This window comes from Amphiura filiformis, chromosome 7 (genome assembly GCF_039555335.1).
Source record: "Amphiura filiformis chromosome 7, Afil_fr2py, whole genome shotgun sequence".
In the NCBI taxonomy this organism is placed as follows: domain Eukaryota; kingdom Metazoa; phylum Echinodermata; class Ophiuroidea; order Amphilepidida; family Amphiuridae; genus Amphiura; species Amphiura filiformis.
The window spans coordinates 51,295,775-51,364,744 of record NC_092634.1 but is presented as its reverse complement, the minus strand read 5'-3'; the positions used below and the strand labels follow the sequence as shown (position 1 = coordinate 51,364,744).

General features: G+C 38.3%; 2 protein-coding genes across 3 annotated transcripts in view; one reads left to right on the top strand and one right to left on the bottom strand.

Moving 5' to 3' along the window:
• Window positions 1-11,202: 11,202 nt before the first annotated feature.
• Window positions 11,203-47,272, top strand: LOC140157316 (serine/arginine repetitive matrix protein 1-like). 2 transcript variants are annotated; one of them, XR_011859665.1, is made up of 10 exons: window positions 11,203-11,232; window positions 21,826-21,915; window positions 22,891-23,016; window positions 33,368-33,538; window positions 34,100-34,238; window positions 35,620-35,746; window positions 36,849-37,069; window positions 37,761-37,934; window positions 46,295-46,537; window positions 47,123-47,272. XR_011859665.1 is itself a non-coding variant. In XM_072180460.1 (7 exons), exons 1-7 carry the CDS (start codon window positions 11,209-11,211, stop codon window positions 37,048-37,050), a joined length of 879 nt encoding a protein of 292 aa, XP_072036561.1. In that variant the 5' UTR covers window positions 11,203-11,208; the 3' UTR covers window positions 37,051-37,074. The 2 variants fall into 2 exon arrangements, 1 of the variants encoding a protein (XP_072036561.1); XM_072180460.1 differs by lacking the exons at window positions 37,761-37,934; window positions 46,295-46,537; window positions 47,123-47,272 and having other exon boundaries at window positions 36,849-37,074.
• Window positions 47,273-67,193: 19,921 nt separating this feature from the next.
• The window catches only part of LOC140157306 (heterogeneous nuclear ribonucleoprotein R-like), a 13,484-nt gene continuing 11,707 nt past the window's right edge, over window positions 67,194-68,970 (bottom strand). Inside the window, 1 exon segment of the mRNA XM_072180448.1 lies at window positions 67,194-68,970. This exon segment is cut by the window's right edge and continues 46 nt beyond it. Within this exon segment, the coding sequence (XP_072036549.1) occupies window positions 68,431-68,970 (540 nt within the window). The 3' untranslated portion in view covers window positions 67,194-68,430.

The window sequence follows — 68,970 nt, the reverse complement described above, 5'->3', positions numbered from 1 at the left end:
CGACAGCCGAGAACCGCCAAATACGGGTAACCGCCTAGTATTGAAATAATACTTAACTATTAAAACTAAATATAGAACAGAATAAAATGGAATAAAACTAAACTAAAAAAAGGAATAGAATAGAATAAAATAAACTGCAATCCCAGACTGCAATAATAAATAAATAAATAAATGTAAATAAACATTTTAATAAATATTATGGCCTAAAACGAGTTTAATTTTAGTTTATGAGTTTTTTAAGATAAATAAATAAAAATAATCATTAAAAATAAATAAACGAGTTTCCTATTTATAATATCCAGTTAAGAAAATATACTTAATATATAAGACAAGTTACACAGTATTAAGAAATAAAACTAAAAAAAATTAAAAATAAATAAATGACTTATATAAATAGGCCTATAAAGAAATAGAATAATAAAAAAATAAACATTAAAAAAAAGATAATAAGTGCCTAAATAAATAAATGCAGAAAAAATGTCTATTAAAATATTAAATTAATTAATCAATCAAGAAATAAATAAATACATATTAACTTAAAGCCATATTATAACATTTTCAAACAAAATAGATTAGCATTTCTTTGCCATAAAATGTTAGCTTTTACTGTCAGATATATCCCTTTTATTTTTGAGCCGAACAATTACGGCAAAGCAAAGAAAATTGGAATTTACTACCAGCGCACATGTCGCCAATACGTACCACTCCTTCGGTCATGTTATGGTACGACCCTTTGTTGTGTATATCACCGTCCCGCGCTGTGTGTTATGAACATCGTGTGTGCGTTCGACTAATAATTCCATCATAATAAAGCGCCGGTTCCGTCGTTTTATTCAAAATCTCAGATTTTGACTAAACTACAGCACCTAGAGTCTTGATTTTTGCAGGGTATATTGGTTTAATAAAGTACAATTTAATCGTGTAAAAAAAAGAATTTGAAAAATTCAGTGAGGGTGTCCTCATCAGCAAATGTTATAATATGGCTTGAATTGTGTGCCGCGGGTATGAGCATGGCCATGGCAGGTGGTGGTCGCCGTGCATTCTCTAAATTCAGTAAATTTTCATCGTCAACCGTGTAATTGAATGGGATTATTTTGAAAATTTAAAACGCTTGAAATATCACAAACAAATAGGCCTATGTTAATAAATAATATAACATGATGCAGTCATGTCTACAGTAGAATTCAATTCGACCTTTGCAGGACTTAACGGGTTAGGCCATTTTAAATCGACTTTCGAAAAGTTTTTTGATACATTCATTGATTTCTCAAAAAGTAAAAATCGCAGTTTAACAAATAACGGTTCAAATGAAAGCCATTGGGGGCTAATTGTTGTATCACTATGAAAGGCCTGACACCAATATAAACACTTATTTCGGTGACCCAAGTTCATGGTCATTTCTGCTCACGCACTTTTTTACAGATGGCCTAGAATTTCATATTTCGGTTTCAGCGATTGCCCGAAAAAGGTGGTATGTTTTTGAAAAGCGTTTCCGCTTGGAATGTAGATAGTTGTTGTTGCTATTACTGTTCGCGATTTTAATTTATGCACTTTTTAGCCGACAATTTTCAATGCATTTTACATAATAGAAATGTCGCTGGCATAAATACCGATATTTTTAACAGTATCGTTTTTTTAAATCAAAATACCATCCAAAAGAGTTCCCAATACTTTTATGAAACCGTAGATACCAAATCGGACTGCAGGTGATGAACAGATTTTGAACTAGAATTAAAAGAACCAGCGTAGGCCTTCTCAAAATGTACTTTTTTTTAAATATCGAGTTGTTTAATTTTGGACTGCTTTTTTTTTTTTTTTTATAACAAGAAAATGCTTTACATACCCCAAACTTCTCACATAGTCTTGGCTAAGTGTCCGTTACTGGTTGATATTATTAGAATTAAACGATTTTCATGATTAACTTACTTTTACCGCAATGTTTTCCCTCGCAATGTTCAAATATATCCCCAAAATGGCGTTGCTTTCTGTCTCACATTAATGACAAGGTTATCCCAAGATGTGTGAGAGTTTCTGACACTATATTCACGGGTATTCTATAGCTATTCAAACATATACAAATTTGGCTGGTTTGCGATAAGCTATACCATTTTCACCCTGATGTGGTAGACTGGATCCTTCAGTTTTTCAACAACTACGCACGGTCATCGGGTTGTGCTGTTGGTGAATAAGGCAAAGTGACGGATTGTGGGTAAATAAAAGACGCCGTCATTAGAGGCCAGAAGGATTCAGGCTACTGATATGGCAGTGACATCAGCACTGTATGAATTTCATTACACTCCCTAGCGTTCGATCAAAGCGCTGGTGTACACTCGCACGCGCTTAAAGACACCGCATAGATGCGCGAGCGAAACAGCTGCTTCAACGCGTTGACGTCACTGCCACATCGGGGTGAAAACTGGTATAGGTCAGGCTTCCTCAAATAGGTTTGTTGAAGCGCCACATGAAATAAAGACTGAAAAGCGCCACTCAATGGCTGCGAAGCAGCTTTCGCGGTGCTTTAGCACGGCCGGGGAGTCAGAGGGTGCCCCCTGTGAAGTTAACGTGGTTTTTTTTTAAGTTGAGGTGCAAATGACGCCATTTGGTGCAATATTTTGCACTATTTTAGCCTGTCTTTACACGGAGAACATGGGAATTTATTTATTTATTTATTTATTTATTTATTTATTTATTTATTTATTTATTTATTTATTTATTTTAAATCTAAACGGCGCCTCGCGCCACTCGGGAAGCCACGCTATTTGCGGACCCCTGGTATAGGTAATAGATGACTATGAAAACTTTCCGCATACCGAATATGGGTTTAGCCCATATTTAATTGCCTTTAGGCCCTATGATTTATTTTTAGAAAAGAAAGCCTAAGACTGGAGCCTAATCAATTGAGAAGGGAATGGATTTTGTCACAGTAATATCAAAATTAATATCGTCCATAACAAGAAGGAATGCATCACGATTTTTTGATATCCAGCTATAGTATTTTAATTGATTTACACTGAACATGAAGCTATAATATCTCTACTATATAGCTTCATGCATGGACATTTGCAGACCGACCTTCTCCATGTAGCGAGTACCACATTAGATTGTGTTTACAAGAAATATATAATAAGCGCCACTTCCACGAAATGTCCTATATGCCAGCAACTTTGATGATAATATATTATCTACAACATCACACCTGTTTTTCAAGAACTCTCTTTTATCTATTCACCTCAAAGAAAGGATTAGAATTATTATAATAGAATCCCTGACCTGATGCAACGCATTTTTAATGAGTTGCTGAGGGACTAGAAATCTTTTGTGGGCGAATGAACAACGTATGACCGCTACACAGGTCAATGGCCTTATTGTGTTCTGGCGGGTTATTTAAAAGCACGGTCCCTGAATTTTTCCAGACAAGGAACAATAGGAACAAATTGCCTGGCAATGGGGTCACATATAATCCCAGTCTATAGTGTGATCAGAACATTATAGGCAGGTAATCATTATAGTATAATCAGTACGAAAAGTCCAATGCGATTTTTAATGTATTTTAAAAAATTCAAAGAACCACTTTTTAGCGGGAATTTTTGCAAGTTACACAGCTGAAGTTGTAAAATGGTTGAAATACTACAATATTACGGCGTAAACAAGAATATGTTTGTTTGGTCTTTGTTCCTACAGCCACATCCCTTAAACCGCTATTAAACCAAGATAACACTCATTGAAAACAGCTCAACTGATTAAATCATATCTTCTCTGGTTAAATACACACATCATATGTTTCTGCTTTTACACGTACAATGGAGCAATGCGCTGGGATTATAGTTTCAGTTGGGTGAACGATTATAAAGCGAGCGCTAGAGAACAATTGTGTGTGGTCTTTGTTTACGAAATGAGACAATACGTGCTTATTGTTAACCAGCGTTCTTGAAAATGAGAAACATGGTGGTTTGCAGATTTAACACGGTTTGGAAATAATGTCTTCATATTTTTTGGTGTTATCTGTCGTTTACATATCCTTCCTAAAACCCGGGGGGGGGGCACTTCAATTTGAAATGGATGTAGGTGTAGGGCTGGCGCTTTCGCACGAAGGGGAATTCGGTGAGAGCAACATGTAAAAAATATGGGGTCATTGGGTGAGAGCATGATTTTTGGCATTCGGTGAGAGCAAAATGTAAAAAATATGGGGTCATTGGGTGAGAACATGACCTTTTTTTAAATGGAATCTTTGGGTGAGAACCAAAACAGCGAAACAAAAACCTAAATGGCTTCAAATTTCTTTATTTTTTCAAAATAAGTAACAAAATCAGTGATAAATGAAAGTTGCTGTTCAAATTGAACTTATAAGGGTCTTTGGGTGACAGATCAAATGGAAAAATAGGGGGGTCTTCGGGTGACAGGGGAGCGAGCATGTTCGTAAAAAATATGGGGTCTGTGACAGCGATGCTGAAAAAGGGGGTCTTAACAGCCCTACATACGCGTCACCTCCAAAGTTGGAGTGCCCCCCGGCCCCCCGGGCCTAAAACACCAAAGTACGCATACCGTAAACGTTCGCCTAATGGCGGTATGGAGTTCATGGAAATGAGAGAGCGCCATCCCTGTAAAGAGCCGACTATTATCACTGATCATTAAGGGTACGTGTAGTTAAACTTTAAAGGGTGAAACCTATCGACACATAGGCCTACAATTATCACTGGCCAACAAAATTAAACTTTTTTTCTGGTGACTTGGATTTAAGAGTTGTTTTTAACTAATTTGGGGTCGCTGATTTCAAAAATGGTATCAGTTTTCCCTATCACGTCAAGTTTTTTTCTATGAAAAATGGTGAAATTTCATGAATCACTTAACACATCCACCAAAGGGTTGCAGCCCCCTGGATTTTCCACAGTAAACCCCTTATATTGGGTACCTATGAATAGCTATGAGTCTACTCTATCCATCGATACCAAAATAAGTACCAACATACATCATATGACGTCACAATGACGTCATTATCGTAGAAAATCTGAAAAATTCCTGAAAGATGGCTAAAATGATAGATTTTGAACAAAAAAATGCTAGCAACGCCCGATTTTGATGCAGTTTTTTGCTAAATGTTCATAAAACTAATTACTTTGACATAAAAATTAAGTTTGGCCTCCATAAACATCAAAATTTAAAAAATATTATTCTCATGGGTTGCAACACTATACCCGTCATTGTTGGGGTGTCAAACATGCCAAGGTATATCTTCTTGCCAAATTAAGACTTATTCTGTGGTATTTTTTTATAGTTTATATTATCATGCCAATATTTATGCATTCACCTTTTGACTTTCAATTGGGTTTATATGATTTAGTAACTTTATGGGCCCAGATAATACGCCCTCTCATATAAATAGGGGTATACCATAGAGTGAAAATTTGATGTGATATGCAAAAAATAATGCTATATTTGAAATCAGCGACCCCAAATTACCTAAAAACAAGTCTCAAACCAAAGTCACCAAAAACTGTGTTGGGCAGTGTTATGAACAAGATCGAACAATCTTGTTCATGATAATGCGGTAATCATTCACCTGATACGTTGTGGCCCAGTGAGCAGAGCATTAGACTATAGTGCGAGGATAAAGAGAACTTGTGGAGGAGATTGATGGTTCGAATCTCATGCAGTAATTTCTGACAGATTATGATGTCTGTCAATGTTTTTTTTCTGATTTGAGGAACTTTTATTCTCTATTTTCTTGATTTTATCTTTAACATTGTTTATATAATTTTATTATTTTATCTTGTATGTGTCTTTTTTCAAGATTCTTTGTTTTTATCGTTTCATTATAGAGTAACTCAATCCATCAAATGTTGTAATGAACCTATTTGATTGTATAGGGCCGTGTGTCCTGAACTCGCCACCCTTAGCGTTACATGACAAATATTATGAATTTTACACCAACCGGGTTTCTAATTAGATTATCGCGACAATCATCAACCCTAAACTAGCAAAAGTATACATTTTTGGAAAGCTGAAGGCATCAGCAATTCCAATATATACATTTCAACTCATTATACAGGGTGACCTGCAAGTTATACAGGGTGGAATAAAAAAGATTTTGATAAAAAATGGGTCACTCAATGCATTGTTTATTACCAACTCACAGTAATAAACTGGAAGTAAACAACATTCATTTGGTTAGAGGAAATGGAGAGCCAACTGACTTCGGAAGAAACCAAAATCACAGCTGTTTGGTAATCTCGGAATATAGGGTGTCCCAACGTATGTTAGATTTTTTTACAATTCAACATATTTTGAACCTAAACATTTTCCCCCTAACCCATACAGAAAAAATATGTCCATATTTAGATTCCTCGTCAAATTTCCCTTCAGAAAATCTATACTTTGACTATGATAGGATAAGTAATTAAAATTTTACAGTAACTTTCAGATTTTGAAGACATCTGCATTACTTACTACAGTGTTTAATATGACAACGGGTAGTTTTGTATGGAAAAGTTTGTATTTTCTACACTAAACCAATCATAAATGATTAAAACAATTAGTAGAATTGTTTAGCTGTAAGGCCGTGAGTCGTTTAGATGCTAAATAGAGTCCAAATCCAATTTACAGCCTTTACAGAAGCAGATTACGCACTAAAATACCAATCCCATAGAGTTTGTGTGTACCACATCCCCCACCACCGCCACCCTGCCCATTCTGAATTCTATGAAGCACAGTGTCAGTATTAAAAAGCTAAAGTATTTCTTTTTACAGGGTTGAAAGTGCATTTTATTTAGCAATAAAATGAGACCACAAGCATGACAATAACTTCTTGCTTGACAGAGATATCATCATTTGTTTTGAGTCGACTTTGGCAAAATGTAACGTCGCCACCTTTTTTTGGTGGCAAGCTCAAGACACACAACCATAGGCATTTGTTATGTGTGTGAGATAGACGTTCGCTTTTCGTATCTCTTTCCTTGTTGGAAAGGTATAACGTTGAGGAGATAGGAACATGTACCGTCATCCGGGACCTACTCTGCCATGTTTGGCTGAGTAACGGTAGGCTACATGAACACGGTCTTTTGTGCCTATGTAAATTAGTCATTGTGTAAAGCTGTGTTTATACCCATGGGTTGCTCATCATCAGACTGAATCCTTGACCGACAGAGGATGTCAATATAGGCCTACGTGTCGCTTTTGAAATAGGCAAATACGACGGCGATTTAGTACACTGATCATGCGTGCGATTCAGATTTCTGCAAAAGCGATTGAGTATAAATGCGTCTTTAGAAATGACTGGCGATTGTGTGTTCTCAAGTGGGTTTTATCATGTTAATTAGTGACCTGACACACATTTGTATTGGTTCGATCAAGCATTGATTTTTTTGTACTGGATCGTCCAAGCATCTCCAACAAATTTTTCAATGTAACTGCCTCTGGCCCTAGTGGAAGTAAAAACGGATACTATGGCCAGAGTTCTAGGGCTAGTGTGAGACGAACTGTCGCGTGCGACAAGTCTTTCAATTCGGGCGAGTGTCCTTGCATCAGTGGTCATAAGAGGTATATCATTTTATTCGAAAGGGGGGGGGTCCCAAATATACGGGGGTCATAAAGTCTTGGAAAGAATAATAGGAGGGGGTCATAAAATGTTTTATGACCAAAATGTAGGGAGTCACACGATGACCACAGAAAGTGTGTTATTTTATTCAAAAAGACTGATTTCAAAACAATTTTGGGGTTTGGGATCATAAAATTTTTGTTGCCGAAACAGGGGTGCGCAATTTTATTGACGCAGACTTTTGTAAATTTGGGACCCCCTTCCGAAAAAAATGATAGCCCTCTAAGAGGATTCTAAAGATAACCTCTACCCCAATAATCCCTAGCTATATTTGTTTGAAACTGTTCCACGGAGGATGTATCATAATAGGCGCAGTCTTCAAATTATATAAATAAAATTTGAATGAGTGAACGAACAAAATCATATATACAACGACCAACTGAATAGAGGCTGTGCATATGACGTATCATCCCGTAAATATGGCGGACTACTCAAATGCATTCAACAAAAGCATGATTGCATCTACCGCGACAGTTCGTCTCACACACATAACAAAATGCACTACGATCAAATAGGTTGATGACAACATTTGATTGAATGGACTGCACTGCGCCATGATTACGGGGAAGAAACCGGTTCAAATCCTTTGTTTGGAGCCAATCGATAAACGCAAGGCCTCTTTAGCTATCATTGAATACTGGCTAGGATTCCACAACACAATGAGAACATGTTATAAGGCGCTTTGGAAGGCACACAATACCCCAATGGCTTTCCATATTATGTGCACTCAACAACTATTCAGTATCGAAGCCCGGTATCGAAGTTACGAAATGTTACTATGTCAACGGGATCACGCGCTTAAGTAATGAACCACGATCGAAACAATCAGTACACAAAAAAGGCATACCAAAATAGCGTGATCGTAATGATCGCCATACAAACAGTGCTTGGTTCCGATACCATCACGGAGTTACGTAACTACTTCGTGGTCTGATAGTTATATGATCAATGGTCTGATCTACTTGGGTTCGATCCTTTTAAGAAAAGAAAAAATAGCTGATCATTTATAATGCATAAATGAATAAAGTAATGTAGTTACACAATTTGAAACATTGAGGTCGTTCTAATTTTCAAAGGTCATTTAACTGTTAAATGTAGTGGAATATATCACGCATTGATAGGTAGCAGGTGGAGCAAATTTTGTCAGCGGTTTTTGTTGCCGTTTGTTCGCAGTGCCTATTTATCTAAAAAAAATAAGAAAATTAAAATTAAATTTAAAAAAATTCACAATATTCGTTCGTAAAATGGGGACAAAATCCAAAAATTTCTTGACCCTTCTTCACATAAAAGTGGGGGCAGAAATCAAGATTCGAACAAGTACCATTCGCCATTCAAGGCGTACCCTCTACCGACTGAGCTAACGGGTCAGACAATAGAAGGGTGTAATTTTGAACTGAAGAATATTAAAAAAATATGAAGAAATTACAATGTTATAAAAAGATTTACCAAAATGAGGTATAACGTATGAATCGATTTACAAATTAAGTCCAATGGCAGAGAAAGAATACCTGAAGAAACCCCAAAACATTTGCTGCTCTAGCAACTAACCTAGTGACCTAAAGTATTGGGTCATGTCACGATATTATTTTCTGAGGCATTATGTCCAGGTTGCTCAATTTAACATACACGTATCCTTAATGCTGTTGAGATTTTACAAGCATGGCGCTCTCACATTTCTAAGAATCCAAAAGCGCCATTAGGCGAACGTTTACGGTATTTCCAAACATCTAAATTAGCTAAAAATTTAGGACATGTTACAAAACTATATTGTCTAGAATTTTAGAAGAGTACTTTTAATATTGGTCGGTTATTTTTCACACAGCGACGTTAACTAGGCAATGTACTATTACCTATAACATTAACTAAAACACCAAAGTACGCATATTTCCAAACATCTAAATTAGCTAAAAATTTAGGACATGTTACAAAACTATATTTTCTAGAACTTTAGAAGAGTACTTTTAATATTGGCCGGTTATTTTTCACACAGCGACGTTAACTAGGCATATCCCCATACTTTTAACGTAGGCTATTTGTAGAGGTCACGCGTCAATGGGAAAGAGCACTGTGTATTATGTGAAAACGGACAGTAACTGCAGTATGAATATAAGGTAAAACCATTGGGGTTCGATAATGAACCCCACAAAACTAACCGAGTATATGGAAAATGCCATACGGCCGGGCGGTTTCACAAGTTGCCGGCTCTATCATGCCACTCGCCGCCTGGGCCATGGCAAGTACTGCCCATACGCCATCGACTGTCGACATGCAGAAAACATTCAATGATTCAATCGATTGCTTACATGAAGTGAGGATGTGGTATTAATCAGGGAATCTCTATTATTATCGGGAATTGCCTGTTACACATGATCGCACACAAGGTCGTAGGCAATTGGTCGGACCTCATCTGCCCAGAACATATTGACCCAGGTCAGCATACCGCCATATCCTTTCCGACATGCTTAGTAGCCAAGTCCGTAGAAGAGTGGATCCACACACTATGTACACAAATATACATTTGGCCACATTTTATTATACGATTAATACGAATTTATTAAACATGGTAACAAATATTCTCTAGCAAATCGGTTATAGATGGAACTGGTAGGCATATTATAAATTCGGGATATTAAATATCTTCCTGACCAGCCAGATCTGCGCATGGTCAAAGACAAGTATCAGACCGACGCAAACTGGCTTAGTCTCCACATCAGCCAGTTTGGCTCCGCCCCTCCACAGGGAGCGTAACCTGTGTAGGAGACTCGGTCGGACCTGGTCGGACCTCATCTCTCCCCATCGATTGTGTCCTATAATCCCCGACATTGCCCTTATGAAGTCACATCGCCCTGTATTAATATTCATGGTATTGTAATATTAGGCCGTATAAAATTAATGTTTTGGTTCTCGTCCCGTCCCTCCTCAATTTCTGGGATTTGTCAGATTTTTTATTTTTTTAAAAGATTTTTTAATTATTTTAGACTTTGGAATGATTGATGAATTTTTCATACATATAAATAAGTTGATTAGAGAACAAGGATCACTTCCAAGTCTTTTTGTGGTAATCTCCCGGGGGTAATCTAGGGGGTTTAATAATAATAATAATAATAATAATAAGCCGCACTTATTCCCTCAGAATCTCACATTTGAAAAAAAAAAGTGCCTCATCGTTTCCTCGAGCACTGTTGGAAAATACCGAAAACTACTGACAGTCCGGGCTGACAGTGCTGATTTTACATTGAAAAAAAAACACAAAAAAAACACCTCCCTCCCTCATCAATTCATGAAAATCCTCTGGACGAGAACCAAAATATTAATTTTATATGGCCTTAAACAGTAGACGTATCGGCAGGCTTGATTCGCTTGTCATTCAATTGGGGCGATTTAATGAATACATCATTGAAATTAAGTACGGTCTGAATACGCACACATCCTGTGCGCATCGATCGTATACATCCACAATGCCATTGCGTTGCATTGCCGCTATAGCTAATTAGGGGGCGAGATGGCACCTAGGCGAAATGGCGTATAGGCGAAATGGCGTGTAGGCGAAGGGCATTGTGGGCGAAGTGTTCTGTGTTCTTGTAGACTTCGCAATTCTGCTGTGTGCTTCTGCAACAATGGCGGATGCTGGATTTTTTCGGGTGAGAAACAATAAATTGTTTTGTTCAAATCTCGGTTTAATATACCCGTCCTAACTATCTTTTATATTTTATTATGATGATTATAAGTTACAGGTTGTATGGAGTGTGAAAGTATTCATTGATTGGATAAATAATCACGTTAATCTTGCAAATAAAATACGATCATGATGATCATGTTTATAACGTGGCAGAAATGTATGTGCACAGTTAGACATAGACCGTATTCACCGTAAGGTACTAAATTTCGAGTAGTCTCCTTCGCAGCCAGTTTGGTTACGCTCCCTCCACACAAACAGTCTGCCAATGATGACGAACTGGTCCTTTTGATTGGCTAACGGTTTTCTGACGACGCCATCCAGCTTGACGTCAAACAAAGCTTTCAATTGGCCGATCGGCTAGACGGCTACTTAATTATTCATGAGCGATTTTACAAGCGGCTAGGGGACGCAGGGGTAACCTTGTCAATCAAATACTTCATCTATTGTGTTCAATACTTAATCCGATAAGTGATCGATGTATATCGATAAAAGTACATGTAGGATCAAGATCATGGAATTAAGCTACGGCGGCGACACATTAATACTTTACTTTAGGTGATTCAGCCAGGTACCTGGATTCAGCACTCAACAACAAGTTGTCATGACTTAGTATTCTTTGTGATTACGAAAAAAAAAAAATAATAATGATAATATTGTATAAGATTTTTTTTATTAAAGAAATTAAAACAATTTTTTTATCATTATCATAGGCCTAAATATGAATTCGTATAAACGTTATACATTATAAATATCCGCACGAACAGCATGACTATAATAGCTTGTCATAAAATGTAGGGCTAACTTGAATACAAATACCAATTCAATTTAGCAGAAAAATGTTATATTAAAATGCGCTTTGTGTTTTTTTTAAATTTGGTTAAAACTAAGCATTTTAATAGTCTCAAATTGTTAATACAAATAGGATTGAGTACAGGCCTAATACATATTTATTAGTATTATAGTTTTGCTATATTATTTTTGTTATTATTTATATATTGTGTTATTCAATTTTGAATTATGTTCAATTATCCCAGCAAACACAAAATGTTTTCGAGTTTTCGACATCATTCGCCAAAAGTGAGAAAAGGTTGCCAGAAAATGTTTAAATGTCGGGATATATAAAGGGAATAAAACTTTTTCATTACATTCAAAAACATTTTTTGATATTAAACTTACTGCAAATATTCACAAACATACCATTATTTATGTGGTGACAAAATATTTGGCAACAAATGTTTGCAGAAAATATTTTTCAATAACATTTTGAAAACATTTAAAATTGTAGTGTGTTTCCATACAAAACGTTTTAAAATGTTTTCATGACCTTTATTTAACCCGACATTTAATGTTATTAAAACGTTTTTACCAAAACCAAAACCCAAAAGTGTTTTGTGTTTGCCGGGATGGCCTTTCAGACCTTCACATTAAAATGTAGAATACTTGGTAGCTTTATAATGGTCAATGATTTAACATAAAAGTTATTATTATTATCATTATCAATGATTTTTTTTACCATGTTTAAGCCCAATTGGGCATACTCTAACATTTGACCCCATACGACCTTTGACCTTGAGTGACCTCGGTTCGATTTTGTTAATGCTCCCGTGATATGGAGAATACTTTTAGCCAAATTGGGCGAAGTTTGAAATTTTGACCCAAGATGACCTTTGACCTCGCATGACCAGGGCCCCAAAAAATGTTGACTCTTTCTGGGACCTTAAATTGTAATGGCAAATATTTTCTGTCAAATATGTGCGTGAAGCGCACATCACGAGCGCCAGAAGCGCCAAGTCCCCATCGGTTGGGGTCCAGGGCCCGCCTTAGGGCCCTGGAAGCCAAAGGTATTTTGATGCTCTCTGGTGCGATCTGGGCCTAGTTTTGGACCATTTTTGAAAATAATAAATCATACTACAACAAAACTATTTATCATTTGCATCTGATTTCTTCATGAGTTTCTGCAAAATTCTGCAGCCATGCCAGCCATACCAATGCATACAGGCCCGGTCCAATCGTTGAATATTGTTGAATACGGCCAGTTTGAAAGTTGTTATTTGATGGAATCAAGTTCAGTAATATCCAGAAAATGATAGATAAATAAATGAAATCATTCACTCACCTTGGTACGTGATCAATCATTCGATCCGTGACAATATAATATGACACTGACAGCATGCCTTCCGGCTGTGTTTACGTTTGCTTCGCTTCACGAGTCAGCATTGCCTCGTTCGTAAAATAGCTTGACAATAAAACCCTTTTTTTCTTTTAAAAGGACTTAAAAGTTTATACTAAAGTAGAAACAAAATGAGAAATATTTCTTGATGCTGGGAATACCATTTTCATACTGAAACTCATACCAAACAATCAAGGACCCCGAATCCCTTTGGGACCCCGAGCTAACAGAAAATGCAAAATGGGGGTCCCTAAAGAAATATCGGGGTCCCAACTATTGTCTAGCCAATTCAATCTATTTGTGTGATACCATACTATTTTTTGGGGGAGCAGGGGGTTTATTAAATATTATTGTATTTTTTTGTCTGTTCTTTCATTCTTTTTTTCTTTCTTTACTTTCTTTTTCTCCTTTCTTTTCATTCCTTTTCTTTTTTTTTTCTTTCTTTTTTTCTTTCTTTTTTTTTTCTTTTTTTCTTTTTCTTTTCTTTTTTTTTTTCCTTTTTTTCTTTTCTTTTCTTCTTTCTTCCTTTTCTTTTCTTCTTTCTTTCTTTTTTTTTCTTTCTTTTCTTTTTTTTTTTATTTTTCTTTTTTTATTTCAATCAAATTAGTATAATTACCTAATATTTCCTGCCCGCCACTGCCTGCCCAATAATACTTTTAATACTGCCCTCTATTGTCGGTATTTGCCAGTAAACAATGGCAGCCATAGCCAGAGATCTCGCCAGTATTTTCGCGATATCACAGCTGTTTTGCTGTCAAAATTTTCACTCACAAAGCAGTATTACTGTGCATAATATTAATTATTGAAGTAAATTAGGCCATAATTTGGTATTTCAGGTGTTCAGTTGCTTCAAAATGATGTGCATAATGCAAGTTGAGGAAACTTTTGAGCCTAGTTTTATGAAACCTGGATATAGAAAACAACATGTGGAATTTTTGTTGCGTGACGGCGGGATTTAATAACTCACTGCTTTTGCAATATTCATGCGTGAGATTCGGGTTTTGGTGGGTCCGGGACGCAAAAACGCAGCCTAGCGCGACCCTGAAACAATAATTAAATTAAGCAAGATAATTATGTCTAAAAATAGCGTGTTGGGTGTCTGTCATTTAATACTGGTCTCTTCCGCATGCATCGTATTGTGTCAATCCGGTACTTGGAGCACGTAAGGCGAGTAGGCTCACAAAGACTGTACAAAAGACTAACGTTGTCCTTGCAGAATTTTAATGAGCACCGAAGTCGCTGACGACGGCCACGACGCTTACTGAGTTTATTTTATGGATAATAATGACTGAAATTGAACATGGAGATAGGGAACGGAAGGGAAAATGGACAAAGAGGCATATAATAAGGTGGAAAACAATAAATAATAAATCTTGAAGTTGAGTTTGAGAGTTTGAAACTTACAATTTTTGCGATTTTTTTTTTTTTTTTTTTTTTCATTATTTTTTTTTTTTTTTTTTTTTGGCTTAAAAATTTTTCTGCAGCTGTTAATTTCTTTTCTGGGACTGCTTGCCGGTCCCGCTGTCCCGTGGATTTTGTGGGCCTCATGCATGACCTTAATGTAATTTTTTCATGCTCCCTCATACTAAGGATTCCACCCACCAAGTTTGAGCCCGATAGGACAAAGTTTGAAATCCATGACCTTTGACTTTTAACCTCGGATGACCTCCATATAATGTTTTTCATGCTCCCCCATACGAAGGTTTCGACCCACCAAGTTTGAGCCAGATTGGACAAAGTTTGAAATTTGACCCCTCCGTAATGACCTTTGACCTCGGTCGACCTCGATTTTATTTTGGGCATATATTCCCCTCGTATCAAGGATCCCACCCACCAAGTTTGGGCCCGATCGGACAAAGTTTGAAAATTTGACCTTTGACCTTGACCTCCGATGACCTTCGAAACTACCCGGTAAACAGCGCATGTCCGGTACCCATCTATGTGTGAAATATCGGAACGATGCGTCGAAGCGCGGCGGAACGCATAGCCGGACAGACGGACAGACAGACAGACAACGGCTATTATTTTAGTAGTACTAGGTCACCCGTTGCTGTGAGAGTAACTGATGGCAATGCTATTTGACCTCTGATGACTTTTTGACACGTTCTCCTCATATTGAGGATTCTTTCTACCACTTCCCAGTTGGGCATACTGACCCCATATGACCTTTGCCCTCGAGTGACCTCGGTTTGATTTTCTTCACGCTCCCGTAATATGGAAAATTACTTTCACCAAGTTTTACCCGAAATCAGGTGAAGTTTAAAATGCAAGCCCCTGTATGACCTTTGACCTCAGATGCCCTCGATTATATTTTTACGTGTTCCCCTCATATCAAGGATTCCACCCACCAAGTTTGAGCCCGATCGGACAAAGTTTGAAATTTGAACCCTCCGTAATGACCTGTGACCTCGGTTGACCTCTGATTTTATTTCACGCATATATTCCCCTGGTATCAGGGATTCCACCCACCAAGTTTGAGCCAGATCGGACAAAGTTTGAAATTTGAACCCTCCGTAATGACCTTTGACCTCGGTTGACCTCGCATTTTATTTCGCATATATTCCCCTGGTATCAAGGATTCCACCCACCAAGTTTGAGCCCGATCGGACAAAGTTTGAAATTCGAACCCTCCGTAATGACCTTTGACCTCGGGTGACCTCGGATTTTATTTTGTGCATTTATTCCCCTCTTACCAAGGATTCCACTCACCAAGTTTGAGCCCGATCGGACAAAGTTTGAAATTTTGACCTTTGACCTTGACCTCCGATGACCTCGAAAACCACGCGGTCAACATGCTTTTTCCGATACCTATCCATATCCGAAATATCGGATCGATGCGTCTTAGCGCGGCGAAACGCATAGCCGGACAGACAGACACACAGACACACACACTTCGCTGGTTATTTTAGTATAGTAGATAGATTTATAACACTAGTGCACCTGCTGCTGTAATAGCCCTGTAGCTATAATAAAGGCACCATCTGCATGATAGAGATACTTTTTGACCCCAGATGATGATAGAGATACTTTTTGACCGCAGATGACCTTTGAACTCAGATGATGAAGTTTGAGCCCGATTAGACAAAGTTTGAAATCCATGACCTTTGACCTTTGACCTTGGATGACCTCCATATAATGTTTTTCATGCTCCCCTCATACCAAGGATTCCACCCACCAAGTTTGAGCCCGATCGGGCAAAGTTTGAAATTTGACCCCTCCGTAATGACCTTTGACCTCGGTTGACCTCGATTTTATTTCGGGCATACATTCCCCTCGTATCAAGGATTCCACCCACCAAGTTTGAGCCCCATCGGACAAAGTTTGAAATTTGACCCCTCCGTAATGACCTTTGACCTCGGTTGACCTCAACTTTATTTCGCGCATATATTCCCTCGTATCAAGGATTCCATCCACCAAATTTGAGCTTGATCGGACAAAGTTTGAAATTTGACCCCTCTGTAATGACCTTTGACCTCGGTTGACCTCGATTTGATTTCGGTCATATATTCCCCTCGTATCAAGGATCCCACCCACCAAGTTTGAGCCCGATCGGACAAAGTCTGAAATTTGACCCCTCCGTCATGACCTTTGACCTCCGTTGACCTCGATTTCATTTCGGGCATATATTCCCCTCGTATCAAGGATCCCACCCACCAAGTTTGAGCCCCATCGGACAAAGTTTGAAATTTGACCCCTCAGTAATGACCGTTGACCTCGGCTGACCTCAACGTTATTTCGCGCATATATTCCCCTCGTATCAAGGATTCCATCCACCAAATTTGAGCTTGATCGGACAAAGTTTGAAATTTGACCCTCCGTAATGACCTTTGACCTCGGTTGACCTCGATTTTATTTCGGTCATATATTCCCCTCGTATCAAGGATCCCACCCACCAAGTTTGAGCCCGATCGGACAAAGTCTGAAATTTGACCCCTCCGTAATGATCTTTGACCTCCGTTGACCTCGATTTCATTTCGGGCATATATTCCCTCGATCAAGGATCCCACCCACCAAGTTTGAGCCCCATCGGACAAAGTTTGCAATTTGACCCCTCCGTAATGACCTTTGACCTCGGTTGACCTCGCTTTTATTTTGGACATATATTTCCCTCCTATCAAGGATCCCACCCACCAAGTTTGGGCCTGATCGGACAAAGTTTGAAATCTGTGACCGTTGACCTTGACCTCCGATGACCTTTAAAACTACCCGGTAAACAGCGCACGCCCGGTACCCATCTATGTCCGAAATATCGGAATGATGCGTCGAGCGCGGAGAAACGCATTGCCATCGAACACACAGAGCTCATTATTTTCTTAATGCTAGTGCACCTGTAGCTTTGCAGCAATGCATTATGGGTAGACATTACAGTGCATTTCAAATTGGGCAAACAGCCAAAAGCTGAATGAAACTTGTCCAGAGTTGCCCATTACACATCTTTGTATCCACTTGCTGCTGCTTTTGCTATCCAGTTGGGGTATTTTCCCCTAGATGACCTTTGACCTCGAGGGGCCCTTCAAAACCACCGGTTAACTTGCTTTTCCCGTCACCTATCCATATCCGAAATTTCGCTCGATGCGGCGGAACGCATAGCGGACAGACAGACAGATACACAGATAGAGACCGCTTATTATTTTATTAGTAAAGATTGTGATGATTTTTCATTATTATTACAAATTATTATTTCATTTCAAAATGTAATCTTTTATAATTATTTAACTTTTAATCCATGAAGATTTATGCGCACACGTTAAACTTGGTCAATTCCGCACAGTGGTCCTCTGGGGATAATTGCCTATCGATTGGATTGATCATGGATATAAACGTATTGGTGATGTCATAAGCTTAACTATTGGTGGACAATAGAATAACCATTGATTGACAAGGTTACCCCTGCGTCCCCTAGCCGCTTGTCGATTTTGACCCGCCATCTCGCCACCTGACTGAGGTCAATCAAGTTCCCGTATGTACAGCTCTACAGCTACACACGGGTAGCGTAGCCGTAGCCAATCAGAAACGGCGTTATAAGTGGCCATTGGCAGACTGTTTGTGTGGAGGGAGCGGAACCAAACTGGCTGCCGTGGAGACTAAATTTCTAGGAACATAAGGCGCATGACACCAAATCACTGCGCCGAAAGGTGCAATGGTGATGAGTTCCGTTAAAAGTATATGGCTACTGGAGACAATGTGGTGTCCTTAGGGACCATGTTCTTCATGAGGTTGGCATGTTCTGATTTAAATGAAAGATGCTAACCTATTAATGACTAAAATAGATATGAAATTATATAATTCGATTTCACAAGAAAAGTAGGCCCTGTCCGAATTACTGCTAAAGGAACAAGTTTTAATGCTAGTTTTGGCGTTGAAATAGCGGCGTCGCTTTTCAACATTTTTTTGATAAAAAACTGAATTTGTAAAGTTCCCCAAAATTGAAGCTAAAATGAAATTTCAGTCCTTAATTAATACAGGGATGACGTTAAAAGTGAAAAACATTGTCACGCCTGGTAGAAAACGCCGCTTTAAAAAAAAGTTGATTTCTACGTGCTTTTCAATGGAGAAGTTATTTGGTGGTTTACGCCCATAACAAACACCAAATTGGTGTCGTATGACCTTTGACATGCATGCATTCTTTTGTCGAGAGTTGACACAGGGAACCTCTATTATTATCGGGAATTGCCTGTCACACATGATCGCACACACGGTCGTCATGGATGGTCGTAGGCAATTGATGGGACATCATCTGCCCAGTCTACATATGGTCAGCATACCGCCATATCCTTCCCGACATGCTTAGTAGCCAAGTCCGTAGAAGAGTGGATCCACACACTGTGTACGGTACACAAATATACATTTGGCCACATTTTATTTACGAATTTATTAAGGGATCCAAAATGAGCGTTTATTATGTTTTCGACAGTATTTTTTGTGGGACATGAGAGCACCTCAGACCTATCGATTGCATTCTGAATACAAAGCATGTCTTTCTGATATCAAATAATTTTCATTTTTTTTAAATCACAATATAATACAAGTTTTATGACAAATTTTTGATATATAACAGTCCTCGAAGTAAATTATATAAAACTAATGATATATTCTTAAAGTGTATGTAGCAGGTAGGAAAAGCCGACGGTCAATTGAAAATTTTGACCTTTCATATTGAAGATATATGGATTTTTTCCCCAAAAGACCTAATTTTTTTGGTGTTTTGGGAAAAAAATCCATATCTTCAATACTAAAGGTCAAAATTTTTAATTGATCGTCGGCTTTTCATCCCACCTACATACACTTTAAGTTTACTTCAAGTACTCTTAAATATCAAAAATATCAATTTTAATGATTTGCCATAAAATGTGTATTAAATTGCTAATTTCAAAAATCAAAATTATTTGATATCAGAATGACATTCTTCGTATTCAGAATGCAATTCGATATGTCTGATGTGCTCTAATGTCCCAAAATAAATACTGTCCAAACGCTCATACCCCACCCCTTAAACATGGTAACAAATATTCTCTAGCAAATCGGTTATACGGTGGAACTGGTAGGCATTATAAATTCGGGATATTAAATATCTTCCTGACCAGCCAGATCTGCGCATGGTCAAGAGGATAGACGAGTATCAGACCGACGCAAACTGGCTTAGTCTCCACATCAGCCAGTTTGGTTCTGCCCCTCCACAGGGAGCGTAACCTGTGTAGGAGACTCGGTCGGACCTGGTGGGACCTCATCTCTCCCCATCGATTGAAAAAATGTGATCTATAAGGCCCATGAAAGTCAATTCCAAGTTTATCTTCCCTTTTTGTCCCCAGGTTGGTGAGGTGACTTTTTCATTTTTCATTATTTCATCAGATTTCATTATTGACCTAAAGTGCGTGTTGATTTAAAGCCACACTCATACATGTTATTTATAAACATGTTTTTATATGGGTAGGGACTAGAAAAGTTAGAAAAGAGCCTGGTTTTGGTTCCAAGTTAGAAATTTAATATGTTTTACAAACAAAAATATATGTTTCCAATTGCTAAAACTGGTGAAAACACTGATACGGTACTTTGAAAATAATGAATTATTTTGGCATTTTGAAAATTTGACGGGGTGTTTTTGGTGTCCAAAAAGTGACGCGGGCGGGGGACGATAAACTCGCAATCGACTTTCACGCGCCTAATCCCCGACATTGCTCTTATGAACTGACATCCACCTGGTTGACATGGTCTTTCAATTTGTGCCGAGTGTCCTTGGCAGACATGACTATGCTTCAGTGATCATAAAAGGATTCAACAGATAACCTCTGCCCCACTATGCACTAATCCCCAGCTATTGTCTGAAATAATTGCTCCTCGGAAAATATATAACAACTCAGTCCTCAAACGATAGTCATATAACGACCAAAAGATAAATGACTTGACTATCATTGAGGACTGAGTTCCGCAGTCTAGTGCACAGTGTGAATGATGATGTTGTTGATTGAAATTTTCTCCTCAGCTCAGCTTATCTCAGTCCAGGCCACTGAAACCGACGATGGATAAGAGGAAATAACTTTAGACAAGGGGGTGACACTAAATTCACGGTTGTTCTATTAGCAACGCAAAACCTATGAAAAATTCCGCTGGTTTACTAGCTAGAAAGTGAGGCCAGTTATCGATCCGTTATGAATAATTCATGTTCGACCCCTTGGATCATTCATAATCATGTTAATTGATATTGGAAAATAACAACATTGTTAGTTTTGCAAACTTTGCCTGTTCAATGAGAGTATAGCGCGCCCCAATACATCTGGGCACAAACCAGGCGAAAACGATCCAGTTTCATGTAATGGCCGACGGGTATTCCCATCAGGCACCAGTGATATGTTTTTTCAAAGAAAGTTTGATATGAAATACATTTTGCAATAGCAAAGTCAAAATTAGGACTTGCTGTCAATAATATGAAGGAAATATGTGAGAGGCAAGGTGTGAAATACAAGTAGTATTTGAAGTTACAATAACCTTTGCAACCTGACCTTCCATCATGGCGCCTTATTCGCCTTTTATGTATTTCTATTATGCTCTCAAGTAAAATAAAATACCAATCTGCACTAAGCAGACGAAATGTTACTTGGCTCCCAGCATGAATTATTGATTTTATACGGAGGTAAAGAAATGCACAGTGTAGGCCTATTTTAACCCCCATCCTTTTTACCTATTTTCGGAATTCCAAACCCCCACACTGTAGAAAGCGTGCCGGACAAACAGTGCCAAAAGTGTAAGCACAAGTATCCATGTATATGTAGATGTCTTCCTGTGATTTTCAGCACTTTCACTGTTCCATACATGTGTGGTACATCATGTAAGACTATGCCCATTGCCTAATGTATAGTGAAAGGTGTATGCTTTCTTGTGTTGTTACAGGGAACCAGTGCAGACCAGGACAATAGGTTTGTAAACAAACAGAAGAAGCTGCTCAAGACTTTAAAATTTGCTCCTGTGTTGGAAAAAAAGGTAAAATGATGTAGAATGTATTTGCTTTGCTTTATAAACATTTGACATGTATCGTGTGATTCATTCATTTAATAGCATGATAGAATAGGTTTGAATTTCAACCAGCTGTAAACCTAAGGTCCTGCGTTCAATTCCCTGGCGGTGGCGGGCGGAATCACTTTTTCTGCTGTCTCCTTTATTATTTGCGACTGTGAACCTTGTGAAAAATTGTGTTTATAATTGTCCATCATGCCACTGTTTTTCCAAGCATGATAGAAGTCAGCTCAATAAAGCACAGATTAAGTGCAAATTCATGTGAAGTTTCAAGGGCTTAAGCACTTCTCAGTGATGTAAGTTTTCAGGATTTTTACAGAATTCAGGTTTTTTTGTAGTCCATATTTACGCAATTTCTTTTATTTTCAGCCTGCTTTGGGGCTTTTTATCCCAAATTTACACGCTTTTTCCCAATTTTCAGTTTTTTTTCTTCTGCCTTACTTACATCCCTGACTTCTAAAATAAATTACTAATTTGTGTCATTCAACTTGCACCCTACTTTTTTGAAGTTGAGGCGTATCCTCTTTGTAGCCTAGTGTACCAATACCAGTACGGCAGTATGGTTCAATAGATATCAATAAAAAAAAGTTTCCACATTTTCAGTTGCTGCGGGTCTTTAAATTTGCAAGTTATGCATAAATGTGTTTCAGTACGCCATAAAATAACATTTGTTTTGCAATTTCTATGTATGTACAGACAGTAAATAAACTAGACAATGCCTTTGTCAAACGGCCAAATCTGCAAGAATGGCAAACATGTAGTCCTAGGTTACTGATGGTATAAAAATCTCAACTTTCCTGTGCTAAGTAAGTAGTGTCATGAGGCTGTAGATCACAAAGTGCTTCTTCAACTGTGCTATGAAATTTACAATGAAAGTATGGGATAGCTTGAAACAGTTCACACAAAATAACTTGATGCCACTTTTTCTTCAATTTTCAACAGGTGTGCATGAGCAGAGTAAATCTCGATACTCTGCGACCATGGATAACCACAAAAGTCACCGAGATGCTCGGAGTCGAAGATGACGTGCTCATCGAATTCATCTGTAATCAGCTTGACGAAGAAGAGGTAAAGATATCGTGGGGTACCCTCGATGGTTTTGTTTTTTAAGTTCTTATGTAATCCAGAGGTGGTGTATCTCTTGGAAGGCTTATAGGTAGGAGGAATAAGAGCGGACTGTGTGACTGGATGTTGAAAGATCGGGGCCTGTTTCACACAATTTGGTTAATCTGTTGTTTGATTTGATTGGGTTTAGAGGTGATAAATCAAACACATGATTGATCTCAAGTCTTTGTGAAATGGGCCGCTGCTCTCCTTAAACAGGTGAGAATGGAGACAAAGCCATAATGGGATAGTCCAGAAATGTGCTGCAACTGTTCCAGAGTTTTACAATTTGCATCTGTTACTGTTTTATTGCTAGTATGAAAAGCATGTGTAATTTTCTCCTCAATTTGCATAATTTATAGGACAAAAATTAAAATCTATTTAATCCCAACAGAACGCTAATTCCAGACATGCTTTTCATACAAGGGGTTGTTGATATTTTTTCTGGGCTAACCCATTGTGTCCTGGCCATTGTGCAGAAATGGTAAGGATAAGAAGTTGTAAATGAAGTGGTAAGTAAAGGACTCATGCATGCAATTCTCACAATGATACTCCTGAAATTGTTTATGAGAATCAGAATTAATTTGTGTAAAATGTTAGTAAACAACATATAGATGAGAGTCAATTGATTCTAAGAATCTATTGATTCTCGCAAAATTTTGTTATGAGAAATTTCTTGAGCTGCAACAAAATTGCACCCTAGGACTTGTTTCAGGACACAATTCTGTTCCACCCAATTGACAGTTATATGTATAGCAGGAAAGTTTTGCAGCATTTATTGATGTGAGTAGGCCCAAAATGTTTTAACCAACTATTAAACCCACAATACCCATTTTTGACTAACAAAATAACAAAATAAATGATGCAAAAATTACTTCTGTGAAAATTCCTGCCTCAGAATAGAGCCCATCTTCTCTCCCAGCACAGAAAAGGTTGTTGTACAGATGTCTATGGCAATTGAGAGGTTAGGAGACTTGTTACGCCAACAGTCAGAATGGCAATTGAATGAACACAGTGTGATAAAAGCTCACACACTGTGTGTGATTCAACTCATTCCTGATTGGTTGGTAGTTCCATTACGGTCTTTTGATTGGTTTATCAGTATTTTCGCCTGCCCACATTTTATCCTTTGAAATACGATTGCCTGTTGTTTGCCATTTTCATTGTAAGCTAACTTATACTTGAAAGCCAGTTTATTCCAATGAGTGACAGTAGAGTGATTTTGAATTGATTAAACTGGCATGTGCGTATAAGTTAGCGTTGGCATAACAAATTGTAATCTCTCAAGTGTCTGTTGATTGAGAAGAAGAACGGACAAGACATAGTAAGTATATAATATCCTTGATTTGCTAAGGTAGGTAGATCAAAGCCAGAGAAGATTTATAAGCAGTCCCATGATACAACTGAAACATCCGGGTACTTGAGAACCAGTCTACTAGATATTTCAATTGAATGAATACAGCTGTCAAAAGCTTGATGATTATCAGCGTACACTGTGTAATGAACGCCCGCGTGTGCGTAACGCGGAAGTGAATCAAACCTTGCCAACTCACTCATGATTGGTTAATATTTTCATTATTGTATCCATGGTCGTGCGTTCGTGTTGTACTTTGAAATACGCGACATACGAAAATGTGTCCATTAAATTGAAATTTTTACTTTTAGTATACCGATTTCTTGTACTTTCAGACTTTTATTCCTCATTCAAATGTGGGTCGATAGTAACAAAAAAGAGCTCATTTGAACAGGGTACCAATGTTCTTTTCAGGGATCATCTCAAAACGCTTATCGACCCAAGTTTTGGATATATTTTGAGTGTTTGAAAATCGCCTCTTTGGAACGGAAATCAACAGTGAGCAATTGTGTTTAACTCTGTGATTACTAGACTGCTTCTCAAGTACCCGGATGTTTCAGTTGTATCATTGGACTGCTTATAAATCTTCTCTGGATCAAAGCTGTCATATGTCACCCTGTTATGGCCGAGATATAGTCCGATGTCTTTGCGGGCGATTCTCAGTTGTGACAGACAGTCGCTTTTTTTTTCAGTTCTCTGCAGTGACTTTTAGTGAATAGCTTTGTTCTCCTTTATGCGATGTTTTTCTGCAGCTGTAGAAATTTTTGCCACTGCATAAGATGCTGGCAGAAAGTAAGCCCCTGCATCTGTCACAACAAAAAATTGCCCGCATGACATCAGCCTGGCCTACTATGAGGTAAAATATTCTCTGTCCTGCTCACTAAACTGACAATATTTGCAAATAACTACCTTTTTACATGGGAGGCAAGTGTTTTTAAATGGGTCTGCTCCCTAATCCATTCCAAATATACAAGTAAGGCCACTAAGAACAAACAAACGTTATATGGGCCCAAACAAACCAGAGTTTGTGTTTTGGGAGAATTTTTATGGGTTTTTTTTTTACTTTCTGCTAAAATCATGTAAAATCAGCCGTTTTTGTGCCAAAATTGATTGATTTTGACAGAAAATTTTTGGGAAAAAAACATTTTCAAAATTTGTTTTATCAAATTTTCGCAAAATTTTCAAGCTTTAGGTGATATTTTAGCCTTCAGAAAAAAAAAGAGAAAAAATAAATCCCGACCGACCCTACTTGAATAGTCGTTCCGCCCGAAAAGGTGTGGTTTTTTTCGTCGCCTGAACAACATCCCCATTACATTTGGTAGCAGGGCATATTTTAGCTTGTATCGCATAGCAAAACACTACTCGTCTATATATACACAATGTGTAGGTTGTTTAGGGTTTTTGCAAAAAAGATCCACAAGTTTACGAACCTATCACTTGAACACTGAAAATGCTATGCGATATGTGCCAACTAAAATATGCCCTGTTTGGTAGGTAGATATTGTGAACCAGTCTGTTCCCAACTTACCAAGTGAGGCAGTATATATCTGCCAGTGCCGGTGAGTAACAACAAAGTGCATTACTGAAGGCAACACTGTGTTAAGTACAACATAAGTATATATGGGAATGGTATGAATGAGTTGCAGTGCATGTGTATGGTAAGTTGCTAAGCATGTGTTAGTACATAGTACAGGAAGGAGAAGGTAACTATCCAGTCTGTTTGTAGTGCATGGAAGCTGATCAGTCGCATAGTCTGAAAGGTTTAAGGCCCATGAAAGTCAATTCCGTGTTTATCGTCACTTTTTTTCCAGGTTGGTGAGGTGACTTTTTCATTATTTCATCAGATTTCATTATTGACCTAAAATGCATGTTGATTTAAAGCAAAATGGAAATAAATGCTACGAAGAAATTTTCACAAAAGGTAGAGACTAGAAAAGTTAGAAAAGAGCCTGGTTTTGCTTCCAAGTTATATGTTTTACAAACAAAAATATATGTTTCCAATTGCAATTGCTAAAACTGGTGAAAACACTGATACTTTGAAAATAATGAATTATTTTTGAAAATTTGACGCGGGTATTTTTGGTTTCCAAAAAGTGACGCGGGTGGGGGGGGGGGCGGTAAACCCGGAATCAACTTTAACGTGCCTTATAGATGGTAAGGTGGAGAGGAGCCATTCCACTGTTTAGAGACAAAAGTAGGTAACACACGTAGGCCGAACCAACACTTTTTCTTCAACAGTTTTTCTTCATTCTTGTACAGGACACAAGAAACAAGTCATGAATTCTAATGACAGGACCCAAATAGACCTTGATATGATAAATACTGTGTTGGTACTCACGTTACTTTACTTTTGTATCAAAATTGTGGAATGGTCCTCGGTATGATATTATAAGTACTTCACAACACCCAATGGGTAAACCTTGTAACCAACGCAGGCCAAGGTCACCGTTATTTAGAGGCAATTTTAAACACAGGTCAATAGGAAAATGAACTTCATTCATACATGATGTTGGCTTATATAAACTGAGCTCAAAAAGAAACTTATATTTTTTTTACAACGCGTGAATCACAAGGTCATCGATCTTAAAATACTGTCAATCAAAATGAACCAAAATTACACACAGGATTACTTTAATACTCTACTCAAAACACATGTCAGTAACCAAGCAGTTATCCAACTGACACAACAGCAAAATGCACTGTCATGGGACAGCTTCCTGACTTCCTCCACTTTCACAGCCCAACATTTGGCACCCAGCACAAAAAATCTGTGAGAATGCACACAAGATCCTTGCACAGATGATAAAACGGTGCTGCTTTCTGCTTTTCATACACTTTTTTCATGAAACAGGGCTGGGCTGTGAATGTGTTCCAGGAAGCTGTTCCATGTCAGTGCATTTTGCTGTTGTGTCAGTTGGATAACTGTGTGGTTACTGACATGTGTTAAAAGTAGAGTATTGAAGTAAACCTGTGTGTAATTTTGGTAGAATTTGATAGACAGGATTTCAAGATATGACCTTGTGAAAAATTATAAGTTTCTTTTTGAGCTCAGTTTAGATTGACTGGGTACTGAACTGGGCAGTTTCAAAATTACACCTTTTCAATAGAATGCAGTGAAATTTGCAAGCTACAGAGGCAGGTTGATATTCTGGTGACAGCACTTGCAATGCAATAAAAAATGCGAGAATCAATTTTCTGATTCTTGCTGAATTTGCAACCCTGAAGAACTTCAAATAGCACCTGGCAATGGTTTCAATCTTTATGTCACATATATGCTATGGGAAACCAAAGAATTCAATTGTCAACAAAAGACAAAGCACAGGATATATCGTGTTGTAGAGGCATGTGCAACACAAAGGTTTGTGGCATGCTTATAGATATAGTGCTATCAGTAGGAGAATTGCATGGCAATCGCAACATGCATGCACTGATATAAGTTTACAGAGGGTGGATGGCAAAACATTCCAGAGGTACGGCAAGAATTGATTTTTTGTTGCATAGTGCAATTTTGTGGGAAATGTTTGATTTGAGTTCGAGGTAGCTAGAAGTGTGACACCTGAGTTAGACATGTGACCAAATAAATGATAAGATTTCTCAACAGTTGGAAATGATGGCTGTAGTGAAAAATATGTTTCGGTTGCACCTTGCTTCAATTCGGGTACAACATGTTCTTTGTACGTATACTGCGAACCTCAGCCTCGGCGAATATGGTAAAAGTACAAAATCAAAATGTCAAAGTAGGTTTGTTGAATTTAGACACATAGTTGACTGAACAAAAGCAAAACATGAGAAAGATAATATGTATGTCAAAATACTATGGACTGTCATTTATTGAACTTCTCAAAACTGGCTTTCCTGAAAAGAACAATTGGAGAGGAAGGCCAACATTCTCAATGTGTCATGCTATTGTTCCCATCTGTGTGCCAAAGTTGAAAGGCAGGTCATCATTGTTTGTTTATTGACCTTTGAAGGTAGGTGTTAGGATGGAAATCAGTAGTAGATGGATATGAAGCATTTATTTTTTACAGTTCAGACACACAGTTGACTGAACAAAAGCAAAACTAATTGAACTATTGTCTACCAAAGAAGTATAAATAGGTCCACAACATTCTCAATATGTCTTGCCATTGTTCCCAACTGAAAGTTGAGAGGTAGGTCATTAGTTTGTTCGGCCTATATAAGGCAAACAAATAAGATCCATTAAGCACTGCGCCCAGCTGTGTGCACACCATTCTATATATGCTAGTTGTGTGTTGCGTAATGCGTAACTGGTGCACGCTTATGTGAATTTACACAACCGTGAGTTGGGACCTTATTTTAAGCCGAACAAACTTTAATGTCGGATTTTAAAGGTAGGTGTTAATATGGAAATTGGCCTAGAAACAAGCCACTCAAAGTCAGGCCTGGAATAAAATGTCTAAATCAGGAAGCACTTTCCAAGGAAATTTTGTTGGTGGGGCAGGTTGTCTCTCCTATAAAGAGAAGTACATAAAAACTGATGGGAAATATTTCTAGTTCTTTGTTTACAATTTGGTTTATCTTCCTGACAAAACAACATTTTTTCTAGGCCTGACTCAAGTCAAGACTGGTGAGTACAAATTAATTGCTTCTTCTTGATTTCCAGTATCTGTGACTACATCGATAGTGAGTGAGTCTTCTTTTAATGTGTTCATTCTTCAATTCATGCAAGTATTTATATTCATTGTTATCAGTTTAAAAAAAGAAGTAGCCTTGCAAGAGATACTGTACCTCTGATTGGAAGTATGTGCTAATTTATCAGTGATCCTTGTGGTATGATATTGTTCGGTGCTGTAAAGGATCCTGTATACATGTGAAAACCTGATATTGTTCACTGATAATTGCACATAATTCCTGATAAATATGCATTTGCCTTGTTTCACCACAGCTCTGGAACATGATATATTTAGTTCAAAATGCGCTAGACAGAACTGACATGGTGAATATGCACAGTGTCTACTTCAACTGCTGAAGAAATGTGTGCTAATGTGGACATATTGTAGAAGCATTTTATCTAGAAATAAACTGAAAACTAAACTTTCTGTAAATAAAACATTTTTGGCTTGCATGCTCGAAACATATCTGATGTTTTTGTTATGTATTATCTAGAAGGAAAAAAATAGATCTGTTTTGCATTCAACCGACTACCACAAAATTAGATAATTTCATTTAAGCAATTAACTGGACATCACAGATTTTACTGGAAAATAACCCATATTATTGTTAATGTTCGCCAAAACTAGTACAATTTTGTTATTCTGGTTCATTCAAGTGGAACAAACCACTCATTTTTGCCGTCTGTCTTTTACGTTCAGATGTTAGTAATATATTCTCTCAGTCAACATCAAAAGATGATGCCCACATGATAAGACAGGTGTTAGCGACCTCGCTCAGGAGAGAAAGATGCCGAACGCTAGCGCACACTCATCGTCAGGTACACACATAACGGGGATTTCCTGGATGCAGGGTAGGCCGTGTTGGCCTTCTTCTCTCATGCTTTAATCTTGTCCTAAAGCTAGGCTTCATCAATTGCATCATCATTAATGGTTTGTATCATTGCAGTACACACGGTTGGTTTATACTTTGCCAGCTACACTTCAGATTTTGACTATCCTCAATGACCTTATGGTATCTATTTTCACATAATGTATGGCTAGGTAGTTATCTTTTTCAAATCCATCACAAGTTCTTAAAATCCTGGAAAGCATTTGTAACATGTATGGCTGGAATTTATTAGAAAGCGGACCAATTATTGCCTAGACTGAAAATGGGTGTTAGTCCAACTGGCATGGACATTTTCATCACACTTGATTTTATAATAAAAAAAAAGAAAGCAGTTTTTGAGGAAAACCACAAAGTTTAATTATACTTTACTGCCTTGAGGAAGTCATACAGACTATAGATCTAGAACTAAATTTAATCCGCTCTGAATCTTGGCCTAGAGCTGTGATTGGTTTGGAAACTAACATGATGGATTTCGGCACTTGCAATCAAGATCTTTGTGAAACTGGCTGCAGATTTTGATTTATTATTGGTGCTAACAATGTGGAGAACCATTTATACCCAAGGTCAAGAATTCAATTTGTAACTCGATCAAAATCAGCAGAATAGGATCCTGAGAGATTCACAATTTTGTGTACCAACAGGGCATAATTTAGTGTTGGCCATTTGTATAGCAAAAGCAGACATTGATGAAAATGTGTGTAGCTGTTGTATTCTTTTGTATGCAAATGAAATTGCATAGCATTTTGCCAAGATTGAGTAGTAAACTGCTATGTGGTACCAACTAAATTATGCCCTGTGTACCAGTGTCACAAGGAGTTGATATTGGATAACAAAATCGATCAACAAATGAAAAGCCCACATTACCATTTTAATAGATGATCAGGCCAAGTTACTTTAAAAATGTTTCAAGTTGAGGAAGAAGTTTGAAGTGGTGCTTACAGAAAATGTGGATTTAGTTGTGCCACATACTGTAGAACCTGAAGTCAAAGATAAGGCCAAATAAAAAAATAAACATGTTTCATGTCCCCTCCCTCTTCCTTTTTTGAGGTTTCTTCAATTATATTTTTATTTTTTGAAATTCAGTTATAACTTTTCAAAAAATATGTCTAGGAAGTAGAGGTGCTTTCTATAGCCTTGCTAAAATACAACAAACACTTCTAAAACGTTTTGTGATAATTAGAGGGGCCTATCTTTCAGAACAACAAATAAAAAGAGGCCTCCTCCTTTTTCCAGGCATTATTTGTGAACGCTAAAACAGCTCTAATTATTGGTATTTTGGGGTATTTACACCGATTTTGCGATAAAAAATAAAAAGCCCCCTCTTCCTCCTTTTTTTCAAAAACCCGGATGTGAAACATGTTTTTTATTTTATTTGGCCTTAATAAGCAGCTATGCCTTTGACTTATCCAAAACTGAGCACTTTCTGAATTATATTGCATGCAATAAAATCTAAACCACAAAGTATTTCTCAACTGTGTACTGCATATTGTGTTTGTTTGATATTTGATTTGAGGAATTATAGCTTTGAATTGATTGCTGTCCATACCAGGTTATATATTCTGGCAACATTAGAATAGATTTTGTCACAGTTATGTGTACAGCATAGTGACAGAAATTCAAGCAAGTACTAGCACACATGTGAAGTTGGTACTCTGGTAAAAGCTCATTTAGTTGAATGGGTGAATACATAAATAAATATTGGGCATGTATAGATTTTGTATACTCCTTGAAAAATTTCCGTTCATTTTCAGTATTAACTTAACAAAAAGTATCACAATTTGAAAATGTACATGTAGGTGAAATTGTAAAACTTTCATTACAAGTGAGGGCATAACAAATGATGCTGAAATCTAGAAGTTCTTTGTCCCTAAAGTTTGATAACAACATTGACCAAAGCCAATCATTGGGCAGGAAAAACCTCCTACATGTTATTTACCCCTGAACATGTTTAAAGCAAAGCCTCATATGTAACCTGTTGACAGTTTTTGTTTTTAAAATGTTCAGGGGCCACAAGCACATGGGAGGTTTTTTCCTGCCCAACAATGATGTGATCACTTCAATATCTTGTAGAAAAAAGGAAAAATACTTTTTAATTTGCAATTATAGATTTGAAGCACAATATCTGCAGTTTGCTTGCTTTCTGAAGGCAGCGGCAGTACTATAATGAACGTACTTTTGACTCTGGCTGCACCCATTACTTTGTTAATATGAATTAGATTACGACGTGTTAGGATGCATAGTTACAGACATGACTACTACATGTACCGTATTCGTTCCAATAAGCGCTCATGTCCCAATACCCAGAGTATTTTCAATTTGCTAAAGGGTGCCATTCATGTTGAAGTGACAGATAGATGTCGATACAGTGAAACTGCTGCAGGACTACCAAGTCCTGCGTAAGCTTGCAATACATTTTCTGCATCAGAAAAGCTATTAGAATGTCTCAGAACCCTTTATAACATACATAAATTTGTCTCTAATAAACGCCCCTTCGAAAAAAATAGGTAAACAAGGTAAAAAATAAGAGCCCACCCAAAATGACTTTGTTAAGCGCCCTGGGCGCTTATTGGAACTAATACGGTATATGAATTTAGGCAAGACTTCAGTAAGTACTAATCAGGAAATTTGATCATCAAACAAATTTGTCTTGTTGGTTGTGTTAAGGGGGTACTACACCCCTGTGGTAAATTTGTAATTATTTTTGCATGTATCACAAAAAATAATAACACACTGATAACAAAAGTTATGTATATTATTGGGGCAAGGAATCCAATTACTACACTGAAATTTCAGTGACTCAAGACGAGCGGTTTGGTATATATGATAGGAAATGAGGTACATCCTAGCGGTACCTTATTTTTTATCATAAATAACGAACCACTTGTCTTGGGTCACTGAAATTTCAGTGTATTAATTGGATTCCCTGCCCCTATAATATATGTAACTTTTGTTACCACTGTGTTATTAGTTTTGGAGAAAAATGCAAAAAAAGCCACAAATTTATCGAGGGGTGTAGTACCCCCTTAACCAAATGTTGATAAAGCAGCATTCAAAGGGCCCTTTGTAATTCAGTATATTTTAAAATATAATAATAATACTCACTTTCTCTTTGTTGCTAGACTTTCTGAATCATTTCAAATGCATACTGATGCTGGAAAGGTGTTACTAGAATCAGTAAATGCTAGCCAGTCTAATGTTAGTTTGTCACCATGCTAATAATTGCAGTTGTTCATGCAAGCTGTGTGTAATCAGTGCATACTATGCAAGTTCCGTATAGTATAGAACGCTTGGTTTGAGCACATATTTTATTCCATATTTGTACCTGTATTAAATGATTCATAGAGCCTGGCAGCAGTAGAGTACCACACAACCAAAGTCAAGACCACTAATGCTCTTATATTTTTCTTTGTGGCCTGCCCAAAACCCTGCCTTTCACAGAACCCTGATCCAAAGACAATGCAGATCAACCTGACAGGCTTCCTCAATGCTAAAAATGCATTCAGCTTTATGCATCAGCTATGGGATCTTCTCACAAGTGCCCAGGAGAACATAGCGGGCATTCCTGCTGCTTTTTTGGAGCAGAAGAAAGAAGAAATCAAAAAGAGACAGGTAAGCTGTGGCGTACTTTCATTATTAGATATGAATACATTGTAACCGGTGCAGTTTTGCCAGGTAAATTAAGAATTTAGTTGTATGTTATGAACACAAAAATAGCATCCGTCACCAAATTGAAAAGTGTGCACTTGTAAATGACCATAGGTTAGATCAGGTGCTGAAGTCCTGTAATTGTGCTACTACAGTGCTTTGACAATTTGGTTTGAAGCCAGAATGATGGTTTTGGTAGTTTTTCTGATTTTACTAATTCAAGGTATTTAGGCCTGTTATCGACTGTCGTATGTGTCGTATTATCGTCGATATGACCCTAAATTCGACATGTCATAAAATTTGAATTATATCGTGATTTTCAAAAAATGAAAATTATTTGATATCAGAAAGACATGCTTCGTATTCAGAATGCAATTCGATACGTCTGAGGTGCTCTCATGTTCCATAAAAAATACTGTCGAAACGCTCAAAACGCTCATTCCAGATCCCTTAAATTACGCATAATTTTGTTTGTACACTAGTACCATGTCAGAATATTGAATACAGTATGTTGTCTCTCAACAGCAAGAGCAGGAGAGGATTCAGGCAGGACTCAAGCAACAGGAGGAGGAAAGCAAGGCAAAGGAAAAGGACAAAGAAGACAGAGACGACAAGGATAGGGATCGCAAGGACCGAAGAGACAGAGACCGAAGCAGAGACAGGGGTGAGTAAATTGTTGCCAAGCCCTGTAACTTGCCTCATTGCCAGTATATGGAATGATATTTATAATTTAATATCATTCCATTTATACCACCAATGAGAAACACATGTCAACTGCATGGAACAGAAAAAGGTTATGAGTTTTTCTAATCATTCACATGTTCACTGGACCATGACAACTGCAATAATTATGTACAAAGCCAAATGCATTGGACATTTCAGAAATTTAGTGCTGTTACCTATAAAAATCTGATCGCAGTACATGTGCAGTCTGATCAGACATTTCAGGAATACCGTCTACAAGCATATATGCCTCTAAACGAGGTATTTTTTGACGAAAGAGACGAAAGGCAAATACCCTCCACAAACACATTACAATAGATTGGTCTTACAATAATACGTGTTTGTACAGTCGCCTATATCAGTAATATAGTTGTTCAAACTCCAAATAATGTTTTTGTGGAGAGTTTCTGCCTCTCGTCTCTTGCATTAAAAAAAACCCGTTTAGAGGCATATATATGCTTGTAGACAAGGTTTTACAGTATCTGATACCGTTGACTTAGCATGTTACAGTGCTCATAGACCAGTACATGTACAGTTAGCCTTTTTGTGCTCCAACAGTCGATTGGCCCTGTAAACGGAATGGCAAGCATGGGACCAAGCAAAATGAATCTGGTGTCAATCGGGTTCAACTTGCGTGCGTTTTGAAGTGTCACATTGTAACAGGTGTTGCTGAAAATTGCCATTAAAATCATTTAAATGTTTCCGCGATATGATAAAATTGTGCTTGATGATATCATAAATGGGCTATTCCAGTTGAAATCCATACACCCCTGCTCGGATTACTCCACCTGCATACAGCAACAAGGAGTGTTGGGCAGTATATCAGCAGATGCAGAAGATGTGGCCTTTTTAAAATCTCCCACACATGGGGCGTAGATTTCAAATGGAGTCAACTATTCATGGGACCCCATTTGAAATTCCCACTCCCTGTGTGGAAGATTAAGATCATGCCTTTCATAGAGGTGTATGAATTTCAACTGGAAGCCCAGTGGTGTGTGCAAGCGCACACATATAAAGCCAAGTGACAAAAGGCCAAGTTGTCGTCTGTGACTGACCCTTATCCAGTAGAAGGGAAAGCATCTACATTAGCTATTCCAGTTGAAATCCACACACCTCTGTGGAAGGTGTGACCTTAACCTCCTACACAGGGATGTAGATTTCAAATAGAGTCACCCATTTAGGTAACCCACATTTGAAATTTGCACTCCCTGTGTGGAAGATTAATGTCATGTCTTCTATAATAGGGGTGTATGGATTTCAAATGTAATAGCCCATTTATCCAAAGTAATGATAAAAGTTGACTTCCAAATTTTGCATTGCAGACAGTCGCAGTCGTGATCATGGATCCAGGGATAGAGGCAGCAGAGGTGACAGAGGAAGCAAACACAGCGATGAGGAGCATGATGGAGTCAATGGCAGCGGAGACCGCAAGCAATCAACATCACCAAAGTAAGTTGAACACAGTGTTGTAATCATCAGGTTTGGCACTTGGAAACTGGTTGAATTTTATTTGTTGAAACCTACAGTAGCGATGGTAGACTTGACCTAAAAAACACCTTACAGTAGTGATGGTAGACTTAGATGCCATTATAAGCAGTGGAGCATAAACATGACTTGGATTGATGTGACTCGTTTGTCTTTGTGCAACACTACTGCTACCCAAGGCTCCCGCTAGCCTTCAAAAACTCTGTGTCCGATCGGACGCACAACTGTAAAACATGGTCGGGAAATGTGCGTCCCACAAAACTTTTGTGCGTCCGTACATGTATGTTAATGTGTTGGGCAACAGGGAATACAATTTTACAAAGCCCCAGATTCCCGGTATTGCATCGCATTACATCGCAGTTTGATGCAAATATTTGACTATTTCCTTTCAGATTCCTGATGAGATTTTAAAGATTTGTGTAAATATTATTGTCAATAACAAATTATGTGAATGCATGACAATGTACGATAGTTTACAAAGTTGTATTTTCAAAAGCTTATCACGTCTCACTGCCGTAAGAACTTTCATTCATTGACTGGTGACCTCGACCCGGAAGTGTTGCAAAATGGGAGTGGCTAAATGTGAAAGGTCAATAACTCGTTTACTGATTGGTCCATTGGTTATGAATATTAATTAAGCTTTATTAGGAGAATTAGGAGTGATCAGTCAACGTAATTTTCACGATTTTTATGATGATGAAGTTGGTAAGCTTTATAATCATAAATTTTTGGGCTGAATCAACTTGCGTCCGACTGGACGCAACGGGTTGATGAAATTTGTTGAACATTGCGTCCAGCAATGCAAAAATGCGTCTGGACGCAAGAATTCGCGTCCAGCGGGAGCCTTGCTGCTACCTGTGAGCTGTAGGATTATCAAGAAAGAAGAACATCCTGAATTTCACATTTTACCAGGCCTGATTGTACAAAAACCAAAATAAAGATTTACTATAGAAATAAAATGTCATGAATGTACCGTAGTAGTTAACCTTTTAATAAAAAGGTTGTAATTTAGATCAAGTTGGCAATGAAAAGTCACTATTCATTTTGCTCATTCATTTGACATTAGGATCATGGCCCGGCCAGCCAAGTGGGATTGGGAGCCGCATAAGCCAGCTCAACCAGACAACAAAGACGGAGAAGATAAGAAAGATGAGGATGGTGAACCCAAGTCTCCTGGTGGGGATAAATCCCTGCACCTGCTGCAGCCGCTAATGCAGAGAAGGATGGAGATAAGGACAGCCCGTCACCACCACCTGTTGGACAGATAAAACAATCAGCTGATACAAGGTAAGGTCAAGATGTTCATCATTTCAGCACTTAAAATACATGTATGTATATAGTAAAGAGAAATAGTCAACAGTAAATAGAATATGATTGCACTAAATGTCAAGAAGGTGGAGTCACTGGACCATGTGGGTGGACATACTAACCTGTGAAACGGAAAAATGCAGAGAACAAAAGAGGGTTCTAGACATGACAACCACAAGTATGCATTCACCTGTTAGCTAATTGTATCCGTCTGGTTGTAGCCATGTTTTCAAAAACCGTATGCGCAAATTTGAATTTTGCAAAGTGGCATTGTTATGACCTTAAAAGGTGCACATAAAAATAACAGATGTGGAAATAGGAGTATAAACTGACCAGTTGTAGTCCTATTTATTCATGGCATATTGGATGGCCTAGGTGAAAGTTAGCCCATATTTGCAAGACTATCCTTGCCTTCAAAGTGAAAGAAACCTACTCATGTTACCTCTGGCCATCGTGTGGCCTGCTGTCAGATCTTACCCAGGGAAAGATGACATTCCAATATTCCCCTTTAAACATTTTTGTGATAGTCATAAGATAGCAGTTTGTGATATAAGGCATTTATGTAACACTTGACAAGCCAAAATATTGATTTCAGTCAACTTTAAAATGGTGGTGTGAAAAGGAAGAAAGGATTGTATTTGAGTACAAGTCGATTTATTTCTCATTACAGTAAAGAGAAAGACAAAGAAGCTGATGAGGATGATAAACGTGGAAGAAGTCGTTCTCCAGGTGACAAAAAGAAGAAGCGTCGTGGCAGTAGGTCATCATCTTCTTCTAGTTCCCGCTCTAGAAGTCGGTCCCGGTCACGCAGTGGTGGTAGAAGAAAGAGAAAATCTCGATCTAGGTATGTATTTTGAATACAGGCCAGTGTATAATACTGTAAATCAACTTTATATTTAATTTCTCGAATTTCGCGAGGAGGCAAAATTCGAGAAATTAAATATCACACTAATTAAAATAGCGTTTGAAATCATGCCGACTAGCCCACAGTGCATTAAGCTTCCAAAGTCTCACACAGTTCACAATACAGCCACGATCGTGCAATGGAAGTTGTTTAGCTGCAGGAGCATCGACTCTCTGTAAAAATATTAAACTTTACTGCCCAATTTATATAGTATTTCATGTCAATATAGTATACAAATATTTACTGCTCAAATTCGAGGGATCTGGTGGAATCTATTGGTCCCCGAGGTGAACTGGAGACCGTGAGCCTACTATTTCCCGAGACCGCCAGGTCGAGGGAAATAGTAGGCTCACGGTCTCCAGTTCACCGAGGGGACCAATAGATTCCACCAGATCCCGAATTTAGAGCAGTAAATATTTGTTTTATATCCTTCATTAATATATTCTTTGTTCATTAATTGGTTAAATAATAGAAAGGCCTTTATCATAGACATAGGCCTAGGCATAAATGTAGGCTAAGCCCTAGCATAATCAAGGCTAGGCTAGGCTTGCCGTGCTTTGTTTTGATTGAATACACGTAGGCCTACATGCACAAAGCACGCACGCAATTGAGTGGCTATAAAGCTTACCGTTGTAATGTTTTAACCTCTACAATACCGCCGTGAAACGAGTAACCATGTTCTCTGTTATTTCGCCGTCAATATTAAGATATTGTTCCTGATGTAACTCAGATTATGTCATTAAACTGCCGTCTTTTAGCTGCACTTCTGTGCTGCTGCTTGTGTACTTCGCAAGACAACACGACTTGCTACACATTAATACCCCAGAACCGGTAGCGATATCCCGCGTATGTGGCGAGTTGCACCCACCGCTAGGAACTGCGACGCTGCTATGAGGTCATACTGCGCTCAGAGGGAGTATAGCAAAAAATATATCCCGGGGAAATAGCACTTTGAGTCGGCTTTTTAACTGCTTTGCAAAATAGCAAAACTATTTTTGGTCACATGATACTCGTTTAACCAATTAATGAACGAGAATATATTAATGAAGGATATAATATTTTCTATTGTAATATTGACAAAATTTTACCTTAGTCATTAATTTTGGTACATATTGATGGCATATTTTATGCAAGGTTTCTGTCCGACTGACATAGCGAAGGCCACAGAAAAGTCACAACATGTTTGCTAGTCTTGATCCCAGATGTCAACATGATGTCTTTTATTTCCCTATTTTAATTTTGTTATATTTTTTTTTCCTTCCTTTTCTTTCCTCTCCATCTTTAAATTTCTTTATAACTTCTGCAGGCAAATTATAAAACATTTTCCTTTCACCAAGTAATAGAATTTGTTCAAACTTTACTGCCTCACCAGCATCTGACCCCCCACCGACCCGATCTGTACGTGCCAATTAAAGTGTCGGTAAAGTGAGACTTAGAATAAGACTACGAGCACATCCGGGCTAGCCATAGCTCACAAAACATGTGCTCAGCTCATCGAATTGATTGAACACACCACTCGTGCCATTCTTCTTGGACTAGTGTTACTATAATAAAGAATCTGCTTTCTTCCCTAAACTACCTTTTCTCAAGGCCCCACACCCAACATACACAAAAAGAAAAACATCACACACAGTATTTATGCGGTCTAGGCCAGTATTATTGCGGCATCCAGAGCGACTGGTGGAATGAAAGTTCCACAATCTCAATTGAACTCATACAAAAATAACTTAACGGAACCTACACTAATACAATGGGGCAGCCTACCCTGAAAATTGAACACGTTACTCGCCTGCTACGTAAACTCACCCCAGGCCAAAAATTGAGGATGAGACCGTAGATCTGCTCTATGCAATATAACTTCATGGCAGATACCATTATTCCAATTTCCAGCCACCCTGCATTATCCGTTTTTTCACTAACCCTCCCTGGAAGAGCAACCACCAATATTTATGAATAATTGACTTCTTAAAATTTGCTCAACAGCACCTTAGTATCCAATTTTTATTTTGACTATCAAACTACGAGCTCATACTATCAGGGATTATAACCCAAGAGCTTTAGAGACTGAAAACAAGCTTTCTTGGCTTTCCTTAACATAACCATCCTTCGCAACATCAGTCTTCCACCTACCGTGCTTCTTCAGCAACCTGTCTTGGATACCAGCATTTGCCGCGCTGATGCGCCCCTGATCTTAAACTATGGACTCCAAATTTGGATACATCTGGAACTAAAGGGCGCAATGCATCCAGAATAACCTCACGAGCCCTGGTGTATGAAATCGGTTGGTTGCCTTCCCTTAACTTATAACCATCCCTAGTCTTTGTCAGACTACGAAAAATGAACTGTTCTGATTGGACCTGCACTAAATCTAAATAGACCTCGAGCATTTTAACGGGACAAGTCGGAGTATTTAACTTACTAACCGCTACCGACCTCCCCTGCCTATATACATCTGTTTTACTTGAGGGAATACATATTTCCACTCCCTTCTCAGTGAAATTTAAATGTCTCAATTTTATTTCAGACAATTCGGCGAAACGCAAGAACGCGGAATAAGCAACCAAACACATAGTGACTGTTCTAATGTTCATTAAATTTTGCACCCCACGTCCTCCCTCTGGAACGTAAGCGTCAACCAAATCTCTGATCATTTGAGACGTTATGGGCTCTTTTTTAACAATGGGTTTTGATAATTTTCTCTTCAGACCTTCGTGGGTAAACAAAACCATACTCGCACTAGTAGGATCAGGCACTCCTGCCATTTTATGTGCCCATGATAAACCCGAGACAGCTTTGGTGATAGGGGCAGGTGATGTGGCTGTTTGACTTAAATGTGTTAAATACAGAGCTATATCTACCGAATCTGCCGGAAGAACACATTTTCCATACTTATTAGCCCAATCAGTCCACCTGTTCATAGCCCCAGAGTAAGCGCTAACTGTTGATTTAGCTCGTGCCCCCAACATAACATCGGGTAACATCTTTGCCAGTCTGTCCAAATATGGATGGTCTCTTGCAGCTGGTGTTCTGCCCAAATACCGCTGTTGAATATTACCTGCATTGGGGAAAAAACAAAGAATCAGCTTTTGCCCAAGTACATTTTTAAACATCTATATGCACTCACACTCTAAAATCAAGCCTTACTGCTAAAATCTTGCTTCTGCCAATATTCATGACAAATTCCTCGCTTCCTCCCTCCCAGGAATAAATAAACCTGGATACCAGGGCATTTCATAAATCCCCACAACTGCTCTAATTGGATTATAACCATCTGGGAAGAGCAAAGGCCAATACGGTGCTGAATACCAACATGGACATATCATAGTTCCCACCGCTCTTATTTGCTGCATGAATAAAATCACTCTTGATATAATTGATATTGGAGGGACTATCCAATTATTTTCACCTTCCCACTTAACTGTAAAAGCGCCAATGGCCTCACAACCTGGATTCCAGAATCTAGAATTAAACCTTTTGATTTTCTTGTTATAATAGCTGGCAAACCTGTCAACAGTATATGTGGACCCCAGAGGTCATCAAAATACATAAAGCACTCATCAGAGACACTCCAATCATCATTATCAATAATTCTACTGAGCTTGTCTGCTTTATCATTTTCCGATCTTGGAACCCATTCCATCTCTAAATGAATATTATGTTCCAAACATGTCTTGCAAATGCTCAAAGCAATACTCTGCAATTCACTTTTCATACTACCTTGCACTGCAATCTTTTCAACACCTTGGTTATCTGTAAACCACTTAGTCCTTCGGCTGGACAGCTTGTGTGCTAAGGATTTAAGCACCAACTCAACTGCTTTAAGTTCTCTCCATGTAGAACTTTTTGGGATTCACTACTATCCCACAATCCATGTGCTACTGTGTTATCAATATCTACTATATAACCACCAAATCCTGAGCTACTGGCGTCCAGAAAACACAATTCTTGAACATTCGGCTTTTGGTCCGATATTGGACTTGTTCAAACTTTCCACACTTGAGCTCCAAAATGACAACTCGCTCACTGCTTCTATTGGAATTAAAACAGGAAGATCCCAAGATAACCTTGATTCAATACACACGTGTAAAGCCTTTGTCATAACCCTGGCTATGTTACCTGTCACGAGATTGGTGGACATAATCTTTCCGACCACTCTGGCGATTTGCCTTGCAGATGCTCTGTTCATTTCATTCCCTGTAAAATATCATGAATGCCTTTTTGATACTCTGTACGCCTTTCAGGAATCACAAAAAACCATCTTCGAGATCTATATAATAGCCTAACCACTGATCTTTTGCACTGGATCCCATACACTCTTTTGCACGCTTGGAACAAACCCAGAGGCTATCAGATCTGCTTTTACTTCCTCGCTTACACGAATGGCTTCAGAAAGGAACTAGCAAACCCAAGTCCATCGCTAAAAAGACTACTATTGACTTACCTTCTCCTCTCCACTTTTTAACCAATGGCCGAACAATTTTGGTAAAGATGAAAGGAGCCGAGGAGAGGCCAAAGGGCAACTGTTTAAATCTGTAAAACACGCTCTTGGAACCCAAATTCCATGCAAATCCTAAAAAATCCCTATGCGCAGCACAAATGCCAATGTGATGATAACCACTTTTCAGGTCAAATTTAAACATAAAACCACCCTTTCTGAGAAATATAAGAGCAGAGCGCATATCTTCATACTTGACTGAAATTTTGTCAAGATCTTCATTTACCAACCTCAGGTCCAATATCAACCGCTTCTTACCATTACTTTGAATCGACACCGTAAGTGGATTTACTACTGTCGGCTGTGCCTTACATACCTCAATGGTTTCCAAAAGAACCAACTCAGATATAGCTTGTGAAACAAATACCTTGTGAGATAAAGCAGACTTGTTATTCTTAGAAAAAGATGGCGCCGGCCTTTTATTGAATGGAATTACATAACCCAAACGAATGGTATTAAGAATAAACTCTGGAGCCCCGATCTTTTCCCAAAAATGAAAATGCTTATTTAGCCTACCTGCAACTTTAATACCAGATACTCCACTTCGCTTCTTCAGTACTCATAATAATCGTTAGCAATAAATGCACTATCATTTTGTATGACTGACTCTGACACACCAGACTTTTTTGGTGGACTAGTACAATTTCTTGGATTACCTACATTACTACACTTAACTCTATGTTGGTGGTTTTGACACTGTGCTTATGGCATACGGAGCTCTCTTGTATGGGCAATTGGCCTTCCAGTGGTTGAAACTCCCACAGGTGAAGCAACTTCCGGTTCCCATTCCGGTGCCTTGGCCTCTGCTGGCGCCGCCATAGGTGCTTTGGCCACGAAAAAAATCACCAGAATAACTACTCTCAGTAGGTCTCTTGAACTTTTTGGTTTGGTTGCTTTCGCCTCACGGCCGCCTTCTTTTCTGCTTGACCTTTCGCCTGCCCTGTTCTCTGCTCGCATGATTTTGTTGTCATCCTCATCATCTCGCGCAATCTGCATGCGTTTCATATTCCGACACTGTTGCCCACCCGTAAATGGAGGTGTCTGCTAGACGGATCAACTTCTGCCGCTCTTCTAACTGGTTCTTCGTCTTGCTTAAAATGGCGGCGACAGCCGAGCGCTCTGGTACGTGCTCCAAAGCAGAGGTAATCGAATCCTTTATCACTCTGAAACATTCAAACACAAACAGAAAAAACAACACCAAAATTAATATGGTAAAATACTTGATGCAATTAGGCCTATGTGAATTTCTTGATTATATATAGGCCCAATATACTCAAACACAAGCAAAGACACAACCCAAATTTGTATGTCATACTACTTGATGCAATAGGCCCGTGAGGATTTTTAGTTATAAAAGCCCAACTAATATAAGCTCAATTACTTTTATAAAACAATGAAAAGAAAAAAAAAATAGGTGCTCTGCTGCTGCCGAACTGACGTGAAGTGAGCCAACGCCCTGCCTAACCGTACCACAACATTACGTAACACCAACGATTTCTAAAACCTTTAGAAAATCACGTACCGTGAAGAAAATAAATATCTTCTAATTCGCCACGGTCGCTCAACCGAAAATATTTATATTTCTTCCCTAAACTACCTTTTCTCAAGGCCCCACACCCAACATACACAAAAGAAAAACATCACACACAGTATTTATGCGGTCTAGGCCAGTATTATTGCGGCATCCAGACGCCCGCCATGAGGTTAAAGAAGGTGCGAAATAAAAAACACACGAACTGCACGAACTCCGGGACAAACGACAAACTCACAAACATGCTACTTTCCTAACCCAATTTTAAGTATACACTTATCTGACACTTGCTGATTAAACTCAAACTGGCGCTTATTTCCTTCCCGACGCCACTTCTTTTGATTGTTATCTTTGATTTTTTGGGCCAACGCTGAAGCTGATTTTTCTTGAAGCTCCGCCAACTCAGCCTTCACATTTGCTAGTTTCTGGTCAACACCAACAGTAAATGAAGTTAACAATTCTTGAATATCTGCTTTTGTAGCAGGTGCTGCCTGCGCCTGTGACTGTGGCTCCATTAGATCCACGTTGATACGATATCTACAACAATGCAAGCGCTGAAAAAAAATAGGTGCTCTGCTGCTGCCGAACTGACGTGAAGTGAGCCAACGCCCTGCCTAACCGTACCACAACATTACGTAACACCAACGATTTCTAAAACCTTTAGAAAATCACGTGCATCGTGAAGAAAATAAATATCTTCTAATTAGCTACGGTCGCTCAACCGAAAATATTTATATTTCCTATTTTGTGACTATAAAATGAAGAGCCGTTTAGGGAATTCAGAAGTACTAATGAATTTGCAAGTCAACACGATCAAAACATCGCCCGAAAATTAATGATCAGAAGAGCTATTTTTACGATCACCAGTTAATTCATGGAATAATTATTCAGCCTTGTGATGGAATATATTTTACTAGAGTAGGCCTACTCAAACCATGGAACTGCATGTTTTATAGACCCAGTACAGCATGCTCCCATTAAGGTATTTTTGCAATATTATTGGGGTGGAAATTGAAAATTAAAATGCATAAGCTTACTGACTTCAAAATTCGGAAGACTTAGATTCATGTCAACATTTTGAATTCGCGAAATTAAATCTCTGCGAAAATGTTGACAATCCCCAATTCGCGAAATTAAGTTGATTTACAGTAATCCCCATGTTTTACATGTATTTTCTCATTGCAAACAAACGGTATAATGTCATTGCAGCAAACAGCCTCGATTGTGTCCTTTTGTCTGCAATGCGTCACACCGGTCAGCTGTAAACGGCATGTATGAAACTAGCATACATCTTGTCAGCAATAAATTTCAGCAGTGAAGAAAAGAGAAACATATGGAAAACAGCATTTTTCGCAAGAACAAAATGCATTTCAAGCTCTTGGGAGTATAGATGAGTTGACTTGTGATGTCATTACGTGGAAGTATGCGTGCGCATCATCACAATTATTATGCAGTATGGGCACGCATCATATATTGTTCACGGCCAAGGTCTTAGCTAGCCACCCGTCTGGCCGTCATTTTAGATGGGGAGTTTGCTCCTGGGACGGGCAAAAGTAATGCCTTTGACAGATGCTATATTATAAATTATATGTTTTGAGAAGCAAATTGACCTTTTTAGTAAACCCAATTTATAGAACAAGCCCATATCAGGACATATTTGAACTCTTTGAACCCCCAATGGGCTATAGATGTCTGGTAAATGTTTTAAAGGTCAAATTAGGACAGGAAATTTTATTCAAATGACGGGCAACCCTCAATTTCTAGCTAAGACCCTGTTCAGGGCCTGTGGTTTTAAAACTCCCGCCACATCACAATAAGGCTATTGAATAGTGGAGTGGTTATGCAGTTCACTCAAGCATATCGATATTCCAGTCCCTTGCCTTTGTTGATAAACATTGAGGTCAGCTCATCAATTACAATTCTTGTTGTGCATTTCCCAGTCCTAATCGCAATCCTTATATTACTCTAACCAGACCCTTTTCTCTAATAGAGCGTGTTTATAGTGAGACAATCTTTCCATTATTTAGCTAAACTGCCACATAGTCTAGATTTGCAATGGTTAGTAAAACATAAACAAATATAGACTGTGTGACAGTCCAACTAAATGCTGGATAATCTGGCTCACTATAAACACGCTCATACTGAAATAATGGAGACCTGAATTTTGCAGTTGTCCTATTCTTCAGTATACCCTGTCAAGTAGGTGCTTAAATTATAAATTATGTGAACTATATTGGACAAGAATTGAGATCTCTGAACCTTTATGTTTTGCAGATCACATTCACCACGTAGACGACGCTCGCCTTCGCCAAGGAGAAAATCACCCAGACGCAGATCAAGATCACCCCGTCGTAGATCTCCACCACGAAAACGCTCACGCTCACCAAGGAGGCGGTCATCACCAAGAAGACGCTCTAGATCACGCTCTCCAAGACGTAGGTCTAGATCACGCTCTCCTAGACGTAGGTCTAGATCACCACGAAGGAGATCACCTCCTAGGAGGTCACCTCCCAGAAGGTATGCAATAGAACTCAGTATCACATAATGTTCAGTGTCGGTACGCTTCGTGATCACGAAGTCATGCCCCAAAGAAACGGATGTACATGTACAACTTTGTCACAGACAATCAGATACACATTACAACGCTGAACATTTTTGGTATTTAGTTTGGTATTGTACTAGCAGTTACATCAAAATGCTGGTAATATTTAGTTGTGACCAAAATTAATTTCAAGAAAAGGTTACTTCCCCATTTTGAAATGTTGAAGGTATATAAGATAGATTATTTTAAACTCTGTTTATACCCCTAGGATTAAATAAATAGATAAATTCTTGAGAGGATTTTTTGAGAAATAATAATTAAGTGAATTCACAGGTATCTGCATGATATGTACACAGCTTTACATATTATGCTCTTGATATTGATACACTTCCAACTGTGACATTTTGAAAAGATCCACAGATAAAATTTTGTTGGAAAAGTTTGAGCTTTTATCTGAAGCCAAAATTATAATTTTGATGGTAGTGAGGGATGAGGCTGATGGTCACCAGTAATTCCCACAAATGGAATTTAAATTGTGACATTCACTTTAATTGTTTCAGGTCTCCTAGAAGATTTAACAGACGGCGATCACGTACACCAGACAGACCCATGAGACGGCGCAACTCCCCTTCCCCACGACGCAGACGAAGATCGCCATCACCAAAAAGAAAGGTGGTGCCAGTGCGAAGAAGCAGAACCCCACCGAGAAGGTAATATATCTGTCCTCTTAAAGTATATGTGACATGATCAAGCGGAACGAGTCACATGTCGACCCTGGTCAAAAATGAGTTTTACACATGTTTCTAAAAAAGACATTTAAAGCTTTCAGAAACTGAAAACCCCATGTTTATACAACTTTTCTTTGCGAAGTTATGTCAATTTATCAATCACTGAAAACAATATAAAACAAAAGAATTTTAAAACTTTCTTTGCTAATTTCTCAAAATCAATATTAGTGACATCCGACTCATTCCCCTTGATTATGTCACTTATATTGGTCCACCATGAGAGATAATTGTTGAAAACTTCTTTTGTTCGCCTGAATTTGATGCAGTAGTTGCTGTTTAAACATAGCTATGATCAAATCTCATCAGGCCATCAAACGTTATTTTAATATTTTGCAGTAAACCTTTGACGAGAGCGTAGTTTAAGCATTCATGGCATATTTACTGCGTTCAAACGCACTTGTCTCTGATTGGCTGCTGAGGCGATCTGCTGTTGCCGAGTGGAATTTATGAATGAACTGGAACTTTGTGCAATACGCGTTGTTAGCTCCGCCTTTGCAACATCACGGTAGTACGCGCTCGTCAAAGGTTTACTGCAAAATATTATAGTAATGCTTCTTTCTGGATGGTCTTCATATTTTTTTTCAGTAGTGTTTATCAAATTAGTTTAATATTCAAACATTATATTTTCTCCATAGAAAACCAAGATCAAAATCCTACTCCTCAAGCTCTGGCTCCAGTTCAAGCTCAGCCTCTCATTCCCGTTCAAGGAGTCCACCCAAACGGGGCAAAAAACTACCAAACCCAAACGTGTGTCTCCACCACCACCAGCTAAGCCTAAACAGAAGGCAAGGTCTTCATCAAGGAGCTCCTCGTCTGGGTCCGAGTCTGAGCCGGATGCGAAGAAAGATGAGAAGAAGGCAGAGGGGATGGACAACAAGCAGAGAGATTCATCAGAATCGCCACCTCCATCACATCATAGACAGAAAACTGACAAACAGGATGAGGAGGGACATAAGGTAGGCATGCTTGTAGAACAATTTTCTGATTAACTTGTATTAACTTGTGCAGTGTAGGAAAAGGTATATTTTCCAATGCATTTATGTATTTTTGTACTCTTTGGATCAAGCTATAGGGAATCAAGGGACATAAACCCTTTATTTAAACTTTTTTTTTTACAAGATGTAAAAGTATTGGTATGCACTATCCAGTTCAGAAGTCTTATTTCATTAATTTGCACGTAATCTGCGGTTTAGAAGCTGTAATGGCAACTGATATGCGATGTTTTAGACAGGGTGTCCCAGAATGATTTATACTGTGTTTGAACAAAATTTTGAAAATATATAGTCAACAGTGTATCTAATTATAATAAGGCGAAAAAAAAAAATTGTTGTGTTGCCCTCAAGTGGGAAAATGGGAAAGTTGGGTAGGACGGTCGGATTTATTTTTTTAATTTTTTTTTAAAACCTTCAGTTTTTAAAAATCCCCTCAAATATTAAATAATACTTCTTCAATTAGGAGACATTTGTCAATTTTGACTTCTGGATACCTGTTAGACATCAATTAAAGACTAGTCTCTCAATAAAATATTCATTTAAAAGTGAAAAACTTTGATTTTTTGAACAAATCTGTAAAAATCATCATTCCAAAAATTTTAAAAAAATTGCTCCCCTGATTTTCCAGGATTTAGGGTCGGGCGGTTGAGGGCAACACAACAATTTTTTTTTTTGGCCTAAGTGCGATACAATGACACACATGTCTCCTACTTATTCTGTGACTTGCATATAAATAGCTTGATTCGTTTTGGCGTGACATTGATATTCCTGAAAATGGATGAAAACGGCATGTGTGTAATTTACAGCGCAAAGGCATCATCTTTTCTAGAAAATACACCAAATTTGGCACGGATGTAGAGCTTACAACGCTGAATAATTCTTGACATAAGATTAAGTGAAACATTTAAATATGGCTTCGGATATTTAGGTTGAAAAACATACTTTTTATGTGATTTTGACCACAATTTTTACCCAAGAATTTCATTTTTACAGAGGACATAACTTCCTCAAGGATCCTCTGCAGTTCATTTTAATCTTTTTTGTTACATAGCTGTGGGTTTGCTAATACAATGTGGACATAAATACTGTGATACTAAGGACGAACCTTCTCTATACTTTTATGACAAATCTATCTCTGCCGGCATTTCAAATGATATAACTCGCGCACCACAATAATTGTCTTCAAAATCATAGCCAAAGAAAGAACGGTATAAGGTCACTCAAGTGTAACAAATCCTTTATCGACATTTTAGTAGAAGTAAGAACAGGACACAACTAATATACCTGCATAACATTTTCCAAATAACTTTGTACTGAACGGTTTGTAATTTTACAGGTTTTCAAAATGGGTTTTTGTCAAAACTTGGAATTCACCATTTTTACGCAATGTCCTGTAACTTCTGTCCTTCCAATTTCTAAAATCCAACATTTCTAAGAAAGCTAAATATATTTAAATTTTAGAAATTAAAACAATATTACCAATAATAATGCTCTTCATACCTAGAAAAATTCAACTTTCCCGGTATAAATCATTCTGGAACACCCTGTATGGCTGACTATTTACTTTTAAACTTTTAATGTGGTAAATTTCATATTTTTGCCGACTGTTATACCATTATCGTTATCGCGATAATGAAAACTTATCGCGATAAACGATATTAACATTAGCGTGAACATGCCTAATACATGGAAAGCAAATATCAAAAACATTAACAGTTAGCTGTACATCATTTTATCACATCTCTAAAGCCCCTCTTATTTCTATTTTTCTTATAAATGTAGGAAGCTGATAAATCTCAGTCAGATGAATCCCCTGAAAAGGCGCCATTTGCCAACGATGATCTGAAAAAGAAATCAAGCCGTCTTGCTCAACGTCACTATCGCAGACATTCTACCACTTCAGAGTCGGAGTCCAGTGATTCAGAAGCAGGACGGAAGAAAGCTACACTTAGTAGCTCCAAGAAGAAGAAACCTTCAAGATCTCGAAGTAGGTCCGCTTCTCCGCGTAGACGCAACAGAAGCCCATCTCCCCCCAGGAATAGGTGAGTGTTACTAGGTTATGATTCACAATATCATTCCTTCATTGCATGTTATTTATTCTGAATCAGTGCTTGCAATAGTAAACATGGTATACGCCACTAAGCTGCAAGACCAGTGTGGAGAAAGATTCAAAATGCTCTGGAACAGTGAAGGTTCAAAGTTCAATCCTTAAAAATTTCCAACATGCAAATGCAATGGTGAATGAAATGGAGTCAAGATGGGTTTCCGGGAAATTCCAGATTTCAGGAAACGTTGCTTAGGTTTAGGTCTGTTCAAAAGTGCAATAGAGTACATTTTCTGGATTGTAAGTTAATTTTGTATTTTGTTCCAATTCATCAGGCGCAGAAGTTCACCAGGCAGTCCACCTATTAGGCGTCGCAGATCACGCTCTAGGACACCTCCTAGGAAGCCACCACCACGTCGACGATCACCTTCACCACCACCACAGAGGAGATACAGGAGTCCGATATTTGAACGACGTCGAAGAATATCATCGCCATCTCTACGAAAAAGGGCTTCACCCCCAAGAAGGCGTTCTCCAAGTCCACCAAGACGACGACGTAGCCGTACTCCTGAGAGACGCCGCAAGAGCATCACTCCCCCTAGGCGTCGTAGAAGTCCTACCCCTGAAACACGGCGTAAAAGTCCTTCCCCTCCACCAAGAAAGAGAGCACCCCTCGTGAAAGAAGCTCAAGTCCAGATAGAAGTCCTAGTCCACGCAAGAAAAGTGCATCTCCAAGAAGAAATAGAGGTTCTAGGATCAGGCAGCAAAGTGTTTCTCCGAGAAGAAGTGTATCCCCACCTCCAAAGTCTCGTCTATCTCCGCCAAGGTCTCGCCTTTCACCTCCTAAGTCGCGTCTTTCACCTCCAAAGTCGCGTCTTTCACCTCCAAGATCATCTAAGAAACAACGAAGCCCAAGTAGCTCTGGAGACGAGTCTCCAGACTCATCTCCAGATCGTGCTAGGAAGAGGGATAATTCCATGAGAAGTACCCCTGCTGGTAAACCCTTAAAACATCAAAGTCCTACTTCAGAGAAAAGAAGGAAGAGAAGTCCATCATCATCACCATCTCCACAAAAAGTAAGAAAAGATTGGCCATCATCAGATAAAAGACAAAAGCGCTCACTTTCACCACCACGGCAACGCAGGGGATCCCCATCTCCACCTCCAAGGAGGCAACAAGAGAAATATGACCGACCTAGCGAAAAGAGAGCTGCTGATCACAGTGCTGACCGGAATAGAAGCCCTTCGCCAGAAGCACCAAAACATCTATCTAGAAGCCCAGAGCCAAAGAAGTCTGTGAAACGAAAGAGCCGATCCGGGTCAAGGTCAGCTAGTCCAGAACCTGCAACTAAAACCAAGACAAAGAAACCAAAGGCTGGCAGTGCATCACCCGAAGCTGAGGTAAGTAAAGAAAAAAAAGTATGTAACCTTGGTCATAGACTTTGCTGTGTCAAATTAAAATAGGACTTCTTAATTATATTGATGAAAGCCAGTATTGATAGTCTGATATCTGTGTGCAAAATGATGTGGTTTCTGCCTCTGCTGTGCTTACATGCTCAAATGGTTAGATCTAGTTGTCATTGTTCTCTTCTTGACATTTTGTTAGCAGAAAAAACACTGACAAAGTGTGAAAGACTGGTTGGTAAACAGATGATGTAGAGCAGGCCTTCTCAACTTACTAACATGAAGCCTAACTTACATGAAGCACAACTTCATCACTTGAGTACCCCTAAAGTTAATTTTTTATTACTTCCGTGGTCCGGGTACGCGCTGGTGAATTGCGATCGCGTAGAAGTGACAAGGTTGCCTACTACGTGCAGCGCCGACGACCAATGGGTCAACCGGCTCGTTGTCAAGTCCATTGATCAGCCAATCAGCGTGATTGTTTATTTCTTCTGTGTGTACGCTCGCCTACGCTTGGCGCACAGCTCGCACCACAGAAGTAATAAAGAATTAACTTTAGAAGCGTGACTGTTTATGAGAGCAGAGCATAGTAACTAATGGGTGGGGCAGAGGGTCAACATCATATTTGGGTCCAGGGGGCACCCCCCCAAGCTCATAGAGGGGTTTTGAGTGGCACAGATGGGCACAATTCTGTGTTGATCCAAAAGCCTAAGCACACTTTACATTAATGTCATTTTAAGTTTACTGAGAGAAAATAAATAATAATTTTGTATCATTGCACAACTAGAAATGATGTTGTGTGTCACAAAACAAATGGTGTATGCGCCACCAGTTAAGAATACATGGCTGTTGTATGTGTTGATCAATTAATACTGTGTTCTTGTGGTTAACATAGCATTACATGTGTAATTGTATGTATTGTTCTTTCTAACAGATCAAAACCAATTTTTTTCATTCTAGGCCTCAGATGCTGAACCCAAGGAAACACCTACCAAGAAGAAAGACAAGAAGAAACATAAGAAACACAAGAAACATAAGAAGCACAAGAAACACAAGAAGCAGAAGAAGGATGGTGACGAGGGCAAGGTAGGTACAAAGTACTAATTAGTAATACTCTACTTTTCGGGGCAGGGTGGCACTGTCTCTGACTTGTGTTGTGCATTTCGACAAAGGCACTTGACCGCTATTGTGTGGGTCCGGGGTCTGGGTACCAGTATTATAGTCCTGAGAAGGTAAAACAGACTCGTATAGTAGCAACCCTTCCCCCCACAACAAATAAAAAGAGTTGGGTACTTTGGTCCAAGAGTATTGCTTCGGCACAATTACCTCTTACTTTCTCGTTGTGTTTGCTTATATGATGCATGCGAGTGTTGTTTAGGGGTTGGTGCAATAATTATACAGCTTGGAAGCAGAGATAGGAGCAATCACAGTTTGGTGCAAATCTACTAAGGTTCCCCTGCATGCCTATGTCACACCACTTGTGTTGGGCAGGTTGTTAGTGAATGGTGGTAAAGAAAATGAAATAAGACCACCTGATGCACACCGACATTGCCTGGCTAATAATTACTTTGTCAGCAGAGATACTAAAATAAATACCCGGGATCGATACACATGAATTTGCTATGCACGAGTTTGATATGAGAAGAAAATCTTTGGATACCGTGTAGAAAATGATGAATATCTCCCGTAAATGATTTCGTATAAAGAAACCAGATGTGGTTCCTTGCACATGAATATATATTTTGAACAGATATGATAGTCGTTTAGCTTGCGTCTTGAGACAGTAGCTTGTGTAAATTGTGGGATAGGCTTTTACGACGGGAATTCATAACAATTAGTGGGTTTTTAGCGGGTTCGCCGTCGGACAAGTTTAGAACTGTCAAGCTTTAAGTCAGGAGTAGCTCTGACTTCTTCAGGACAAAGTACCTAAGAATGAGACATGTAGACCGCCTTTGTCTACTGATGACTCTGGAAAGAGCCGTTTGCTGAAGACTGCCCTTGTCAACAGAAACTAGCAGATCTCGCCTATCTGCTGATTTTGTAAGTTTTGGTGGCTCTGAAAAGAGCCGTTCAATGAAGACTACCCCTTGTCTACAGAGTAGCTTGTGTCTTGAGTCAAAAAATGACAATAATTCCGCAATAATTCTGATTTATATGTGTCGAATTATATAGCGAAGTGTATAGGCCATCGTGAAGGTAGTCTAAAAGAATATGACCTATGGCTACTATGCTCGACTGACACACAGCGAGGTCAGTCACCGAGCTAATCGGGGCTATTGTCAGTAGCCTTAGTCAGATGTCTTTCGGCCTATCCATAATGGCCATGCGTGGCTGTGGATTCAATCTACCATGACGATTTCTGCCATGAAGATATCGGGGCGATGACACTGTGTGATGCTGGGGCTGCCCTGTTTGGATCAGTTTCTTCTCCTTCACCCCTTCCTAAATTTCAAACATTAAATTTGCTTCACAAGTCCAAATAGAACTCATTTTAATGATTATTTTGTCACTTGTACAGAATTTAATGTTTATTAGAAATGTAAATGTTCTTATTATTTTGTCTTTTAACAGAAATCTGGATCAGACATGGAGGAGAAGGTGGAAATGGAGTTACGTGAAAAGGCACTGCAGAGTCTCAAAAGGCAAAAATCCAACACGGATTCATAGAGTACTATAATGTAAAATGGTCTGTGAATATTAGATGCTGGCATCAGCCCTCAAAATAACTTTAGGGACCAAGGCATATTGCATCAGATACACATCAGTTTGCTTTGGTGCCCTGAATTCCTGATTTGACATTGATATCCTTGTCATTATTTTTTTTAAAATTCTGTTACAAGGGCTGACTGCCATTATCAAGCACTGTTTGAAGAAATGAAATTGGAGCTTATTGGCCTCCACAGTGGTGATGATTGTATATAATGTAGAATAGTACTTACCTGTGGCTCTCAAGTTCATTTCAATAAGACCGTCTTAATTGAATTATTTTTAATTTTGTTATTAATATGATGTAATCATGCCTTTTTACATATTGAACAGATCTTTATTCTCAAACAGCTAAATTAGCTCACCTTTTGGTAGCTTTCTGTCTGCAATTCGCTAGACTTTCTTCAGCCCCAATAAACATGTGGGGGCGCTGTTGGGTGTGCTATTGAGACTCAGCACCGTCAGACGGTGCAGGACATCTCAATAGCGAGGTGTAAACTGCTGGTAGGTAGTACCGGCCGCCGTCCCTGTTCAAGCTACTCCTGCTCTGTCTGATGTGAGCCGCTTCCCGGACTCCTCTGCCCACCCATGAAGGGTCTGTATCCAGGATTTTAGCATCCGTTGTAGGAATAGAGTGACCGGTTTTCTTGGCGTGTTCCTTTTTACCTTTATCTGGAATAGAAATGTTTCAAGATACGAGCATCTTGATGTATGTTTCTTTAAATCAAATTCTTAAGTGATTCAGCTCTGTTGACCTCTATTTTTAGACTTTTGTTAAATGAAATTCATCACCAGCGGGTTTAAATATGGTGTAGACATTTGAGATATAGCCTCCCAAGATCCTGGTGCATCAAGGTCGAGGTATTTGCTCACTCTTTTGGAATTATGAATAGAATCAATTTTTATTAGCCGATGAGAATTTTCATGCCATAATCGGCCTAAATCAGGTGTCTTTCTGTATGTTGGGTCACATTGTGGAGTAATGAAATGATTGAACATTAACAGGCGCACTGCACATATTGTTTTAATTTGATACTTAGATGATTGTATCCAAATAGGTGGTGATGGTGGGACAGACTTTACACAGTTGCACTCTTTGACTCGCCAGGCCCACTAACGTTGGTTGTATTTAGTCAGGTTTAGGGGTAGCTAGAAATCTTCCTGAGTGTAACTGCACTCCTATACTTATACCTTCAGTTTGAACCAATTTAGTCCCATAATATAACTGGTAGTATCGGTACCCACTGCGTGATTGCAACATTAATTATCTTACTGTTAATTGTTATTGATCTGTATTGGGAGCTGCATATCCTGTGTATAATCATGTTAAATTTCACACGCAACAAAACTGGCGCATGTGCATAATAAGGCCATGTTTGCAATTGTGCATGCAAAAACTTAAGTCAGCTGGTTGAATATGATACGTGTAAATGTGACTGCAATTCCAAGCTGCATGCATAGGATTTATTGACACTGTTGGGTTAATTAATACCATCAGCTTTCTTGTTGCATGAGGGCTATGTTGAGATCACAAAATTAGCACTATCACATAAAAGCACGAAAAGAGTTAGTTTTCAGTTCCTTTTCAGGGGCATGCATGTGTATCTATACCATTTTTGCCCCAATGAGGCAGTGATATCAACTTTTGCGTGCGCACATCTATGCGATGTTAACACATGTGTATGTATGCCAGCGCTCTGAGCTAACGCTTGCGATTCCAAGACTGTGCAATAATCATGTGTACTCCTGTGGAGTAGGGGTCAAATTTTCAAAATGGTCTGCTAAAAATAATTGCTTATCTCACCTTGCATTGTGCCAAAAATCTCTGCCCCCCCCCCCTCCAAATGCCAGATTTTGGTGAACACAAAGTCATATTTGAAATTGTCTTATCCCCCACCCTTTTGAGTCTTGCCAAAAAGTAATCTTGTGCACATAATTATTGCATCAGCCTTGGGTGGAAGGACAGGCCTAGATCTAAATTGCTTGTATCAGAACACTGAATGCCGAAATGTATGTTATACATATGTGACAAATGAAGCTTTACAAACCTAATAAAACTGAGTCATTTTAGGGCAAGCCTACCTGCATTTCTGGGGTATGTACCATGACCTCTTCAAATATGCAGATACATAATGTACAAACTTTAAATAATAATTTTCATAGCATGCTGCATATAATCTGATACTTTTTTTTCGCAGCATCAAGAGGGGCATCCCATACAGAACAAAAAATAATTTTGGATAAAATCCTGGGCAAAAAAATGGCAAATTTCAAGCCCCAAATTGATGTTGAAATATTCCTGGTACCAGTGTCATTTTTTTTTTATCACATTTATTAGGGGTTGGTTGATTTGGGGCAAATGCGCAGAAAATGACCCAGGGAAATGACTGCTCCTTTTAAAATTCAAATCGGGTAATATTGTAGTTTTGTGCAAAATCTTCACAATGTATATTGTATTTGTATTCCTTTTTCATATTTCATTTTCTTGGTGTATTCAGGCGACAAAAAAATAAAACCCTGTTCTACAGGCCCAACTGAGCCAGATTTTGAACCAATTGGGGGGGGGGAAATTCCAGGTACAAATGAATGCCGACCCAAATTTCCAGAACATTAAATGAATGCCGACCCAAATTTCCAGAACATTTTCCCAAATTGTAAAATATATCAGATTCTGGTGATTTTTGGGTCATTAAAAAAAAAAAGCATGACCATCCTTGGGGTCTGCCAGTAGAACAGGGTGGTTTTTTTTTGTTGCCTCAAATATAATTTTAAGATGTCAACAATGCATGGTATTCACTTTTTTGGTAAATCCCAGTAAACCTAAGGTATGTTCATGCAAATGCAGTGCAGACTCCAATGTAGTATTTTGGGAAGAGACTTCAATGCAGATAACGCAACTCACCACACCGTATTAAAATGTAGTGAAGCATGATGTCAACGCAGGAATGGTGTACGCATCAGCGCAACATTTGCAGGGTTAAACCTGAAAGGCTTTAGGGATTTACCAAAAAGGTGCATTGTTTTAAACTTTGTTTTAAAGGTGCCTTTGATATTGTCTTTATAGTGAATGTTTTGTTTAATTTAATTGTGTGCATGCAGTGGCTAATGGGCATGCTTTTAATTTCTGCCTTTTGACTATTTGTCAAAATGTTCCCACTTCCCTGAAAAATCCTGCATATACATGTAAGATTTTCATCAAATTTAAATTTTATTCTTTACCCGAAATAATGTGAGGAACGTGTAAGCCTCCCGGTAAGCCTATTTTAAGCAGAAAACAGAGGCGAATTGAAAGAAGCCCAATTTGCTATTTTGGCCCTTTGGTGCGGAGTTCTATGGGGATATGTCAGAATAAAACAAGTAAATTTGGCCGACTCCCATTTAGATGTACTATGTTGAGATGTATGCAGCAAAAATCAAGTTTGAAAAAAAGTAACCAATTTTCATGCAAGATCGTTTACTGTATTAAAAACACTTATTTCACTAGCAATTTAAATTCGCTAAATTAAATTGCTGCTAAATAACTAATTTATAATGGGTTTACTTTACATAGCAAGAGGATGCAAATTCGTGAATTTTAAATTGCCATAATTAAGTTGCCATGACAGATAATGCAAGGATTGATTCACATGCACGTAAATAATGCTCCTTTATATTATTGAATGAGCAATTATTTGAAAAAAAATTGTGAAAAATCATTCCAATGCAGATTCTTCTGGACTAAACTATCATACTACCAATACGCTGTCAAAGTGATGATGTAACAGGATTAACTACCATAGCAATAGATGAATACAATTTTTGCACTACAACATTCACACGGTACATATGCACTCGCATCTGTATTAGTAGCTTTGAAAAGGGTGATATTGTATTACGGTATATCTATGACTGCAAACATACACAGGCGATGCGTGCAACCTACTTGTAGTGCAGGACGATCTATTCAAAAACTGCTGTGGCAGTTAATCCGATTACTACAGAACTTCTACAGTGTATTCAGTCCTTTATTGCAGGTCAAGCAAAGAACACAAATTGTGATGATGATAGCTTACTGTATTTTGCGAAACATTCAGCATGTTAAAGAAAAACCTTTCAGATTGGCATTTAGGGGGCATGCAGCTTTGGTCAACAATGCAAGTGCAAGATTCATCAGGGAGTCAGATGGCAAGTGATAAATCGCTCTCCTCAAAACTTGTCAGGCGAGCTGTAGTGAGTGATTTTAATCACTTGTATTATTATTACACCAAATGTAGGCGAGTGATAAAAAGCTCTCCTCAACCTCTTGTTAGGCTCTCACTCGCCTCAAAAGACAATGCCCGATTTTGCCTTTGAAAAAAAAAAAAACAGGGACCCCTCCGGATCTGCTACTTGCAACTTCTCATTATTTTTTACAAAATGCAGAAAGCTTTCATTGCAATTCAATTAGTTTGGGAAGCAAATTGCGATTCACCAGACGTTCGACACTAGTGAATAGAGGGTGTCCACTTTTTTTCGCATGCAAAATCTTGTGCTTTCAAACGCCATGCAACGTCCTGAAGATTTATTTTGCAAAGCCTGTTTTATGTAAATGTACCTTTAACATATGTATACTAGTAGTTAGAATAAACTTGAAATATCTGGAGTCATTTCTTGAAAAGCTTGTCTTTCTTTATTCCCACCAGTAGGGTTCACAGAATTTCAAATAAAATAAAAAAACCGAAGTATTTAGTAAAATTGCCAATCCATGATAATCACAATTCATTCAAGTCAGCAAGTGAACACAGCCGGACTCGTAACATCATGTTTCGATATATAGAATGTCGTTCACATAGTTGGACGTAGCACATGCACAAAGTGCATAATTGACTTGCGCTTTTGTGACTTTACGACTAGCACGCTGGGCCCCCACTTTTGAGCATATTCTGGATGCTTTATGAACAGCAAGATGTATTCTTTCAATTTATAACAAAAAATAGAACCGTTTAGGGCGGTGCAATAATTATGAGCCCTGGGGAGGGCAAAATTGGGGACAAGAATTTTTTTGGCCATCCGAGGGGGGGGGCAAGCAATTTTTGCACACATTCATGGGCGCCTTTTAAGCGGTACTGAAACGCTTTAATATGCACATTTTCCTCGCAACATATATAGACAATTTAAGGTTTGCAAATTGGGATCCCAAAAATTTGGCAAAGAGGGGGGCAATTTTTGGCGAACCGTTTGGAAATTTTACCCCCCGGGCCTCATAATTATTGCACAGCCCTTAAAGGCTATCCCTTTTGAGCATTCATGCAAAGCAAAAAATGTGGTAAACCTTAAATGGTCCAGCTAAATGTTGCACATGAGCAGGAAAATTTGCATATTTAATTATTGAAAAGGCGCCTCATGAATGCATGCCAAAAATTTCTTGCCACCTTCCCATCAGGGCTAATTAAGTTCGCATGTTCTGCGTTAGCTTGGTGCGTGTACATACTTTCACGCGTGCGATCAATGTGCCGCATATGTACACAAGAAACCACGCTAAGCTAACGCAGCACACGCTGAAGCTAATGCCGGTGACTCGAGGTAGATATTTAGAGTTAGTAGGCTCAGGCGATTGTTTTAAAACAATCGATTTCGATCGATTATTTTTTTAATCGATTTTTTTCGATGTATTGAACATCGCGTGACTAAGAAGTTGAGCATCATTTGTTGCATAGAATTAAACATTGCTGTGCATTTTAAATGGAAAGATGTGTTGAACAGTTGTTTCACTTGTTATTTTTGTTTTAGTTTCAGCTAATAATCACCTATAAAGATGCAACTACTTTAACAAGGCGGTTCTCGAACCACGAGTCTCGCCTGCTTTTGCGATTACTTTTGGTAGAGGTAAATGGATTTGGCGGTTCTCGGCTGGGCATGATTACCTGGCTGATGGCGACTGTACCCACCCAAGTTTCATGCCCATCCTACAGTTTTTACTAATTTAACCTCAGATGACCCCTGGTGACCCTGAAATGACCGTCCAAAAATGTGGCCCTAAATGTTGACTGTACCTACCAAGTTTCATGCCCATACATCAGTTTTTAGTCATTTGACTTCATATGACCCCTGGGTGACCTTGGATGACCCTGAATTTTTTTTTTAAATTTGACTCTAAATGTTGACTACCCACCAAGTTCCGTGCCCATATGACAGTTGTTAGTAACTTGACCTCAGATGACCCCTTGGTGACCTTCCAAAAATTTGACTCTAAATGTCGAGTGTACCTACTAAGTTTCGTGCCCATATGAGTTTTTAGTAATTTGACCTCAGATGAGCCCCGAGTGACCCCAACATGACCTTCCAAAATTTTAGCTCTAAATGTTGACTACCCACCAAGTTTCATGCCCATACGATTATTTCTCGGATGACCACTGGGTGACCTTGAATGACCCCGACATGATGCAAATTAGGTACTTAATTACCATATTTTGCGCTCAAAATCTAATCAGGTCGAGACACTTCGGTCATGCTACCCCCTATTCACCATCATAGCACTTACGATTCTCAAGATAACGCGTTCACAAGCTTTTTCCGAACACGCACCATAATGATTACTAAGCCTCTCCCTGAACATGTTCAGGCGACACAAAAACCACCTATCAGTTGAAAAAATTGCTTTAATAATCTATTTGCTTAGAAAAACAGTTGATTGTTTTCGATAAAATCTAAATCGATATTTCGATTATGGTGTTTTTAAACGGCATTTCGTGATCCTCATACCCCCACTTTTCTCAAAAAAAAAAGATTTTTATATCACTGGAAACCTTTGGCTACATGTTAAAGGCCCATTCAGTGATTTGCTCATCCGGACGATCGTAAAAAATCATCAAAATTCAGATTTTGGTACCTTTGTAATTGGCATAGATGTGCTAACATAGCCTGCTAGTGGTTCGGTCGAAAGCCGTGTATTTTAGACAAAATAAAGCATTTGCATGATTCTGGACTTTTGATACTGACAGTACAAAAGTCCGACTCGAGATCGAAAAGAAGCTCACTCTCCACGCACCAACACGCGTTATGTATTGTTTCTACTACTTATTACATCAGTAGCTACTATTTTAAACAAAATACACAATTTTAACTGTTTTTCATATTTGAATTGACCGTTAGTTTGCCTCGGTGATCTTTAATTGCTTATTTTGTTTTCTACTACAAAATTGTAGCTTAAAAGCGTCTGTTTTAAATCAATTTAGACTCTACTTCCCCGTGTTAGAAACACTGGACTAGGAAGTTTTTCCAGTCGATTGGTGGCGCACTGTACTAAAAAATCTCGATTTTCTCAGAGTTGAAGTAGAAAACCTTTCTAAAACTTCTGTTTTTTGACTAATTTGTCGATGTATTCAGGGAAAAGTGGTTTAATGAAATTCTGTAGACTTATTCTTTATTTCTAAGCAACTCTGACAAATTTCCATTTTTTTAATGTTCCTGTGAAATCACTGAAAGGGCCTTTAATGTACAAAATATTTCTTGCAGATTAATTCGTTTAGCAAAGATATGGTGCACCAGAACGAAATTACAACGCATTGCCTATAGAGCAGTGTAATACACATAATCATGCATAACTCGCGAACGCAAAATCGGAATTAACTGAAATTTTGGGAATAGGTTTTTTTCGTGGATATCTAATGAAAAATGACATAAATAGAGGATGCTAGGATCACGAAATACTCCTTTAATTGAGTACCTGATTTTCGATTAATCTAAATATCGCCCCTATTATTTTCATCAGTACATTTTTTGGCCTCGCCAGGAGTTAACTATGGACCTCTTGCACTGATATCTAATGCCGATCAACTGCACCAACTTACCAAGCCCTGTAAAAAATGTTTGATCAGTCTAGCTTATTGTATTGTCATAAAGATATGTGGGAAATATTGCAGGTTGGGATTGTCCTAATGATTGTCCCTCTGTGATAAAGGGTCGGTGTTGCATGATTTCCTCTAGTTAGAGAGCGACAGCAGTGCTCATTGATTTTGGAATGGACACATCAAAGGAGGAAGTCTGGCAATCCAAACTGTTGGAAAAATAATTTTCAAGCATGAATCACAATTTTTTGTATTTAAAATAAACTCCTATTGACCATAAAAACATTCTCTTTCAACATGCGATATTCAAAATTGTCTGGGGCAAATATCGCGTGTCTCGAGTTGTTTTTATTCATTTTTTATGGTCAATACAAGCTTCTTTTAAACAAGAAAATGCGATTCATGCTTGAAAATATTATTTTTGCAACATTTAAAGGACGACTCCGGCAATCACAACATAATGCCCTATCCCGTGCCTTTTGTTAGAAAATTAATTATCAAGCATGAATCATGTGGTTTCATTTTAAACAAACTCGTAGACCACAAAAACGAATTAAAACAGCCGTCTCTCAACACAAGATATTCAAAATTCCCGGGCGCCGAAATCGTCAAGTGCATTGACGTCGCAGTAATACAATGAAGGCTGATGACAAGCACAAATAATAACCATTACGTCATTGCACTTGGACAATTTCGGCACAAGAATTTTGAACATGGCGTGTTGAGAGCCGGCTGTTTTTATGGTCAATATGACATCGTTTTAAAAATAAAACCATGTTATTTGGGCTTGATAATTATCTTTCTAAAATATAAGGCATGTTGTGATTGCCGGAGATACCCTTTAAGGCACAAGTTGTCAGACTGTGAAAATGGCCCAAGTACAACTTGCAATTCATGTCTTGTGTATGTCAAAAATGCTAAACTACTATGTTAAGAATCATCCATCTAACACAGGCCTTCTCAACTAGTTTATTTGAAGTGCCAACTTTATTGATCATGAAGTGCTAACATGTACATGTATATTAAGGGAGGATTTTGTGAGGGAGCGTGTGCCGTGTGCGCGACCTACGCATAGCGGGTGGGGTCCAGGGATCATTAATACTTGTTGGCGGGACTGTCTCTTAGCATGAAATAGATCTTCTGGAGCCTTCAAAGAGTTGTTTAGAACACAATATATTGCAAGGAGAGAATGGTCAAGGAGACCTATATCAGATTTAAGGAGAGCAGTAGAGAGCTCTCCTCAAAAGGCAGTCCCTGTTGGGGTTAGTCTACATGACTGAAGCAATCTTGTAAAATCTTTGCTATACATTACAAGAATCTGATCAGCAATTTCAGGTGTGCAAAGCATCAGGTGATTGGATCAATAAACATGTTACAACTCGTATGCCGATTATGGCGGATACTAAAGCGGTGTACAAACAAAATGAAGAACAACGTTCTGGATGACCAGATCAACTTCCTTGGATGAACTTTTGTAATTTGTAAACAAACACTAAAACAATTACATGTAAATTGGCAGGAAGCACAGTTTAACAAAAAAACATAAAAAAGCTACACTGACAATTTGTAGGGAAAAATCACTGAATATCACCCAAGTGATTTTTACACAATATATCGTAAACGAGTAGCACGAATGAAATTGGACGTTGTGGACGATTCTTGCTTAATTTGATAGTATCGGTCCTATCGCAGTTAGACAAAATTCTAATCCTAACAATAGAGATCCCAGTTACCAAGAACAAGCTCTTGCATCAAAAGCCACACACATTAGTTATAAATTTGCCTGTTAAACCCCACTTCCAACTGTGCATTGAACATTGTAGCACATGTGTGATTTAAGTAATGCTGATCTTTACAAACCACAGGTGATTTGGTTTGCGACCCTCGAAGGGAGGCACCCCTGGAGGCACCAAGGTTTGGTGCAAGTGGTTAACTATCTAAAAACAGGGCACCAGCATGTACAATTATATTCAGTAGATGTGAGGAAATTTTGCCCCAGGGCACCGGTGTTCTTCAGTTCTCTCGTTGGGTTGGGGACCATGAGCACTCTAGTGTCCCTGTGAATTTTGCCTGTAATTTTTGTGAAAGTACATTTGATGGCCCATAAAATATGCTTCTCATTTTAACAATATGCAAGGTCCCACTGCCCCAACCCAGGTTTGTTGACTGAGCAACAGTGTTTACTCAGAGGCCGTATGTCTCAAATTTGGCCCAGTGAAAATTATTTTTGTCTCACCAAAATTTGTAATGCTGTATTACAATTAGTGAATTTGGGGAAGTACTGGGCCAAAATTGGGGCAATTTGAGAAGAAAATGTTTCATTTGGCGCACCCAATTTCCAGAGAGAGTAAACACTGCTGAGCAATATTTCAAGAGTGAAATTCTGCAGGATCTCTCTCGCTCTCTTTTGGGGAGAATATAAATAAACAGATCTCAAACCGTGTTAAAATTGTAACCTGAATGATAAAATCATCCCAGTCATTGAATCACTGCACTTGCAAGTGAACAAAATTAACCAATGGTCAGGACGTACCTTCACTGCAGCACATGCAAACCTGCAGCTGAATGTCCATGTCCAAATTTTTTTTTGGTATTTGCCAATATCAGAATCCCACAACTGCTGCTATGTGGCTCTTCAATCAATTTCCCTGTTTTCTCCAACTAAAAATTTAATCTCAGAATTTCAGTTTCAGCATCTTAATTCTCATGCCGAAGAAACCCTCCCCTCGATGCAACTTCAGTCACGATCTCAAGAAATTTGTAAGAAATATTGGTGCTTAATTGACTGAAGTAGGGATATGAAAATCATTAATATGAACCAATTTCTTGTTCATGTATAAATAGTATATTGCACCTCTTTGTAGTACTGTATTTTGTAGCCAATTCATTTCTTCTCTTACACAAAAATTCTTCATACTAAACTTCAAAAACAAAACCAAGCACTGGTGATTTTCATAGATTTTTAATCCAGCGAAATTTCATAAAATGCAATCATGATTATCGAAATTTGCAGTGGCAAAATTTTTTTCCCAAATTGCTGCGCTTAACAATCATCGTCGTCAGTCAGAGAATTGTTTCGAAAAATTCAGAAATACATGCCAAAACTACTTCAGTACTTGAATGAATTTCGCAATTTGATTTTGCCAAAAATATTAAGATCTTCTCGGTGAAGGATGTTGTTGTTCCAATGATGCAGTAGTTCCTGGTCTGGTAGTCCTCATCTAGGAGTTCAGGCGACTGGGACTTGAAAAGGTTCTTCCAAATTTCATCAAACAAAATTTGGGTTTAATAGTTTGACCCAGTTTAAGTCATGCTCAGATGAAATCTTGTGCGCATGTCAAATTTGACAATGCAATATATCGGCTTTCCAAATCCACTGTTCCAAAATTAGGACAGTGCCATAATTTTTCCACTGTTTATCTCATTCATGATAAATGTGTTTCTGGTATTAAAAAATTCCTTCGGTTAATTTCTCTTCTTACAATTAAAAGGTGTACCACATTAACAATCATGCTGTGAATGCAAATAGCTAAAAAAATTAAAAATTAGAAAGTCATCAAATTAATGACTGCTCAATTATCATGGGTTTGAATATTATGCAACATGACTATACAATACTTCTTATGATAAAAACACTGAAATGAGAACATCTGGTTTTCCATTTCAAAACCAAGATGAAAATCTCAAAATTGGTCAAAATTTGTGATGTTTTCAATTTTGACTATTTCTCGTCTTCAGGGGTGGGAGGGGAGGAAGGAATGTAGGAAGAGAAGAGAAAAAGAAACGTGTTAGTGTGTGAACATCTACCAGTTTCTTTAACATTTCGTTAATAAAATACAACTACCTGAGCACTTGGTTACAAAAGCTATCGATCAAAAATTCCTGAGTGTATGGCATCAAAAATAACAGCAAAGCGAGGTAGTTTTATCTCAATCTTGAAAGATCTGGTGATCAAGTCATTAAAACAGTAAGTGCTCAGTTAGTTCTGTAGCCTGACCAACTCCAATGGTTCAACTGGAATTCTTTCTTTTCCATTAATTTATTATTGCAATAGGTGTTTCGTCGTTTTTTAGCAAATTTTGATATCTTCAAACTGGGTACAAGTTTTGAAGGCAAAGGGGTAAAATAAGAATTATAAAAACCACATTATGATGGTCTTTTTAGTAGCAATAGAAAGTTTTTACATCTTCACTAAGTTTTGAATATAAAATTTTCGATCACAAATACCATCAGGTCAAAGAGATTGCGACCTGATCCAGTCACTCGCTGATGAAAGATGGAGTTCCATCTGAAAATTCTGAGGTAGGAATTAATTCCATGTGTTTGGATCAAAAGTTTAAATCACCATTTTGTTTGTTGGTCAGGTCCACTCTTGATATATTCTGCATTATAATGATATTACAACAGATTTGAAACTTGCAATGGGGAATAATGAACAGCTGTGTTGCAGCATGCAAACAATGTAAATTGTGGGTTTTCTTCTTAAAACTCACACAGACATGCTTCAAATGTTGGCAAGCTGGGAATTAGGAAAGCACACTATGGAAAAACACTCGCTTTTAAATTGCATGCAAATCATGTTGGTAATTTTTTAGAATTTGCTCGTTTTTAATTACAAAAAATAACACTCAAAAAAGCATGTTTACTTTTGGAAAAAAATCGTGCATACAGTATAAATTAAAATTCTAAATATTAAAGGAGAACAAAAAGAGGGAAATAACAGAAACGGATCACAGTTGATCAAATAGGAAAAATGTATTTGCATGCTTGAAATCTGCTTCTTCCTTATAAAACCAAAATTAAAAATAAGCTTGAATGATATTTTACAACACACATTACACACAAGTGCAAAAAAACCAAACCTGATCAAATTGATGACCTGGAATAAATGGATTAGTGCGCCAAACAAAAGCTGTTTTAATTCTTACTTGATTCAACTTGTCATGATATAAACAAATCTTTATTGAAAAGAACAAAAAACATCTAAAGTCCCTTTCTCCTTTCCTTACAAGCACAGTGAAAAATTGGAAATAAAAATATGCAAATATGGCACACTATTAATTATATAGTAAAAAAATCAGTCACATGAATGTGGCCGAAAAACGTTTCAGACGCAGTTCAAGAAAGTACTTACAGTTTCTGTTAAGCATTTGGAGCTTTGAAATTTGCTTTAAAAGAAGTTTATTTTGAAATGCTAGCTGTTTTGTTCTTTGATTTTTAATTTACACACAAAAATTCAGAGCTACATGGTTTGGAATACAATTAAAGAGTAAACTGGAATTTAAGCTTGTTCTTTTTTTTTTTTCTTTTTGCAATAATCTACACAGTGAAAGTTAAATTACCAGGAAAGTTTCCTTTACATTTTATTACCTCTAAAAAACAACAAGGACAATCACATGATCTAGACTAAAATTGGCTTCATTTAAAACACCTAATTTGGCTAAACGTTGAAATTTCCACATTACCAAACTGGATTAAACAACATTGATTTACAAAAGAGACGACTTCATTTTCCACATTAAATTTCCTTATCAAAGCTTCTGTAGTTCTGTGTACAATATTGGACAGACGTAGCATCTGATATTAAAAATAGTCTTTTTTTCTGTAAATTGGAGACAGAGATTTGCAAAGTTTTAAGAGCAAGCAGCTCCGTACAGTTTCATCCAACATGGTTTTTCGTTTTGCTTACAATCTGAACAAGAAATAGCACTAATAAACACATACAAGAATAGTAAACATCTAATAATCCTGATAAATCAGTGCAATATGCACTTGAATGTCACTTGTTTTTAAATAATGTTCCTGCTCCGTGGGATAAAAATATTATACAAATGCTTTGTTTCTTCCAACCTTTTCTGTTTTGTTTCTTTTTGAAAGTTCAGTCACTGTGCTGAGAGTGCAAGCATTTTGAGCTTTCAATTTATTCATAATTTGGTTGTGTGTTGTGCAGTTTATTTCCCCTGGGGTTGTTTCAAAAAACTTGCTTTGAATTGGGTATCTCAAGGCAATTTATACTTTTTATGCTTATTCACCTGGAATTTCACCAAGTGGATGAGAGATGAGTTTGGAGCAGAGATGTTTGGCAGGACAGAAGGCTGGCTTGATGGTTAGTCAGATAGAGTAGCTGCATCTAATTCCACCCAGCACCATAGTTGTCCGATGACCATGAGTCTTTGCCGTAGCCACTGTTGTAGTCATACCCATAGCTTTGTTGATCTAATGGCTGTTGGGCAATGGGCTGGGCACCCCACTGGCCTCCTTGAGTGTTGCGTCTTTTGGTATCCATCTGTTGTGAGCCTTCAAACTTCCTTTTCCCACCAATGTTGCCTCCACGACCACCACGTCCACCTCGCTGACCACCACGACCACCTCCCATGCCACGTCCACGTGGACCACCACGACCACCTCCCATACCACGTCCGCGTGGACCACCACGCATTGGTCCACCACCACCACGTGGACCTCCTCTACCACGTGGGCCACCACGGGGACCTCCTCTTCCACCATAGCCACCGTACCCATAGTCATAGCCTCTATCGTAACCACCACCATAATCATCATAGTATGGGTCCTGGTAGCCACCAGAGTAGTCACCATAGTAGTAATCGTCCATGCCGTAGCCTCCATAGTCACCCCTGAATCTATCACCACCTCCGAAACCACCTCGACC

Bases quoted from the DNA above. Each gene is read 5' to 3' on its own strand.
- LOC140157316 (XM_072180460.1), top strand. From the start codon at position 11,209: ATGGCGGATGCTGGATTTTTTCGG. The intron at 11,233-21,825 runs GTGAGAAACAAT...GTGTTGTTACAG, and splicing joins CGGATGCTGGATTTTTTCGG to GGAACCAGTGCAGACCAGGA. The intron at 23,017-33,367 runs GTAAAGATATCG...TGCCTTTCACAG, and splicing joins ATCAGCTTGACGAAGAAGAG to AACCCTGATCCAAAGACAAT.